At 43.4% G+C, this 72,089-nt stretch overlaps 1 long non-coding RNA gene across 1 annotated transcript; it reads left to right on the top strand.

The window, feature by feature from the left end:
• Nucleotides 1-37,628: 37,628 nt before the first annotated feature.
• On the top strand, nucleotides 37,629-71,829 carry LOC120932189. The gene is made up of 3 exons (XR_005747929.1): nucleotides 37,629-37,859; nucleotides 43,533-43,607; nucleotides 71,504-71,829. It is a non-coding gene; the product is annotated as an uncharacterized LOC120932189 (long non-coding RNA).
• Nucleotides 71,830-72,089: the final 260 nt, after the last annotated feature.

The following is a 72,089-nucleotide window of genomic DNA, read 5'->3' as shown; positions in this document are numbered from 1 at the left end:
AGAAGCTTTGTGCTATTAGGTTCTTGCTTGGCAGCCCACACAATGGTTCCGACAATGGAGGACCACTCACCTAGTAGCACATCACATCACATACCCACCTACCTCTGTCTCATCAGGTATGGCCTCTCTGAGCTGCTGGGGGAAGGAAGCTGAGAAGCCTATTCTCCTTGGGAATATCCAGGAAGTTGTGGAAAATTAAGTTAAAGGAGTGAATAATGCTGGATGATGAGCGCAAAAATTGTTGAATAGTGCATACACAAACAATGTGAATATGATCCCCTATAGGGGAATAAAACCAAACAATAGAAATAATAATAATTATAAATGAAATCCCATAGCCACTCAAGGAAGCGTCCTTGAGTGGCTATGGGATTTCATTTATAATTACTATTATTTCTATTGTTTGGTTTTATTCCCCTATAGGGGATCATATTCACATTGTTTGTGTATGCACTATTCAACAATTTTTGCGCTCATCATCCAGCATTATTCATTCAACTTCTTTGTCGTTAGTACATTTCAGATTTGAGCTGCATTAATTTTTCTTCTATTATTTTTGTTCACGATTTTCATTCCTCACTTTGTTAGTTTTGGCTAGCGCTTTAGTTCCCCCCTTTTAAGTTAAAGGAGTGTGCACTTGCATCTCAGTGAGTCAATGACCACTTTTCTACATTATTAAATGTTAAAGCTACGTTTGAAATACAATTACATACAATGTAATCTGAGCTTTTAGGAAACACTCCTCACTGGCTAATGAAACATGCTTTCAGCAGTAGAATAGGTGTTCAAAATTCAGTACAGGTACCCGATTGTTGACAGCATGGGGGAACCTGCCTGCTGCACTTACCATTTTATCCTGACAATACCTGCTACTTTTGGCTTCATATTTCCTGTTACCACCTTCAGGGGCACCAAGCACTCAGCCGCAAGGAGAGCCCTCTCAGCATTTCAGCTTCAGGACCAGGTACGTGAAACTTGAGTCCTAAGTTAGGGACACTGCTGTTTAGTAGGGGTAGACCATAAAGCCAACAATCCACCTCCACCACTGCCCTTTCTCCCAAACTGGCTTCTACTTCTTCCTTTTACTTTTTTCTCTCTATGACTCTGAAGGTTAACATGCAGGTCTACACTTCATTCTCCACTCCCATTTGCTGTAGAAGCACACTCTTGTGCCACAGTAAATCAGACCAATCTTTGTTACTGAATCAGAATTCTCTTTACATGAATAAAAAGGCATAGGAGTAACAGTTCCTTAGCATCTCCACTTTACAGTTCTCCAAGAATTACACAGTCAGTACAACAGCTTAGCAAACATGATATATACTTTACATTGGCTTTTTAGCTTGTGATAATTTCAAACTGGTAGAGACATGGCTTCAAATTTATATCCCTGTTTCTAGTTCCCGCCAAGGGGTAACCTACTTGGATGCAACACTACATCTCTTTGTATATGCTCCTTCCATTCCCACAGCCAATGACAACGCCTCCCCCAACCTCCTCTACGCTATACTGTCCCTTGAAAAAGTATTCACACCCCTTGAAATTTTTCAAATTTTGTCTTGTTACAACCAAAAAACTAAATGTATTTTATTGGGATTTTATGTGGTAGACCAACATAATGAGGCACATAATTCTGAAGTTGAAGGAAAATTATAAATGGTTTTCAACATTTTAGACAAATTAATATCTGAAAAGTGTGGCATTTATTTGTATTCAGTCCCCTTTACTCTGATACCCCAAACTAAAAGTCCACCTGTGTGTAATTTAATCTCAGTATAAATACAGCTGTTCTGTGAAGCCCTCTGGGATCTGTTAGAGAACCTTAGTGAACAAACAGCATCATGAAGGCCAAGGAACAAACCAGACAAGTCAGGGATAAAGTTGTGGAGAAGTTTAAAGCAGGGTTAGGTTATAAAAAAATATCCCAAGCTTTGAACATCTCACGGAGCACTATTCAATCCATCATCCGAAAATAGAAAGAGTATGGCACAACTGCAAACCTACCAAGACATGGCTGCCCACCTAAACTGACAGGCAAGGAGAGCATTAATCAGAGAAGCATCCAAGGGGCCCATGGTAACACTAGAGGAACTGCAGAGATCCACAGCTCAGATGGGAGAATCTGTTCACAGGACAACTATTAGTCACGCACTCCACAAATCTGGCCTTTATGGAAGAGTGGCAAGAAGAAAGCCATTGTTGAAAGAAAGCCATAAGAAATCCTGTTGCTCTGCTGGTGCTCTGCTCAGATGAGACTGAAAATTGAACTTTTTGGCATAAAAGAAAAAGCTATGTGTGGCGGAAAACTAATGCCGCGTACACACGATCATTTTTCGGCATGAAAAAAAACGTTGTTTTTCAGCATGTCCAAAAAACAAAGTTTTTCCAAATTCATTATTAAAAACAACGTTGCCCACACACCATCGTTTTTAAAACAGCGTGTTACAGCGTGATAAATGTGCTTACTCCATTATGAACGGTAGTTTTACCTGAACGAGCGCTCCTGTCTCATAACTTGCTTCTGAGCATGCGCGGGTTTAAAACGTCGTTTTAGCCCACACACGAATATTTTTTACAACCCGAAAAACAACATTTTTAAAAACGACGTTAAAAAATGCAGCATGTTCGAATTTTTTTTTGGCGTTTTTCAGAAGCCGAAAAACGACGTGAGGCCCACACACAATCATTTTAAATGACGTTTTTAAAAACGTTGTTTTTTTTCATGCCGAAAAATGATCGTGTGCACGCGGCATCACACTGCACATCTTCCTGAACCCACCAATCCCACCATGAAACATGGTGGTGGCAACATCATGTTGTGGAGATGCTTTTCTTTATCAGGGACAGGGAAGCTGGTCAGATGGGAAGATGGATGGGGCCAAATACAGGAAAACCTGCAGGTTTTTCTCTTCAGGTTTACCAAAACCATGTAGTGCAAGGGCCTGCCTGATTACATGCAAATTTAAACTCCTAAGGTTTGACCTCATATTAGATGGTTTTGGTAAACCTGAAGAGAAAAACCTGCAGGAAAACTGATGGTGTGTATGGAACTTCAGAGTTTGCAAAAGTTTCTTAGTCTCCTGCAGCAGGTTTGCAGTCTCTGATCATCTCTTGGATAATTTATGTAGTTTCTGACCATCTCTTGTATCATATCTGCAGTCTCTGACCATCTCTTCCATAATGTCTGCAGTTTCTGACTATCTCCTGTATCATGTCTATGGCTTCTGACTATCTATTGTATCATGAATGCAGTCTATGACCATCTTTTGTATTATGACCATTGTGTCTAACCATCTCCTGTACCATGTCTACAGTCTCTGACCATTTCTAGTGTTATAGCCACAGTCTCTAGCCATCCTTGTATCTTGTCTGCAGTCTCTGAAAATCTCCTGTAGTATGTTTGCTGTCTCTGACCATCCCCTGTATATCATGCCATTAGTCTTTGAATATATCCTTTTGTGTGTCCTTCTGTCTTTGACAATGAATATTTACTGATATCTATGTGCGGCACTTAGGTGATGTCAGGGGCCGCACTTGAGGCCCACGTATCAGGAAAGTTGACCACCATTGCTGTAAATTAATGTAGCCAGGGGTTGCTACTATAGTTATTATTGTTGAATGGTTCATTGTTTTCTTGTGTAAGAGTTTGGCTCCCCCTAGTGCAGTGGTGTATTTAGGTTTTTGTGCTGCCCTAGGCCTGACTAAACTCATGAACCCCTAATTTAAATATGACCAACCCCTTTCTGTCAAGGCCACACCCCTTGCTGTTTAAAACTCACCCTGAAATTTTCGAGTGGGGACACTAGTTCTGAGGGCCTGGGGGGGGGGGCAATGGAGTCCCTTAATTTGCATAGATTTCCTCTCTCTTCCTGGTTGGCTATGGGGCAGGAAGTGAACGGAACTTTGCAGTGGGACAGGGATGGTAAAAACTAAACTGACAGGGGCTATAACCCTCCCTTACTCTATCCAGAATGAAAAAAAAGTGTTGCCTATAGTTCTACTTTAAGCACAAATTTCTGATAATTTTATGGAGAGGACTAGGGATGAGCTTCGCGTTCGATACGAACGTATGTTCGGCTCGAACATCGGTCGTTAGATCGTTCATCGAAATTTGAACAAAACGGGTCGTTCGCGCCAAATTCGAGTGACGCAAAACGTCCCATAATTCACTGCGGCATTGAGCGCTGATGATTGGCCAAGCATGCTGTATGTCCCGCATACTTGGCCAATCACAGCGCGCAAAAAACGAAGAGCCATAATTGGCCAAAGCCAGGGTGGCTTTGGCCAATTATGGCTCAGGGGGTTTAGTACACGCCCCACACTATAAAAGGCTGCCTGCAAGGCGGCCTTGTGTAGTGTGTTCCAGCTTTGTGAAAGAGAAGATCAGTCAGACAGTTAGAGAGAGAGAGAGAGATAGATAGATACACAGTGTCTGTTCTACTAGATAGATAGATAGATAGATAGATAGATAGATAGATAGATAGATAGATAGATAGATAGATAGATAGATAGATAGATAGATAGATAGATAGATAGATAGATAGATAGATAGAGCAGGAAGGCTAGTCAGTATAGTTAAATTTACAGTTTGTAGAGAATATATCTACATCCCTAGGAGTTGTACATATATTTATAAACTGTATAGCATAGCTAGATCTGCTATTAGTATTTGTCAGGCAGGAGATTGTGCTTGATGCAGTGCTCTAACATGTTGTATTGCCTGCATAGTCTTTAGTTTAAACATAGTACCTAAACATAGTACTCAGTCAGTGTTAGTGGACGTGTGCTATTTAATTGCACATACACACATTAGCTGTTACTGCCAGGGCCGTCTTTAATATGGTTTGGGCCCTGGGCAAACATTTTTTTTGGGCCCCCCTCCAGCTTATTTTGGGCCTGGCTGGTTCACATGTATGTTTTGGCGGTCCTCATTTGTGCAGGCACAGCAGCCCATTGATTTGAATGGGCTGCCATGCCTTTGTTTCCTGCAGAAAAAAGGTGCATGCAGCATTTTAAAAATACAGTTGCCTTGAAATCCATTTTGCTTTTGCACCATGCTACTTACCTGCAGTTCTTGCACACACAAACGCACTGTGTTTTTAAAAGCGTGACCTAAACGTCTAAAAATGCAGCAAGTTTGACAGTGCGGGAACTGCAGATAAGTCACAGCAGACAGCAGAATGGACAGACAGTGCTGTATTTCAGTGCTTGATGGGCATAGGCGTGCCGTGTGCGCAGCCTAATACATGAGGCATGTGCTTTTCTTTGCAGGAAACGCAGGCATGGCGGCCCATTCAAATGAATGGTCTGCTATGCCTGCGCAAATGTGGGCCGCCAAAACACATACATGTGAACCAGCCAGGCCCAAAATAAGCCCATCAAGCAGTTAAATACAGACAGTAATGCCATGTGCTCTGAGGCCTTACTCAGCCTGGACTGCAGGTCTGGTCTGTGATTTAAAGAGTTCCTCTATTTTACACATGGCATGGCATGGGGTCCCATGGTGCTAAAGCAGAATGGACAGACGGTGCTGTGACCCCATGCCATGCCATGTGTAAAATAGAGGAACTTTTTAAAACACTGACCAGACCTGCAGTGAATCATCAAATATTATAAAGACTTTGGGCACACTCTACAGAAAACTTCTATTTACAATATAGATTAGCAAACAGTGACATACCTTGAGGAGCAGGACATGAAGAAGTCAGCCTCGGGAAGAGCAAACTGGGGATGTTATAAAATCACATTCTAATTCACTTTTATATACAAGCAGCACCCAGTGGCAGGAAGGGAGAAGTGCACGTCTAAAGGGAAGCCAGGGGTGCTGTACATTTTAAAACACTGGGAAGGTAAGCAGTACTGTCACTGGCTGCGTGCCGCTGATGATTTTCAGCCTGATTTGTGGGCAGCACAGGGGCTTAACGGGCGGCAGGGCCGCCATCAGGAATTATGGGGCCACTTACACAGCTTCAGGCATGGGCCCCCTGGAGCAGAGAACCGGGATGGGGGGTGCTGCCGCCTGAAATTGAGAAGCAGGGGGGGGGGCTGCCGCGAATTTAGAAGCGGGGGGGCCCTTTACAAAAAAACAAATAAAGAAAAAAGAAATAAACAAAAATATATATAAAAAAAGGGGTGTAGCCATCCTCTGGGCCCTTTTAATAAAAAGAAAAAAAGAAATAAAAAATATATATAAAAAATATATTTTAAAAAGGGGGTTGCAATCTGGGGCCCTGGGGACCTCTGGGCCCTTTAATAATTGTTTTTTAATAAAAAATAAAAACATTACAAAAAAAGGGGGTTGCCATCCGGGACCTCTGGGACCTTCAATAAAAAAAAATATATAAACATTTATAAAAAAAATAAAGGGTGTTTGCCACATGGGGCCCTGGGGACATCTGAGTCCTTTAATAAATATATATACTATATATATATATATATATATATATATATATATATATAAAAAAAGAAAAAAAAGAAATACAAATTTTAAAAAAATGTTTTTTTATAAAAAAAGGGGGGTTGCCATCCGGGGGCCCTGGGGACCTCTGGGTCCTTTAATAATAATAATAACATTTATATTATATATAATATTATATATATATATATATATATATATATATATATATATATATATATATATATATATATATATAATAAGAAATAAAGAAATATATAAAAAAATATTTTTTTTATTAAAAAAAGGGGGGTTGTCATCCGGGGCCCTGGGGAACTTTTTTTTTTAAAGAGGGTTGCTTTGGGCCCCCAACAGTGACAGGGCCCAGGGCACCTGCCCCATTTGCCCTGCGGTAAAGACGGCCCTGGTTACTGCACGTGTGCTATTTATTTGCACAGAAACACAGTCGCTGTTAATGCACGTGTGCTATTTAATTGCACATAAACGCAGTCGCTCTTACTGCGCGTGTGCTGTTTAATAGCAACTAAACGCATTTGCTGTAACTGCACGTGTGCTGTTTAATAGCACCTAAACGTAGTTGGTGTGACTGCACGTTTGCTGTTTTATAGCACCTAAACGTAGTTGGTGTGACTGCACGTTTGCTGTTTTCTAGCACCTAAAGGCAGTTGGTGTGACTGCACGTTTGCTGTTTTATAGCACCTAAACGTAGTTGGTCTGACTGCACGTTTGCTGTTTTATAGCAGGATGGTAGGGTGCTGGAAGTGAGGATTGCTGGGAGCAGGAATGGCAGGGTGCTGGAATTGAGGATTGCTGGGAGCAGGAATGGCAGGGTGCTGGAAGTGAGGATTGCTGGGAGCAGAAATGACAGGGTGCTGGAAGTGAGGATTGCTGGGAGCAGGAATGGCAGGGTGCTGGAAGTGAGGATTGCTGGGAGCAGGATGGCAGGGTGCTGGGAGTGAGGATTGCTAGGAGCAGGATGGCAGGGTGCTGGGAGTGAGGATTGCAGGAGAAGTTTGGATTGTGGAGAAAGCAGCAACTTTGAAGGTATTTTTATTTTGTTTTTGAGCAGCCATTAAAAAGGTCAGGGCAAGCACAAAGGGGGTGGGGTCAGGGGAGGAGCCAAGGGGGCGGCAAAATAAGGTTTCGCCTAGGGTGTCAAAAATCCTTGCACCAGCCCTGAACACGTGCCAATACTATAGACACCCAGCAGGTGTGATATTTAAAGGAATTTTTCAATTTTTTTTCACTTTAAGCATCATTAAAATCGCTGCTCCAGAAAAAACGACAGTTTTTAAAACTTTTTTTTCCATTGATACATGTTCCCCGGGTTCTGAAAGACGTTTTTCAACATTAAATTGAATATTGGTCTTTAAAATGAGCGTTTTTGAATTCGAACGTTCGAGTCCCATAGACTTCAATGGGGTTCTAAATGTTCGCGCGAACGATCGGACTGTTCGACGGTTCTGGTGCGAACCCGAAGGCGGGTATGTTCGGCTCATCCCTAGAGAGGACTAAGAAGATATAACCATGCCAATGGTGCAGCAGAAAACATAGCACAGTGAGGAAGGTTTGTGGTCCAGGGTGATAAGACAGACAAAATTATAAGCAGCGCCTCTCAGCCCAGTCTGCCCCATAAGACTGGTGCTACACTAGCCAGTGGGGACTCTTTTCATGCTGCCCCCTGCAAACTGCTGCCTTAGGCCTGCGCCTTGTTGGTCTAGGCCAGGATACAGCATTGCCCTAGTGCCTGCTTAACTCTGTCAGGATTTTCTTTCCTCCTTGAGAGCGAACAGAACCATGCATTATAGGACATGTTGTCTGGATGATGAAGCTATACAGTTGGCCTGGCCAGCTCTGGACTACAGGACTAGGGTGACCACATTTCCAAACTACCATTCAGGGACACCCTCCCTTCCCAAAAATCAGTTTGTGCTGTAACAAATCAAAGCACAGTGATTGGACACAAGAGGCGGGATTTTAGATTTCTCCAATCACAAGCAGGGGGTGGGATTGTGCTCCTCCAGGCATTTGCGGCCAGAACAAGTACTGTCAGTGAGTAAAGCGGTGATGTGGCGGCCTTTTTTGGGGGCATCAGATTGGCCGGGGGGTGGCTGTGTCAGTTTCATTCCGGGACACTGTATTGTCCTGGAATTAATGTGCCCGGGACAGACCTGAAAAATGTGGGACTGTTGCAGACAATCTGGGACACGTGGTCACCCTATACAGGACACACAATGCAAAGCGCGCAGAACAGCCTGCTGGAAGGAGAGATAAAAGGACAGGCGGGGGCTTGCTTTTAGTCTCTCTGGACGCCATTCTGAACCTGCCAGCAAGAGGTCTGTGTGACAGGAAGTGAAAGACTGCGGCCTGTACAGCGGAGAGCTTTATCGCCCGCCTCAGAGGGACCTTGTGTCAGAAACCGTGAACCAATACAGAAGTACAGTTAAATCACACTAGTTTAATAATAATAATAATAAAAAGATAAACAAAGTAAACGTAGTCAAAACATAGTTCAGGAACCAGATCGGATAGTCAGCCAAGCCAAACGTCAGGGAACCAGATATAAACGTAATAGAACAGCAAGCAGAATCTGGAGCCAGAAGGAATGTCAGCCAAGCAAGTCTTTAACAGGAATGCAGATGATAGCCTCTGTGATGTTGAACAAGGCGAATGCAGAGATCATCTGAGCTGGACAGCTTAAGTAGGCAGGACTGACAAGCAGCATTATCAGAAGGTCAGTCACTGTGGAGAGATAGGAGGTGGCAATTAGCCAACAGCTGAGCGGCCAGCTCAGACAAGGATGGGTTGAGCCCAGCACTGACACCTCGGAGGACAGCACCGCTATTTCAGCAAGCGGACCGGTCTGCGCTCTGCAGCACCTGGGACCACCTGCACTCCAATCCACTGGGAGTTGCAGCGCCATTTCACCGGATGGAGACACCAGAAGGGATTCCGGCTGGAGCCCTTCATCTATTGGGGTCGATTGTGATGAGGGCACCTGCTCATCCAGATAGAGATTACAGTATTGCTGAGTGAGTTTCCTACAGTCTGGCTGGTGAGACTTGTAGTTCCATGGATGTGAATCTACTACTTCACAAACATTGCATGTAATTCGCAGCGCACTGCTGTTCACATTACATGCAATGTCTGTGCAGTGCGATTTCAGCCATACAGGTAGTATGGCTGATATCACACCACATTTGGTCCGAACACGCACAGGACCCTTTTTTCTGTTTGGACCAGAATCGGATTGCATGTGTGTTCACACATATGATATCCGATTCATGTCCGAACTTTCAGTCGCAGTGCGATACGCAAGCTGAAATGGGGGTGTCGTTAAGATATAATGAAACTTCCCAGCAGTTTGCATATGGCAGTGTGAACAGCAGTGCGAGTCTGTGCGATGCGGGAACCCGCAGTAGATTCGCAGGGTTCACTCATCGCACAAGTGTGAACCGGGCCTGACTACTATACATTAAGGCTTGGTTCATACTGCTGCGCTGCAAATTTGTTCAGTTTTTTGTCCTGTGTGATGTGCGAATTTACCGCGAATTTCAGGAGTTGGACACAGCTGCAATTGATGTTCTAGACCAATGGAATCATAATGTAAAAAAAAAGGTGTTAACTTCCTGTGTACTTCCTGTTTTTTGTGGAGAGTAGTGTGGTGGAATTTTCACATAAGTGAACCATCAATGCGATTCCAGAACGATTTACATTGATGTCTATGGAGACTAAATTCACAACGCAATGCTGTAAACTCACACAAGACCCTTTTTATTATCGCTTTGCATTCGTAGAGGAATCGCAACGCATGTATGTGAACGGCAATACTTTATGGATAACATGCAAATTTAGAATGTTTTTCACGCATTACATTCATTATGAACTCGCATCAGTGTGAACCGAGCCTTAAGCCCCATACACACTATCAGTTTTCCTGCAGGTTTTTCTCTTCAGGTTTACCAAAACCATGTAGTGCATGGGCCTGCCTGATTGCATACAAATTGAAACTCTTGAGGTTTGACCTCATATTAGATGGTTTTGGTAAACCTGAAGACAAAAACCTGCAGGAAAACTGATAGGCCCAGATTCACAGAGAGCGGGCGCACATTACGCCGCCATAGGGCAAACCAATGTACGCCACACCGACGCAGCGCAGAGAGTCAAGCATGGAATTCAGGAAGCCAGTGCTCCCAACGCTGCGTCGGCGTGGCGTAGGTTTCGAAGGCGCAAGCCGGCGTAGGTGGAAGTGGGCTTTACCCATGCAAACCCATGCAAATTAGGCGTGACCCCATGCAAATGATGGCCCGAGCGCCAGACAAGTACGTTTAACGAACTGCGCATGCGTCGTGACGTGGACGCATCCCCCTGCGCATGCTCACAACCACGTTGGAACAACTGCCTAAGATACGCCGGATCACTGCCTACGCCATGAACGTAACCTACGCCCAGCCAGACACACGTCCAATGTAAAATATGCCGGCTTGGCCGGCTTATGTTCCCTGGTGTAGACCTTTGCATGTCTGCTGCTGGGTTACACCTCCCTTATGGGGCTTAACTTTATGCCGGACGTACAACTTACGCGCACCTCTCGTAGCCTGCGTCGGGCGCGCGCAGGTTCGTGAATCGCCGTATTTCCCTCATTTGCATGTTTGAATGACTAATCAATGGGAGCGGAACCATGCTCCCAGCCTAAATGTACGCCCACTCTACGCCGGCGTGAGTAAGATACGTCGGCGGGTGTAGCTTGGTTTTAGGCGCATCTCTGTTTGTGGGTCTTGCGCACAGATACGACGGCGCACGTTTGCACTTACGTCGGCGTAACTTGTTATATGTCGGCGTAAGTGCTTTGTGAATCCGGGCCATAGTGTGTATGGGGCTTTAGTGCTAATCATTGAATTACAACCTAGGGGGAGTCATTTTGTGAGATATTACCTAATTCACACTGGGCCAGATTCAGAAAGATCAGCGGATCTTTCTGCTGGCGTAACGTAACTCATTTACGTTACGCCGCCGCAAGTTTTTCAGGCAAGTGCTGTATTCACAAAGCACTTGCCTATAAAGTTGCGGCGGCGTAGCGTAAATCCACCCGGCGGAATTCAAATTCGGCGGGTAGGGGGAGTGTATCATTTAAATGATGCGCGTCCCCGCGCCGAACGAACTGCGCGCGTGTCGGCCGCGACTGAATCCCAGTGTGCATGCTCCAAATGACGTCGGCAACTCGTCATGCTTTTGTCATGAACGTAAATTACATCCAGCCGTATTCGCGAACGACTTACGCAAACGACGTAAAAAATGCAAAACTCGGCGCGGGAACGACGGCCATACTTAACATAGGATACGCCGCACATACCCCTCATATAACAGGGGTAACTATACGCGGGAAAAAGCTGAACGCAAACGACGTAAAAAAAAAGCGCCGGGTGGTTGTTCGTTTCTGAATCGGCGTAACTCCTCATTTGCATATTCCTTGCGTAATAATACGGAAGCGCCACCTAGCGGCCGGCCTGGAATTGCAGCCTAAGATCCGACGGTGTAAGACACTTACACCTGTCGGATCTTAGGGATATCTATGCGTAACCTGATTCTATGAATCGGGCGCATAGATACGACGGCCGGACTCAGAGATACGACGGCGTATCAGGAGATACGCCGGCATATCTCTTTTCTGAATCCGGCCGACTGTGTTTGCTGTATGTATATGCTGTGCACTGTTTGCTGGTTTGTGTGCTAAGGCCTCAGGCCCCGTACACACGACCGAGTTTCTCGGCAGAATTCAGCCAGAAACTCGATGGGAGCCGTATTCTGCCGAGGAACCCGGTCGTGTGTACACTTTTGGCCGAGGAAACCGACGAGGAACTCGTCGAGCCAAATAGAGAACATGTTCTCTATTTCCTCGTTAGTCAATGGGGAAACTTGGCTCGCCGAGATCCTCGGCGGCTTCACAAGGAACTTGACGAGCAAAACGATGTGTTTTGCCCGTCGAGTTTCTCGGACGTGTGTACGGGGCCTCAGAGGATAGGTATCCAATACGTGTTGGATATTTATCTCTCTGTGTACCTGTTCACTTAGATCCTTTACCGGTTATAAGGTACACAACCTTGTATATCAGTGTCAAGTGATATTTCCTGTCGAATACAAGTTGTGTTCATTATTTACCTCAGTAAACATTTCTGAATGGTTCAGTGATATTGTGTGAGTTTCTCATTACTAACGCAACATTTCAGAATAGAACCCATGGTGTCAGAGGTAAGAGTCGCAGTGGCCAGCGGGTTATAGAGTTTATTAGCAGCCCCCATGGGGGTACCGCTACAATAAAATCACAAATTACATTTTAGGCACTGCCCACACGCTGTAGCTAACAATCAGAAAGAGAAACATCAAATGTATAGCCTGCTATTATGTAACTGCTGACAAATTTTATCTTGACTGTATTTCTTTTCTTGGAGTTTAATGTTTATAGCTTATCTATCATGACAGGATTTTGAAAGAACTAGTGGTGGTTTGCAGCCAAACTCTATGCATTCTATGGAAGTAAAAAGGATTTATTGCAGATCTGAGAAGAGTTAGTTAAGAGTTATGCTAGCCTCGCCCAAGCCATAGACGTAATGGAGACTTGCTGCTCATTTACATAGCATCATAACTAAGGTGTCAGCAATGTAAACACGTATCTTAGGATGAGCTTCTCTGGACTAGTAAAAATAATTAGCTAGCGCTCCATCACAGCAGTTTCCAGGCTCATCTCATTCTTTATTATCTTAATAAAAGAACAAGACTTTCTGTACTATCAATTTTCACTTTGGTTTGCTGCGTTATTTTTATTTTTTTCCAGAACCGCATCTACATTTCCCTTTAGACTAGGATAAATTTAATGTAACTTGATTGTAAAAGCTACTTAGAGAAGATGCTTATTTTGTTTATGCCTCTCTTCTCCGTACTCCAGATTCTCTGAGCAGAAAAACAAAACAAAAAAAAAAAAAACAGGCAAATTTTAGAATGTGCCATACAGTCTGCTCAGACCATGGATAGAGCAGGTGCTACATCTGCTAAATTCCTGCTTTACTGACCTCTTCAGCAGTAAACGGGCTACATGGAGGCATGTTCCTCCTGTCAAGAACAACAATGTAAGGCTAATTTGAATACGCTAGAAGTGCTGTAAAGCGGAACTGTGCTGAAGGAACGTGGGACTCAGGAGCTCTTACCATAATGTGGTGTATGCACAGCATACTTGCATATTATGGCAGACCTGCTTTTTAGTTTGTTCTACTCCAGCACTGGCAGGCAGGGCCGGATTCCAGACAAGGCCAACAAGGCCAGGCCTCGGGGCGGCAGTGGGTGCAGGGGCAGCACTGCGGCTGAGAGGAGAGGACACTTTCTCTTTCATTTCTGGAGTTCACCCTGTCATGTCACGGATGGTGAGAGGAGAGAAAACAGAGGGAAGAGGAGGTGAGATCAATGTAATTTTCAGCAGCAGCAACCCCCCCGGTTCTCAATGTCATTTTGTCAGACCCCCCAATGCTCAATGTCACCCCCCCCCCCCTGCTTCTCAATTTTCGGCAGCAGCACTCCCCGACTCTCAATGCCATATTCGGCAGCAAACCCCCCCCCCTCCTTCTTTGTGTGTTGCCGAAAAAGTCCCCCGGCGGATAATGTCCCCCCCTGTACTGCGCAGGCGGGGGTGGCATTGAAGGACCCGGCCTTGGGGCGGCAAAGGGAGTAAATCCGGGCCTGCTGGCAGGTCTTTTCTCCCATTGCATATCTGCCATCTTCTCTACTGCTTGTTCCCCATCTGATGTCTTTCTTTTTTTTCTCCATTGGGCAGCCATTGATGATGTAGCACGCTCTTGTGCACTGGAGTTACGTAATCCTGGTAACTATTTATCAACATCTCTCAGATGCAGGATTGTGCATAAAACAGTGGATGGGGAGGGAGTTCTTTGGCAGCATAGACATATCAAGTCTCTTCTTAACCACTTCAGCCCCGGAAGATTTGGATGCTCAATGACCAGGCCATTTTTTGCGATACAGCACTGCGTCGCTTTAACTGACAATTGCGCAATCTGCGGTGTTGTACCCAAACAACATTTTCCCCAGAAATAGAGCTTTTCTTTTGGTGGTATTTGATAATTTCTGCTTTTTTTGTGTGCTATAAACAACAAATTTATTAAACTATTTTGAAAAAAAACACCATATTTTGTACTTTCTGCTATAATAAATATCCCCATTAAAAAAAAAAAAAAAATCTAATTGTTTTCCTAAGTTTAGGCCGATATGTATTCTTCTACATATCGTAATAGGCATAAATTGATTGGTTTGCGCAAAAGTTATATAGCCAGATTCACGTATGGCGGCGTAACTTTATGCCGGCGTAGTGCATCCCATTTGCACTACGCCGACGTAACATAGTGAGGCAAGTACTGTATTCACAAAGCACTTGCCTCCTAAGTTACTTCGGCGTAGCACAAATGGCCCGGCGTAACCCCACCTAATTCAAATTAGGCAGGTAGTGGGCGTGCTACATGTAAAGTAGCCGTGACCCCATGTAAACGAGGGCTGTTTGTATGGCGCATGCGCGCGCATGCTCAGAATCACGTCAGAAATACTCAATGCTTTTGACGTGAACGTCACCTACGCCCAGCCCCATTCACGTATGCTTACGCAAACGACGTAAAATACGATGGCTGTTCTGTCGTCCATACCTTGCATGGGCTGCGCCATCTTTTTGGTGGTTTATCTTTACGCCGGTAAAACGCCTTACGCAAACAGCGTATCGGGGGGGGCAAGTACGTTCGTGAATCGGCGTATCTTGCTAATTTACATATTATAGGCGTAAATCCACATACACGCCCCTAGCGGCCAGCGTAAATATGCAGCTAAGATACGACGGCGTAGGAGACTTACGCCGGTCTTATCTTAGCAACAGTGGAGCGTATCTCAGTTTGAGAATACGCTTAAAGATATGACGGCGCTGATTCGGACTTACGATACGCCGTCGTAAGTCTTACTGAATCCGGCTAATGGTATTTAACAAAATAGGGGATAGATTTATGGTATTTTTATTATTATTATTTTTTTTGATAGTAATGGCGGTGGCGATCTGAGATTTTTATCGGGACATTATAACGGACACTTTTGACACCATTTTGGGACCATTTGGCATTTATACAGCAATCAGTGCTAAAAAAATCACTGTAAATGCCACTGGCAGTGAAGGTGTTAACACTAGGGGGCGATCAAGGGGTTTCCTAGTGTGTGTTCTAACTGTATGGGGGGTGGGAGTGACTGGAGGAATTGAATGATCGTGGTTCTTAGCTTCATCACAGCACAGTGGTGCTTTAAATAAACTCAGAGCGGCGCATGCCATTTTAAAAAGATTGAATTTAATCCCACTTTAAAAGAAAAAAAATTATAAAAAATCCTATCCCGCTTATGAAAGGATAGATAGGACTTTTAGCCATTTTTGAAAACTTTGTAATGTTAATGATCTTTAATGTTTAACTGCTGAGTTAGGGGCCGATTAGAAATTAATGGTAGCACTTTCAAAACACATGCACAGTAGAACTCCAGGAATTGAAATCACTATTTAAATTATGCAATAGCTCTACTGTCGGCGCTCAGTAAAACTGTTTGCTGTAAATAAAAGTGAGAAATCCACAAGGTAGCACACACCTTGTTGAACTTAATCTATTTAAAGTAAGCAAATTTTAAACCGTGAGTTCTTCTTTAGGTGCACTTTAAAGTGAGCTTATCACAAAAATGAAAAACGCTAAGTATTACCTGCAAAGAAGACTTTAGGTCATGGGTGCTAAACAGCTACAAGTACCTAAAGGCAGAGGCATGGTGGGAGTTGTAGTTCTGCAACAGCTGGAGGGACACAGGTTGAGCACCCATGCTTAGGTAATTACTTTCCCTGCTGTTGTAGTACTACTGAGAAATCATTCACTAAAGAATGTTCTGAAACCAGCACTTCCTAGGCCCCATACACATCAGAGGATATCCGCTGGAAATGGTCCGCCGGACCGTTTCCAGCGGATACATCCTCTGGCGGATTTGGATCTGATGGCTGTACACACCATCAGATCGAAATCCGCGCGGAATACATCCGCGGTGACGTGTCGCTCCGTCGCCGCGACGATGACGCGGCGACGTGCGCGACGCTGGAAGGTAACTACTTCCACGCATGCTTCGAATCATTACGACGCATGCGAGGGATGGGAGCGGACGGATTGATCCGGTGAGTCTGTACAGACGACCGGATCAATCCGCTGGACACGATTCAAGCGGATAGATTTCTTAGCATGCTAAGAAATTTCTATCCGCTTGAAATCGATCGGTTGGACGAATCTCCGCGGAAAAATATCCGCTAGGCCGTACAGACGACCGGATTTGTCCGCTGGAACTGATCCGCGGATCAATCCCAGCGGATAGATCCGGTCATCTGTACGAGGCCCTAGAGTTTCAGTTCCTTGGTCCCCCTGCGGCACCCCGTGGTTCCTTCTGCTGACCATTGCACTACTACAGGACACAATAGTGCTGAGGGGGCCAGTGAATTGAACCACCAGGAACAGCCAGGTATCTGACACTTCTGGAAGTGTACGTTTCTGGAGACTCTTCAATGAGCAATGTGTATGTTCATGTCATCATTATTGTATAAGGTAATGTAGCACGGCCCCCCTTAAGGACTGCTTAGATTTACCTGCTCATCCGCATCTCCATGACCCGGTAAACATTCCAACCCACCTGACACTCTGGGTTCAGACATCTTTGCACCACCTTGAAGTAATAAGTCAGACAACCCAGTATGTTTATATAATATTAACGTTTACTGTAATGCTTCAAAAAAGATCTTGTTGCACAGAGGAGGTAATAGATCAACGAAACCTTGGATAACAGTCCTAGATCAGTAGAAGAATTCCTCTATAGTAATACAAATTAAGTCAGTTTGGCAATATCAGAATATTATATACACTTATGTACAATAAACTACCACTTGAACATGACCTGAAAACATAAGCAAGCATTAAGCATTAATACTGGCAATACTTCTAAAGGGAAACCCAGGCCAGCTTATTTAACCTTTAATCCTAATGAGAGATCAAGCAAACAAGAATGGTATGAGGTCCCTTTAACCCCTTCCATACAGGGCATTTTCACCCCCTTCCTGCTCAGACCAATTTTTCGTTTTCAGCGCTGTTGCACTTTAAATGACAATTGCGTGGTCATGCAACACTGTACCCAAACTAAATCTTTGTTTTTTTCCCCCTCACAAATAGAGCTTTTGTTTGGTGGTATTTGATCATCTCTGCGGTTTTTATTTTTTGCGCTATAAACAAAAGAAAAGCGACAATTTAAAAAAAAAACACAATATTTTTTACTTTTTTATTTAGTAAATATCACAATTTTTTTTTAAAAACATTTTTTTTCCTCAGTTTAGGCTGATACGTATTCTTGTACATATGTTTGGTAAACAAAATCGCAATAATCGTATATTGATTGGTTTGCGCAAAAGTTATAGCGTCTACAAAATAGGTGATAGATTTATGGCATTTTTATTTTATAAATTTTTTTACTAGTAATGGCGGCGATCTGCGATTTTTTATTGTGACCGTAACATTGCGGCGAACACATCGGACACTTTTGACAAATTTTTGGGACCATTCACATTTATACAGCGATTAGTGCTATAAATATGCACTAATTGAAGGTAATGTGTTGGGGCGCTCGCTAATTAAGAATAATAATTAGTAAATAAATAATCTAAAATCCCAGAATGAAAAATCCCATGCTATTTCCATGCACTAAGTGCATGACAAAATACAACATCAAAAATGTGCAGCACTAAGGTGCATGATAGGTAATAAGTGCTAATCAGGTGCATCCATACATTGAAAATAAATTCAAGCAAACGGCACTGGATGTGCAAAATAAGTCCAATGTAAACAAATATATATATATCTTCATGCAATTGTGCAAAAACGCATTAAAGGTGCAAAATTCCAAAATTCCGGATCAATTAAATAAGTGCTAATCAGGTGCATCCATACATTGAAACTAAATTCGGCAAACGGCACTGGATGTGCAAAATGAGTCCAATATAAACAATACAAATAAATATCTTCATGCAATTGTGCAAAAACGCATTGAAAGTGCAAAATTAAAAAAAAATTAAAAATAAAAAAAAGATCAAAAATCCAAACATGCAAAAAAATATGTAAAAAGTAAAGTCCACAACATTTTTCAAATGTGCAGTGCTCAGAACTAGCTCAGAAAGAGCTTCATTCCCCACGTGCCCAGTCTCACCAGCCTCTTACCTCTAAGGCCTCGTACAGACGAGGGGACAGTCCGCTGAAAACGGTCCGCCGGACCGTTTTCAGCGGACATGTCCCCTCGGAGATTTCTGTCTGACGGTTGTACACACCATCAGACAGAAATCCGCGCGGACAGACAGTGCAGTGACGTGTCCGCGCCGTCGCCGCGACGATGACGCGGCAACGTGCGCAACGCTGGAAGGTCAATGCTTCCACGCATGCGTCGAAGTGATTCGATGCATGCGAGGGATGGCGGCCGCTCGGACATGTACGGTGAGTCTGTACAGACGACCAAACATGTCCGACGGACAGGATTCCAGCGGACATGTTTCTTAGCATGCTAAGAAACATTTGTCCGCTGCAAAACGGTCGGCTGGACAAATGGAAACCTGTCCGGTCGGCCGTACACACGATCGAACCTGTCGGTCATCTGTACGAGGCCTAAGAGGCTTAAAATAAGCCGTATGTGAATTTCCAATGGCAGCTTCTCTTTCCCTCCAAATGCAGCAGCGTTGCAGATCAACTTCACTCCACAAAGGCAGCGCTTAGCCAGTGTACAAGTCCCTCTTCATTTGAATCAATGACTCCCCATAAGGCACATATGGAAGGAATAACGCTCACAATAGTGTAAAAACTTCAGCATAATTTTAATATAGACATAATAAACACTCACATTTCAGTTAAGGATCTCAAACATCAGACATCAAACACAGTAGTATCTCCACTCCCGGCCGAGTGAACACCCAATCGTTGTGGCTGCTGCTGTAGCCCAGCTGTTATTTAGTATTCAATAGTGTGGTTTGCGCATCTAGTTACCCCCCATTCCAATTATAAATATGCACTGATTACTGTGTAAATATGACTGGCAGGGAAGGGGTTATCGCTAGGGGGCGCTGAAGGGGTTAAAATGTTCCCTAAAGTGTGTTCTAACTGTAGGGGGGAGGGGACTCACAAGGGGAGGAGACCGATGTGTGTTCCTCTGTACTGGGAACACAGCATTGGTCTCCTCACCTCTGACAGGAGGTGGATCTGTGTGTTTACACACACAGATCCACACTCCTGCCATGATCACCGGCAATCGCGGGTGCCCGGTGGCACGAGCGCCAGGAACGCGCCCTAGATCGCGCCCTAGATCACCGGGAACAAAGGACATCATATGACGTCCACCCGTATCGAGGGAGGGTTCCTGCCGGCGTCATTTTACAATGGCCGGTAAGGAAGGGGTTAAGCAGTAACGACAGCAATGTCCCACTTGCAGGCATGATGGTCTTCACTGGCTGCCAGAGCTCATTAACTATATCCAATAAGCTCTAACAAGATAATGGTATTTCTTGGAATGGTGGAAGCTAAAGGTGTCTATGTACAGTGTTCAAATAGAAGTGCAGTAAAGTGCAGTTGAGTAAAGTATTCCCAAGGTAAAGCTGTCTGTACACAGTGTCCCAATGAAGCAACAGAGAAAGGTTTGCAAAGGTGGGCAATTGCCCTCTCACTAAAGACCAGCCCGACTCAGCGCCTTCTGAATAGCTACTCCCGGAGAGGCGTCCTTGCAGCGGATCCACTGTGATGATCACCTGATGTAAAGCATGAAGCAAGGGTTTGCAAGTTGATTCTGGACAAATGTCTGATGAACAGAAAGCAGTGCTGAGCCCTCAAAAGAGGTTTATAAAATTACATTCAAATTTTTACTATAATATGATACAGCAAACCCTCTAACACACAGGAGTCAAACACAAGGCCCGCGGGCCAAATCTGGCCCTCCAGGTAATTTCATGTGGCCCTCACACCCCCCTCGTCTCTGCCCCCACCTGGTCTCAGCAGTCAGCAGCAGAGAGGACAGGACTTCCCCACTAGATCCTGCACTTCTCTGTCTGTCCACAAGTGGTTTTCTCTATATGCCTCCCAGGATTAACGTTCAATGTATATGCTTGCAATGTGGTGTTTTAAACACCCAAGGTAGGACTATATACCAGGTAGGTACCCATAAGTCTCCATATATATAGGGGTATATGACCTAGCAGTAGTGCTCAGAGAGAAAGCGCTCACTGGGACAACCGCTGGTAGAAAGCAGTAGCCAACCACTGTGTATGTCCCCCAGGAGATGCACGTAGGATGCCTCCAGCCATGATCCCTATGTATATGGAGATTTATGGGTACCTACCTGGTATATAGTCCCACCTTTGGTGTTTGAAACACCACATTATAACCATATACATTTAAAGATACTCCTGGGAGTCATATATCGAAAAACACTTGTTTAAAATGCTGCTTTCGCCATATGTTGGTAATATGATACTCAACCTAGGAGTCTTGAAGAAACTATGCAATTCAACTAAACACGTTGACCCTTGGATGATTAAGCTACCTGTACACGTCAAGCTTATATGATATAAGTGCATTAGAAGGTGTTAGATTTTACTGTATCATATTATAGTACATTTATAGTACATTTGATCTTATATCAGAATGTAATTTTAAAACCTCCATTAAAGTCCAGTATAGCAGGATATATCCCTGAAACACATATTGTACTATAGCCTGCTCATCAGCTGAAGAACTGGAAAAAAAATCACAAAAATCACACACTTATGTTTCAATAATTTACAGTCTGTACATTGCCAGATTATAAACAGTATATCAATTTGTGAAAAAAAAAAAAAAAACATATAGGTCTAATTATGTTGAATTGATCTAGAAAAGTTGATTATGCAAAGTTCCATATTGCAGATGACATAACATAGGAACATTTCGGTAAGATTTGTACAGAGAACAAATGTTAACATTAGATCAGATGGGGAGAATCATAAACCAAGTCCATGAATTGTTCTCTATAAAGATCATCTGCAGGCGCGACACAATTTACATTTATACAATCAGGGGTAAGACTGATTCATGATCACCCGCTAGCAGCCAGTTAGAGGATCACTTATATCTTTTATTTCCCCACGTGTTTATGTATTGCGAATATACTGAGCGTTTCCTTGCTGCTAGTTAGGTTTAGGCAATAATCCATATACACCATTTTCTAAGTCACTGCTCTTCCTGTCTTTAATCCACACAACAAAAAGACATAACTCACCAGAAGCAAAGCTTGTTTGCTAGGGATTTAAACTAAAGAAAGGGTGGAAGGGGCTGTTATGGACTAAATTAAACTAGCAATAAGGAATGTATGTTTGAGGTTTTGAAGCACAAGCTAATGCATTCATGCAGATAACATTATGTAAAATATATATATGTATATATTCATCGATATTGTGTGGGACACACAACTCATAGGTACATACTGTACCTACATCTCAAACTTATATAAAACAGACACAGGAATGTATTCACAGAAACTCCTCAAGACATTACTGGTACTAACATTTCGTATACATTGGGGCAAATAAATACTTGATCCCCTGTACATTTTGTAATTTTTCCCACTTACAAAGAAATGAAGGGTCTATAATTTTTATCATAGGTTTATTTTAAATGACAGAGACAGAATAACAACCAAAATTATACTTTTATGTGTTTTTTTTCTGGATTTTTGGTTGATATTCTGCCTCAATCATTTAACATACATCTGTGATAAAAACTTATATAATCAGCAGGAGATCAAATAATTATTTTCCCCACTGTATGTAATGGAACCACCATTTTATTATTCTGTTAAAAATATATTTATTTATTCATACATAATCTTTAAAAGATTATACATTGTTCCAGTGTCTACAACTCCCCAAACTGACTTCAAATACACCACTTAAAGTGGTTGTAAAGGCAGAAGTTTTTTTTTTTGTCTTAATGAATTCTATGCATTAAAGCGGAGTTCCACCCAAAAATGGAACTTCTGCTTTTTGGAATCCTCAGCCCCCCAGGGGAGAGGAGGGAGCAGATATGTAGACGTGTAAACCAGGTATTTGCTCCCACTTCCAGGCATAGGTCATCGCGGCAACTTACGCCACGTCTGGTGTCTTCTCCGCCCCCTCGCTGTCTTCTGGGTGACACACAGGTCCCAGAAAACAGCAGGGACCAGTGGGATTGCGCAGCATGACTTGCACATGTGCAGTATGGAGCCAGGAAGTGAAGCCGCAAGTGAAAATGTCTAAATTGGGCCCAAAGTGTCAATATTTTGTGTGGCCACCATTATTTTACAGCACTGCCTTAACCCTCTTGGACATGGAGTTCACCAGTGCTTCACAGGTTGCCACTGCAGTCCTTTTCCACTCCTCCATGATGACACCACAGAGCTAGTCTAGGCTTTGCGCTCTTCCACCTTCCGTTTGAGGATGCCCCACAGATTCTCAATAGGGTTTAAGTCTGGAGACATGCTTGGTCAGTCCATCACCTTTACCCACAACTTCTTCAGCAAGGCAGTGGTCGTCTTGGAGTTGTGTTTGGGGGTCATTATGATGTTGGAATACTGCCCTGCAGGCCCAGTCTCAGAAGGGAGGGGATCGTGCTCTGTTTCAGTATGTCACAGTACATGTTGGCATTCATGGTTCCCTCAATGAACTGTAGCTCCCCAGTTACGGAAGCACTTATGCAGCCATAGACCATGACACTCAAACCACCATGCTTGACTGTAGGCAAGACACACATGTCTTTGTACTCCGTCCTGACCTGGTTGCTGCCACACACGCTTGACACCATCTGAACCAAGTATATCTTGGTCTCATCAGACCACACTACATGGTTCCAGTAATCCATGTCCTTAGTCTGCTTGTCTTCAGCAAACTGTTTGCAGGATTTCTTGTGCATCATCTCTAGAAGAGGCTTCCTTCTGGGATGACAGCCATACAGATAAGTTTGATGCAGTGTGCGGCATATGGTCTGAGCACTGATAGCCTGACCCCCCACCTCTTCAACCTCTGCAGCAATGCTGGCAGTACTAATAAGTCAATTTGCCAAAGACAACCTTTGGATATGACGCTGAGCATGTGCAACTTATTTGGTTGACCATGGTGAGGCCCGTTCTGAGTTGAACCTGTCCTGTATGGTCTTAGCCACCGTGCTGCAGCTCAGTTTCAGGGTCTTTGCAATCTTCTTATAGCCTAGGCCATCTTTATGTAGAGCAACAATTCTTTTTTCAAATCCTTAGAGAGTTCTATGCCATTGAACTTCCAGTGACTAATATGAGAGAGTGAGAGCGATAACATAAAATATAACACACCTGCTCCCCATTCACACCTAAGACCTTGTAACACTAATGAGTCACATGACTCCAGGGAGGGAAAATTACTAATTGGGCCAAATTTGGAGATTTTTGCTTAGGGGGTGTACTCACGTTTGCCAGCAGTTTAGACATTAATGGCTGCGTTTTGAGTTATTTTTAGGGGACAGCAAATATACATTGTTATACAAGCTGTACACTCACTACTTTACATTGTAGCAAAGTGTAATTTATTCAGTGTTGTCACATGAAAAGATATAATAAGATATTTACAAAAATGTGAGGGGTGTACCCAATTTTGTGAGATTCTGTATATGATATATATATATATATATATATATATATATATATATATATATATATATATATATATATATATATATATATATATATATATATATATATATATATATAAAATTGTTGTCAGTTCTTTTGCATCAGGAAAGTGTGAACATGCCTTTTAACCAATACATTGTTTTATTAAGGGCTGCTACATTTTACATTGCCCGTGTTTTTTTTAGATGACAACGTGGTTAATGTTTTTGTTTTTTTTGCAATTTTAATGAATTAACAGTTTATTTCAATTACAGAGAACAGAATAATTAATGATGTTATATAGAGTAACTTGACCTTTGATTCCTAAAGGAACAACCCATCAGGTTATCAATAGTTAAGTTCATTAAATCTCCTACAGATCAGGATGGAAACAATAATTAAACAACTAATTACTCTTAGATTGTACATCTACTATTATGTTTACAGTCTGACGTTCAATGTAATGAAAACATTTGCAAATATAATTGCACTATAACATTTTTTTTTAAATTAACTTTTATGATAAGCAATAATTATGCCTAACTTAAACATTCTAATTATGACTATTCATTGCTCATTAACATAAAGAACAATTCTGTCATAAATAAGGGTATTCTGAAGCCTATACATCATGGGCCTGATCCACGTACCTCGGCGCATATCTAAGCCTGGCGTAGCGTATCTCAGATACACTACGCCGCCGTAACTTACAGCATATTTTCCGTATCCAAAAAGAATTTGCGCCGTAAGTTACGGCGGCGTAGTGTAACTGTGTCGGCGTAAGGGCGCGCAATTCAAATTGATAAGATGTGGGCGTGTTTTATGGTAATTTATCTTGACCCCACGTAAATTAATTTTTTTTTAACGGCGCATGCGCCGTCCGTGGGGGTATCCCAGTGTGCATGCTCGAAATCACGTCGCAAATAGTCAATGCTTTCGACGTGAACGTAATTTACGCAAAGCCCTATTCCCGAACGTTTTACGCAAACGACGTACACGACGGAAAATTCGACGCTGGCCCGACGTCCATACTTAACATTGCGTGCGCCTCATAGAGCAGGGGTAACGTTACGCCGAAAAAAGCCTTACGTAAACGACGTAAAAAAATGCGCCGGGCGGACGTACGTTTGTGGATCGCCGTATCTAGCTCATTTGCATACTCTACGCAGAAATCAACGGAAGCGCCACCTAGCGACCAGCGTAAATATGCACCTAAGATCCGACGGCATACTAAGACGTACATCAGTGGATACAAAACAAAGATACGACGGGGCATCGTAGAAATTACATGGCGTATCAATAGATACGCCGGCGGAATTTCTTTGTGGATCTGGGCCTACGTCTATTAGGCCCCGTACACACGACTGGATCAATCCACTGAAAACGGTCCGCCGCTGCGACCGCTGCCGGATTTCTGTCTGATGGTTGTACACACCATCAGACAGAAATTTGCGCGTAAACAATACGCGGGGCGTGGCCGCGCCGTCGCCGCGACGATGACGCGGCGACATGGGCGGCCTTGGAAGTTCAAAGCTTCCACGCATGCGTCGAATCAGTACGACGCATGCGAGGGATGGCGGTCGGTCGGACGTGTCCGGTGAGTCTGTACAGACGACTGAACACGTCCAACGGACAGGTTTCCAGCGGACAGATTGGTTAGCATGCTAAGCAATTTTTGTCCGCTGGAAACTGTCCGATCCGCCGGACAATTGTCCGCTCGGCCTACACACGACCGGATCTGTCCGCTGGAACTGGTACGTCGGACCAGTTTCAGCGGATCGATCCGGTCGTGTGTACGGGGCCTTACTAGGGGTAGATTTCCTCTCACTTCCTGTTGTCTCCTTCCGTGTGTAAGTAGGAGTCGTTTGTAAGTCAGGTGTTTGTAACTAGGGGACCACCTGTAGTGTCCAATAGAAAATGTTGATTCTGAAAAGAAAGTAAAGGATTTCTGACAAATCTGTTGGGGTGTACTCATTTATGCTGAGCAGTGTGTTGGCTATAGTGTGTTGGTTCTAAAATAAGGTACATAGGGAGAACTGAAATTTTAAAATTGGATTAGTATGCTGATGAGGGGTGAGTGAGGAAATAGAAAAATCTAAATATAAGATTAAACTTCAGCTTTAACCTGACCGTGACCAGCAATGGCTGCAATTGGACGTTATAGATAACACAGAATTATTACATATGTGCAGGGCCGGACTTACCATTGGCCTTGACTGGGCTCAAGCCCAGGGGCCCCACCCAATAGGGGGCCCCCTTTAAAAAAAAAAAAAAAAAAAAATTTTTTTTTTTTTTTTTTTTAGGGGTCCGGAGGTCCCCAGGGCCCCGGACGGCAACCCCCCTTTTTTTTATTTATTTTTTGTAAAAAAATGTTTTTTTTTATATATTTTTTATTTATATAATATATATATATATATATATATATATATATATATATATATATATATATATATATTTTTTTTTTATTATTATTATTAAAGGGCCCAGGGGTCTCCAGGGCCCCGGATGGCAACCCCCCTTTTTTTTATTTATTTTTTGTAAAAAAATGTTTTTTTTATATATTTTTTATTTTTATATATATAATATATATATATGTATATATATATATATATATATATTATTATTATTATTATTAAAGGGCCCAGGGGTCTCCAGGGCCCCCGGATGGCAACCCACCTTTTTTATTTTTTTATAAAAAAAATTACATTTTTTTTTATATATATATATATATATATTTTTTTATTAAAGGGCTCAGAGGTCCCCAGGGCCCCATGTGGCAACCCCCCCTTTTTTATTTTTTTTATAAATGTTTATTTTTTTATTTTTGTTTATTTTTTTATTTTTTATTAAAAGGCCCAGAGGTTCCCAGGGGCCCAGAGGTCCCCAGGGCCCCCGGGTTTGGCAACCTCCCTTTTTTTATGTATTTTTTATAAATGTTTTTTTTTTTATTATTAAAGGGCCCAGAGGTTTATTTTTTCTTTTTATTAAAAGGCCCAGAGGTCCCCAGGGCCCCGGATGGCTACATATATTTATATATATTTGTTTTCTTCTTTATTTCTTCTTTTTTTTGTAAAGGCCCCCCCCGCTTCTCAATTTGCGGCAGCCCCCACGCTTCTCAATTTCAGGCGGCAGCACCCCCACCCCCCCTAGGTTCTCTGCTTCAGGGGGCCCATGCCTTAAGCTGTGCAAGGGGCCCCAAAATTCCTGATGGCGGCCCTGCGCATACCTCCCAACACGCACGGATTCTGTGGGACTTTCCCGCACAGACAGCTTCTTCCCGCAGTCCCGCAAAAGGGTTAATTTTCCCGCACTGCAAGAGGAGGCAGCACGGAAGCAGGAGGAACCGGAGTGGTGTGTGGAGGACTGTGGCTGCTGAAGGGAAGAAAGCCGAGAGCCGGGCTAATGACAGTCTGTGGCCCCGGCTGTTGGCACAGGTGAGAGGCCCCCCCCCCCCCAACAACTGCAAAATCCCCCCCCGCTCAACAACTTCAATTCGCCCCCCCCCCCCCCGCTCAACAACTTCGATCCCCCCCAATTCTCGGCTCCAGGGGGCCCCTTCAACACTCAAGCCCAGGGGCCCCCACCACCCTAAGTCCTGCCCTGCATATGTGTGACAGGGTTAAACCACACAGAAGAAAGTAGTTCTGCTTTCGCTGTTGAAACGGTATTATCGGCAAGTTAATGAACAGGTTTGTATCAGTTCAGGGTTTATAAAGAGATACAGTGCTGTTTAATGTAATCCCTTGTTTTCAAAAGAGGCCAATTAAACATTGCTTTGTAGAGCTTTGCTGGTCCCCAGTGCCGTGCTTGGGCTTAGGTTATTGTTTTCTAGCATTAGTCCTCAAGGAACCGTAGCAAACCAGGTTTTGAAGACATATGTGCACCAGTGGATCTTTATATCCCAATTCACTTGTGACATTCTGTCAATATGAAGAAAACATTGACGGTGCCTATAATACCTGGAGGACAGTGCCAACCTTTTCTAGATGGCACAGTACACTGTCACGGAAGAGTAGACCTGAAAATCCTAGTGTAGGCATTCATCTGATGTGAATTCTGTTCCATAGTATCACAGGCATGTTGAAGTCATCAGGTTGTCATCAGGTTGTATCTTTGTAATTATATGAAAAACATCTACAGATTCCCAATATTTACCATATATAAATTACATAATTTTATTTCAATTGATATCATGTGTTAGATAATGTTATTAAAGCTGGCCAGATATTGAATTGAGGCTCAATGTAAGTACACGATCTGACCATTTCTTGGCCAGCTTGGGACATAAATATGCATACAAGTATTGGGCAAGCATCCACATCTATACAGTGAAGCCAAAAAATTCCAGCCTGACCAGTTGACCTCTTCCTGAAAATAATCAGCTAGAGGTGTCTAATAAGATCTGAAGGTGCCCATAGACATAGCAATTGTTGCCAGGTTGGATCTAATTCAGATTAAGAGATGACAAAAGATCTGAGGCCCCGTACACACGATCGGTTTTCTCGGCAGAATCCAGCAAGAAACTCGATGGGAGACGTATTCTGCCGAGAAAACAGGTCGTGTGTACACTTTTCGCCGAGAAACCCGTCGGGAAACTCGTCGAGCCAAAAAGAGAGCATGTTCTCTATTTTCTCGTTGGGCAAAGGGAAAATTTGGCTCGACTATTTTTTTGACAGCCGAACAAGGAACTCGACGGGGAAAACGATGTGTTTCGCCCGTCGAGTTTCTCGGTCGTGTGTACGCGGCCTCATGCTAGTTGTATTTAAATATAAATGTAGATTATTTTAAAGTAATATGAGACTACATTTTTGTGTGTATATATATATATATATATATATATATCAGACAAGTTCATCTTTGAACTGCATACCTTCCACAATCTTTTTATCTTCTAGTGTTCACTACCACATATCTTGACTGCAACAGGGATCAATGCCTGTCACATCACATCTACTGAAAACTAAGCATTTATTAGCTGGCATATAGAACATCCTAAGGCTATCTTAGAATTCAATACTTACTATAATAATATGTAAGAAGAACAATGTGTAGAGCAGTGACAGGCAATGACCCATATAAACCAATTAAAAATAGCATATAATACACACCTTACAGGCCTTACTTAAAGCTGACCCCCTCCCCTTTAAAAAAAAAATGGCAGCACTGTAAAAAGAAAAAAAAACAATTTGATAAACAATTGCACATATGTCTTTGGGCCTTTTTGTTTACATTTAGCCATTTTTACACTGCTTCTGGTCCACCTGCTCCCCACTCCTAAGTCGCCATTTTCAAAGACAACATCATTCAACACCAGCTCCTACTTCCTTGTTCCTTGTGCCAGCCCACTGATGATGTTGCATCTCCGTATGCAATATTAACATATTGTGCATGTGCGAGATAAAAGTCATGTGCCCTGTCTCATGCATGCGGCCTACAACATTATATTAATTTGTTTAAAAAAATTAAATCTTCCACAGAGATCCTGCGAGATCTGTTTTTACACCAACAGATGAGTGTAATGTCATGCAACAAATGCGCCATGCGATTTATCTTGTGCATGCACAGTAAAATCTCACAGTATATTAACAAGATGTGTGCGGTCAAGGCTTAATCACCACTGCTTTTGAAGAACCAGCAAAAATCTTTTTTTTTCACGATTGCTAGACGATTTCAAATCTTCATGCATAGCTGAATGCTGATGTGATTTTTTTGTAAAAGGGAGCTTTAAAGTGGTACTAAACAGAGAAGTGTTAATTGCCATAATTCATTCACATACATTTCATACACTATATTGTCAAAAGTTTTGGAACACCTGTCTTTACACACACATGAACTTTAATAGTATCTCATGCCACGTACACACGACTGGTTTTCCTGTCGGAAAAAGTCCAATGAGAGCTTTCGGCTGGGAATCCCGACCATGTGTAAGTTCCATATGACTTTTTCCCACAGAAAAAAATAAGGGAGCAGGATCTCTTTTTTTCCATTCAGGGAAAAATCCTAGCAGGAAAACTGTTCGCCTGTATGCAATTTCAACATGCAAAAAAAACGTGCATGCTCAGAATCAAGTCGACGCGTGCTCGGAAGCATTGAACTTAATTTAGTTTGACCGTGTGTATGCAAGCTTGAGCGGAATCCCGTCGGGAAAACCATCGTTTTTTTCCGACGTGAAAACCGCTCGTGTGTACGTGGCATTAGACCATAGGGTACAATATTGAGTTGGCCCACCCTTTGCAGCTATAACAGCTTTAACTCTTCTGGGAAGGCTGTCCCCAAGATTTAGGAGTGTGTCTATGGGAATGTTAGCATGTCCTGAAGCACATTAACATTTGTGAGATCAGACCTTGCAGTCTCCGCTCTAATTCATCCCAAAGGTATTCTATCGGGTTAAGGTCAGGAGTTTTGACCTCAACCTGATAGAACACCTTTGGATGAATTACAATGAAGACTGCAAGCCAGACATTTTCATCCAACATCAGTGCCTGACCTCACAAATCGTGCCCCTGTAAACACCCCACATATCTTGTGGCAGGCAGGGATCTGGAGGTAACAAGTTGCAGGGGGCGAGAGTTGTGTCGGAAGTCTTGCTGAAGGGGGCGGGGTGTGCATATCACATAATACCTCGCAGCTCCCGGGTCTCACTTGACGATAACAACTAGCAGGGGGGTCAATACCCAATGCATTTGACATCACAGCTTACCTCACGGCTCCTGGCCAGATAGTAAGCAGCAGGGAGCGGAGCGCACATGCGACATCATTGGTTGCAGGGCACCCACGGTCCCAACAACCAATGACTGCTGAGCAGAGGAGTGGGGATGTGGCGCTTTACACTGGCGGCCTGACGGTCAGAACAGGAACGTTGTTAAGTCTGTGTGCGGACCGCAGGCCGCCATTTAGTGATGGCTGCTGTATATCATGCAACTGTATTTTGTTTGTTATTTTTTTAAATGGTCTAAATCAGCCCTCAAAATTTCCACTCGCCTACTAGCATTTGGCGAGTGGATTTAAGCTGGAGGCGAGTGATGACAGGGCTGCATGACCAATCTCCCTCCAATCTGTGCTACACTTAGAGCCCCGATGAGATTGGCGGCCGAAGAGGAAAGGTGCATGCTCGGGAAAAGTAGTCTGGTGAGCCGCGCACAGGCAGAGAAGTACTCAGGTGCTCTCCTTACAATTCTCATTAAGCCATGGGACCTGATAGTATGACCTCTCTGAGCCTGCCCCCCTCCCCCCGGCCCGACCAATGTAGCTGGAGAGCAGAAAGTAATGAGTGAGGTGGAGGATTGCAAAAGTTGCCCTGACATGAGAGCGGCAGCCTTCTAGTTTGTGCCGTTTTCTTCTCTGTGTGCTCTATGTAAGTTTAGCTTGAGCACTGTGAACAGACTGGTCTCAATGTGTGCTGTGCGCTGTCAGTGTGCGCTGTGCTATGGTGTCAATGGCTGTGCAGTTGTGTGGATCTCAGCGCTGGATTGTACTCCCTCCCGCTGTGCTGCAGCTCCTCTCCTCTCTGCCAGCCTGAATAAAAGGGGGAAGTGGGGACATGCAAGCGTGGAGCCGCACACACAGGCTCCTGATGATGAGATGAATGGGAGAGAGAGGATGGATGGGAGTTGCAGAGGAGACAGCAAAAGAATGGGGAAGAGACCCAGTTCTAGTGCCCTTTCCCTCTGGTCTGCCCCCAGTGCCCTGTCCCTCTGGTCTTCCCTCAGTGCCCTGTCCCTCTGGTCTTCCCTCAGTGCCCTGTCCCTCTGGTCTGCCCCCAGTGCCCTGTCCCTCTGGTCTGCCCCCAGTGCCCTGTCCCTCTGGTCTGCCCCCAGTGCCCTGTCCCTCTGGTCTGCCCCCAGTGCCCCGTCCCTCTGGTCTGCCCCAGTGTCCTGTCCCTCTGGTCTGCCCCAGTGTCCTGTCCCTCTGGTCTGCCCCCAGTGTCCTGTCCCTCTGGTCTGCCCCCAGTGCCCTGTCCCTCTGGTCTGCCCCCAGTGCCCTGTCCCATTTTGTTAAAGTTGTTGTTGGCAATATTTAATTTTGTAACTTGATTCTGCATAAAACATTGTCATTCCATGAGATAATCTACAAGGGCGTGTATACGGGTGCAATTAGGCGCAGGGCAGTGTATGAATTAGGTGGGGCAACTGGTGGCGAGTAACTCTTGAGGCCTGGCTAGTGGCTCAGGACTTGAAATTTTGAGCCCTGGTCTAAATATCTTATTCCTGCAGCGCTGTTATGTGGTCACATGATCTTTCCCTGTTCTTTGGTATCTGCACAGAAATATCTTTGGGATCTGGTACAATCTGGTTTCCGCCGAGGCCACGGGACAGAAACTGCACTTCTCAAAATCTGAAGCAGCAGATGACGGAGAATCATGTCTCCTGGTGCTGCTGGTGCTGGACCTCAGCGTAGCTTTCGACACAGTAGACCAAAAAACTCTGCTCACTCATCTCACAGAAGTAGGGATGAGCCGAACAGCCCCCCCCCCCCGTTCGGTTCGCGCCAGAACCTTCAAACAGACCGAACGTTCGCGTGAACATTTAGAACCCCATTGACGTCTATGGGACTCGAACGTTCGAATTCAAAAGTGCTCATTTTAAAGCCTAATATGCAAGTTATTGTCTTAAAACGTCTTTGAGAACCCGGGTCTTGCCCCAGGGAACATGTATCAATGGAAAAAAAGTTTTAAAAACAGTCGTTTTTTTCAGGACTCTTGAAAAAACTACCGTTTTTAAAAGGTTTTTCCATTGATACATGTTCCCTCGGGCAAGACCCGGGTTCTCAAAGACGTTTTCACAGGCATACTATAGACACCCAGCAGGTACAATATTTAAAGGATTTTGTTTTTTTTATTATTATTATTTAAGCATCATTAAAATCACTGCTCCTGAGGAGCAGTGATTTTAATGATGCTTAAATAAAAAAATGAAAAAATGAAAAATTCCTTTAAATATTGTACCTGCTGGGTGTCTATAGTATGCCTGTGAAGTGGCACATGTTTAGAACTGTCCCTGCACAAAATGGGATTACTATAAGAAAAAAGTAATTTAAAACTGCTTGCGGCTTTAATGTAATGTCTGGTCCCTGCAATATGGATGAAAATCATTGCGAAAAATAGCATAGACACAGACAGTACACACACCACGTAGCTTTAGGTGCAAACTACAGAGCACACGGCCAGTACACACCAAGTAGCTTTAGGTGCAAACTACAGAGGACACAGGCAATAAACCACGTAATAATACTGCAGCTAGCACAATCACCTGCCTGCCAGTAAATTAGGAAGAACTGATCTAGCTAAACTATACAGTGTATAAATATATGTACAACACCTGGGATGTATATATATCCTCTACACACTGTAACATTAACTGACTAGTCTGCCTGCCTGCTCTATCTACCTGCAAAAAATGACACTCTCTCTGTCCTCTCTTAACCACCGCAACACACTACACAAGGCCGACCTGCAGGCAGCCTTTTATAGTGTGGGGCGTGTACGAAACCCCCTGAGCCATAATTGGCCAATGCCACCCTGGCACACAGCAGCCAGACTGGTAATGGGAAAAAAAACCTGGGAATCCATCACCCCGTTCCTGAGGTCCCTTCATTGGCTAGCCGTGAAGGATCGGGTTGCATTCAAGACCCTCTGGCTCACTCAAAAATGCACACAAGGAAACGCTCAAATACACGAATAAGAAAAAGGAGGAAATTAAGAGCTTAAAAAGGAACTGAAACAGAGCATGCTCCGTAGAGGATACCAGCTGGTCTACACAATCTCAACATGCAGTGAGGACACAGAGAAGTTGGGAGGGACAGCTGCAGGCAGGACCAACCAGATATATTTCACTCTATGCAAAACAGATGCCTTAGTGGCTTTGTAAGTATGAACATTCTGTTATATAACATTTAATGAGAGTTTTTTTATAGTCTGGGTTTAATGGCACTTTAAGTGAATATGCTTCTGTTGTCCTGTTTTCACCACTGCATTTGCTACATTTTTGGATGAAGGGGGAAACAATATTATAGAATGTTATAAAAATATTCTTCCTCGTCATTAGGGTTGGGCAGCCTATTTGAGTTTTGTGGCCAGCCCATGGCTCCTCCAAAGGACCACATAGTGCATTTTCAACTTTGTTTTTGTGAAAAAGAAGTTAAATAGCAGCGCCAACTATGGTAGCTGAGAAGCTTACACATACTGCAGCAGTAATAATATTGAAAAATAAGCCAAAAAAGCTTATTCATTGGTCCACTTTTTTTACTACGAGCTGGGACTCGCTTTTTAAGCTGACCTTCACCCCGATAAAAAACTTTTTCTATACTGGTTCCACCTTATTAAAAAATTGGAAAATATTTTATCGTTTTCAGAAACGTTCAGTGCCTTTATTTTCTGCAGTACATCACTTCCTGCTTCCTGGCCCTGGAAAGAATTATGTAGGGACCCCCACTGCTTCCATGTCACACATTAGACGAGATTCCCTGCATATGCACACATGAGGAGATTTTCTGCCAGGCCTTTGGAAACTGGTAGAGACCTACATCACATCCCACACATGCGCACACATGCTGCAGGCCTCTACATGGTCCCAAATGCCACAGGCATGCTTCCGCATTTGTAGAAATCCCCTGCATGTGATTAGACGTGCTTAGGTTTTTCTATAGGGCCCTTTTAGATGGCGTTCCAATCAGCGGGTATCTGTGAACTGGTCCTCTGCTAACTTAGAGCAGAATGGAACAGATATCACTATTGTGGCATCCACGTCTATTCATCTTGCAATTGAGAGAACAGAGCTTAAAGTTATTGTAAAGGCAGAAGCATTAAGATAAAAAGCCTTATGTGTGCAGCAGCCACCCTCAGCCCCTCTAATACTTACCTGAGCCCCATCTTGGTCCAGCAATTTCCACGAATGCCTCATTCGGTCGGGACTCCTGTTTGGCTGAGACACAGCAGTAGCAGGATTGGCTCCCACTGCTGTCAATTTAAGCTCAGTTAGCCAATGAGGAGAGAGAGGTGGCAGGGCTGAACCGCAACTCCATGTCTGAATGGATACACAGAGCTGCGGCTTGGAGGCCCCCATAGCAAGCTGCTTGCTGTGGGAGCGCTCAACAGAAGGGAGGGGCCAGGAGCTTAAGCCAGGGACCCGAAAAGAGGAGGATCAGGGCTGCCCTGTGCAAAACCACTGCTCAGAGGAGGTAAAAAAATGTTTTTTTATTTTGAACATCTGATTACCTTGGAAGTAAACAGACGCTCATCTGTTTACATCCACATGCCTAAAAACTGACAGGCAGATCTAATCAGAATTGCTGCCTGAAAGGGGCCTTAAATACTATGGGCCAGATTCAGGTACAGCTGGCGTATCTGTGCGGCGGCGTAACGTATCCGATTTACGTTACACCGCCGCAAGTTTTTCAGGCAAGTGCTTTATTCACAAAGCACTTGCCTGTAAAGTTGCGGCGGCGTAGCGTAAATCACCTGGCGGAATTCAAATTCGGCGGGTAGGGGGCGTGTATCATTTAAATGAAGCGCGTCCCCGCGCGGAATGAACTGCGCATGCACCGTCCCTAAAATATCCCAGTGTGCATTGCTCCAAATGACGTCGCAAGGACGTCATTGGTTTCGACGTGAACGTAAATGACGTCCAGCCCCATTCACGGACGACTTACGCAAACGACGTAACTTTTTAAAATTTCGACGCGGGAACGACGGCCATACTTAACATTGGCTGCGCCTTATATAGCAGGGGCAACTATACGCCGGGAAAAGCCTAACGTAAACATCGTAACTTTACTGCGTCGGCCAGGCGTACGTTCGGGAATTCGCGTATCTAGCTAATTTGCATACTCGACGCGGAAATCGACGGAAGCGCCACCTAGCGGGGAAAAAAATTGCAGTTTAGATCCGACGGCGTAAGAGACTTACGCCTGTCGGATCTAAAGGATATCTATGCGTAACTGATTCTAAGAATCAGTCGCACAGATGCGACGGGCCAGATTAGGACTTACGACGGCGTACATGGCGATGTGTCGTCGTAAGTCCTTTCTGAATCTGGCCCCATGTATTTGTTATGATCTAGACCAGTGTTTCTCAACTCCAGTCCTCAAGGCGCCCCAACAGGTCATGTTTTCAGGCTTTCCATTATTTTGCACAGGTGATTTGATCTGTTTCACTGCCTTAGCAGTTACCACATCCATTTCATCTCAGGGAAATCCTGAAAACATGACCTGTTGGAGTGCCTTGAGGACTGGAGTTGAGAAACACTGATCTAGACCAGCATTTCTCATCTTTTTTTCAGTCAAGGCACCCTTTAAAATTTAATACAATCCTAAGGTACCCGTTTCTGAAATGTAAAAAAACAAAACGTATGCCCCGTACACACAATCGTTTTTCCCATCGGAAAAAGTCAGATGAGAGCCTTTGGTCGGGATTACCAACCATGTATATGCTCCATCTGACTTTTTCCAATGGAAAAACTGCCGGAAAAAGATAGAGAGCAGGTTCTCTATTTTCCCGACGGAAAAAATTCCTAGCGGAAAAAACGTTTGTCTGTATGGAATTCCTACTGAAACAATTCGACGCATGCTCAAAAGCATTGAATTTCTTTTTCTCGCCTCGTCGTAGTGTTGTACGTCACCGAGTTCAGAGAACTTTTGTGTGACCGTTTGTATGCAAGACAAGCTTGAGCGTAATTCCGTCAGAAAAACCATCCAACTTTTTACTGATGGGAAATCCGGTCATGTGTGCGGGAATATGTTTTACATAAGGCAGCAACATCTACATATGTTGGACACCCAACGTCAGAGGTGATTTTTTTTTTTTCAAATACACCTTTGCACACCGGTACTGACTAGTATTCCAATATTTCTCTTCCTCACTTAACTAATGTGACCTCAGTGCTGACAGAGAGGTGGGGCAAACAAGGACATCCTCAGGTGCCCAATGTCCTCCTTATTAACCGATGATGTCATTGGTTGTTAGGACGCCAGCACCTAGAAGGTTGTAATGGTGCACAGCAACAACTTGTGGCTTTGTGTAACCAAAAGGCAGGCTTCATCCACCTGATGGCTTGTATACAATTTTTGTCCAATTTTTAGACACTTTACCAAGGCCCCCCTGAAGAAATCTGAAGGCACCCCAGGCTTCCCGGGCACCTTGTTTGAAAAAGACTGATTTAGACTATTGCTAATCTGCATGTTTTCCAATCAACAGTTGTATCTTTATTTCCACCTATAAAATTTTGATGAATGTGGTACCGACAGATTAAAATTTCATTCAGAGGAATAAATGTTAATCTCTGCTGCCAAATTATAAGTGTGGAATGTATAGCCCATGTTATTATCAGCATGAAACATTAGCTATAGCTCTCGGTCAGCCCAAGGGTTAATCAAGCAATAATCTTCCACAAAGAGCGAGTCATTAGAACAATCATTTGTGAACAGAAAACCTCCTACATGCCTTCACACCGTGCCCCCCCTTCCCTTTTTATCAGCTGTAATTCTATGAAAGGATTCTGGGCTGCAGTCCGAATCCTTTGCGTGGCCTCCTGTAACACAGCGGGGACGCGGGCACCATTACCTGCCCTGTAAAAGCTTCTTCGCAGTTCTACATTACAGCTTTCTGTGAAGTACTATTACAGCAGAGAGACACCCACTGAGAGACAGAAAAGAGACCATTTTACTGGAGAAGGTAAGTCTAAAGTAAAAGGGGGCACAGTGGCAACCCCATAATTCCTGCTGGTTTAGAGGACAGAAAAAAAAGTATGGATCTGGCCAAAGAGAGGGAGAGGGGAAGAGAAGCAATATGAATGGTTGTAGGGACCTCTGCAGTCTGAGAAAGTCATGCACCAGAAAACCTTGAGAGATGGATGTGTTATTCTATTGCATGTCCACATAACATAGTGGAGTAATGTACTCTTTGAGGGATCAATACGGTTATAAATGCTGTATTAATGGAAGGACAAAAAGGGAGAGGGATGAGGAGTGCATTATGGGCATATGTGGCTATCTCACAATTAATGATAGTGTATTAATGGTTATTAATGTCCGTTGACATAAAAGGAATTCACTTATGCAGAGAACTGTAGCTCACCCTGACTTGCCACCTATTTAAAAAAAAAAAAAGACAAAACAATCATGTTTTCACAGCTAAGCTCTTCTTATGCGTTAACCATTTTCTTACTAGTATGGTTCGCATATCTTAATAACATGCACACAAATATTTACTGCAGAAAATACAATCTTTTTTTTCAGTTATATTTTCATTCAAATGTACTGCCTGACCCTCGTCTTTTTTGTGTGCGTGTAATATAGATCCTGTATTCATTTTTCTCATTCCATGGATCAGGAATTAAAACAAATATAGGTGACAAATAAAGTCAGATGGTGAACTCCTAGATCTAAATGCTAATAGAGTGACATTTAGTTTGTTAAAGCACACTATTTATTTTCACTAAATATTGTTTTATATATATATATATATATATATATATATATATATATACACTGTATATATAAAAATGTAGCACTACCCCCGAAGGAGCTGCTGCTACCCCACTGTTCTCTGTGTTGGCTCAGAATCTAGGGTTAATCAAATTTAAAAAACACGGTTGCCAGTCACTGAGTCTTTTCCAAAGGCTTTTTATTCAACCACAACGTTGACGGAACAAGTGGAATGGAGGGAGAGGGAAAGTTTAGGTACCTTTCTGTAGATCAATGAAAACCTTGAGATCCCTGAGACAGGTGCACTCACTGTCGTTGGATCTTGCTCACCCGGACAGGCCTCTGTCACAGACCTGGCAGCCGGAATGATGCAACAGTCAAAAAGTAAAGGTCTCTGCCACAGACCTTATAGTAACAATAGCTGCTGAATGATCCTCTGCCACAGGATCCAATAATACTAATTTTCCTCAGTAAACTTAGTTGCACAGTATGAAAAAGTCCCTTTAAGCCGACCTGGCAATACTGGCAATACTGTGAAGCAGATAGGTCAGGATGCGTCCTCCAACTGAGGTACCAGGCTCCTCTCAAGATACCAGGTTCCAGCTGTGTCCTCTCCAAGACGAGTCCCCTGGGTCCTTCAGTTGACCAGCTTCTTCCCGCAGGACAGAAAGCATAGGATCACCCTCGAGCCAGTAGGCCCCAGATAGCTTCTGGGCCTACCTCCAGTTGTGAACGCTCGGGCCAGCCGGCCTGAGGCAGAAAAGGAACTGTCACATTCCCCGGGTAAAGGTGACCATAAGGCCAGAGAGCGAGGAAAATGGGTCCACTCCTTAAGTACCCTCTCCCAGCATGCCCAGCGGTAAAGAAACTCCCACTAGGTTGGTTCTGAGAAAGAGCACCCAATACACTGACTGGCTGCAACTTCCAACACGGAACCAGAGGGGACAACGACACCTGCTGGTACCCGTGGGAAATACACCCAACTCAGTCAAAGCTGAGCAAAGGCCAATTTAGCCATAAAACACAAATCTGAAATAACTACATTTCAGATAACCCACTAAATTTGAATAATAACGCCTGGTCAACAGGAGCAGGGCACTACACACTCCCCCCCCCCCCCCCACTACAAAAAAGACACTGTCCTCAGTGTTTGGAAAAAACCTGCTCTCAATCCTGAGAGCTGGTACCTGAACCATAAACGTTGCCGTTAGATTTGTAGCGGGTCTTGGGGATGTGGAGGAGGTTTTGGTTAGTTGACTGGAGGGGGCGACTAGGTTGGTAGTGCTTTATTTTGTCGCCGAGGTATTGCGGAGCGTTTCCTTATGTGCATTTGTGAGTGAGGCAGAGGGTCTTAAATGTAACCCTAACCTTCACGGCTAGCCAGTGGAGGGTCCTCAGGGACAGGGTGATTGATTCCCAGAGTTTTTTCCCAGTTACCAGTCTTCCACTGTACCCTGTTGGGCACCAATTGCCTCCAGGGATATACAGTACAGACCAAAAGTTTGGACACACCTTCTCAATCAAAGAGTTTTCTTTATTTTCATGACTATGAAAATTGTAGATTCACACCGAAGGCATCAAAACTATGAATTAACACATGTAGAATTATACATAACAAAAAAGTATGAAACAACTGAAAATATATTTCATATTCTAGGTTCTTCAAAGTAGCCACCTTTTGCAGCAGACACATCTCTAGAACTGTTAAGAGGAGACTGTGTGAATCAGGCCTTCATGGTAGAATATCTGCTAGGAAACCACTGCTAAAGAAAGGCAACAAGCAGAAGAGACTTGTTTGGGCTAAAGAACACAAGGAATGGACATTAGACCAGTGGAAATCTGTGCTTTGGTCTGATGAGTTCAAACTTGAGATCTCCAACACGGGTCTTTGTGCGACGCAGAAAAGGTGAATGGATGGACTCTACATGCCTGGTTCCCACCGTGAAGCATAGGGGAGGAGGTGTGATGGTGTGGGGGTGCTTTGCTGGTGACACTGTTGGGGATTTAATCAAAATTGAAGGCATACTGAACCAGCATGGCTACCACAGCTTCTTGCAGCGGCATGCTATTCCATCCGGTTTGCGTTTAGTTGGACCATCATTTATTTTTCAACAGGACAATGACCCCAAACACACCTCCAGGCTGTGTAAGGGCTATTTGACCAAGAAGGAGAGTGATGGGGTGCTGCGCCAGGTGACTACCTCTTGAAGCTCATCAAGAGAATGCCAAGAGTGTGCCAAACAGTAATCAAAGCAAAAGGTGGCTACTTTGAAGAACCTAGAATATAAAATCTATTTTCAGTTGTTTCACACTTTTTTGTTATGTATAATTCCACATGTGTTAATTCATAGTTTTGATGCCTTCAGTGTGAATCTACAATTTTCATAGTCATGAAAATAAAGGAAACTCTTTGAATGAGAAGGTGTGTCCAAACTTTTGGTCTGTACTGTACGTGTCATCAATCCCTGGAGTCAATGGGCATCCTCCACTTCAATGAGTGCGCCGTGCTTTGTACGCACTGCGCATGATCGGGAGGTGAATGCGGAGTAGCCATCAGCACTGTTTCCCTGGAAGAAGCTACTAGTGGTCTTCAAAAAAAAACTGACTGGAACTCCGCTTTAATCAGGAACCAATGGTTATTCAATATATGTCTAATGCCATAGCGTTTCAAATGAATGTTTCTTTATGATAACTATTTCTCTCCATATGTGTTCTTACATGATGGATTAAATGTACTCTCTTACTTGCCTTTATATATGGCCTTCTAGTATTATTACAAACATCAGAATCTGGTGCAGCTGTACATGGTAGCCATTCAGCGTCTAACTTCATTTTGATCAATTGAGCTTTAACAATAACACCTGGCAGCTGATTGGTTTTGTATGCAGAGCTGCAACAGATTTTGCACCATGCAGTTTTAGTAAATAACCCCCACTGTGTTAATGAACAAATAACGTTTGTATTTTTATAGTCTTCTGCTGATTTGTGCAATTTCTTGGAATTGTAAAACATTAGCCAATAGGCATTTCCTTAACAAGGAATTTTGGACGGCTACTTACCTTTACAATCTAAAGCCCCGTACACACGGTCGGACTTTTGCCCAACCAACTTCAAAATCCGGAACTTTTCGCATTTGTCCCACCGTGTGTACGTTCCATCGGACCAACTTTTTTGGCTTTCATCGGACAAAAAGTTGGGTCTGCGAACGGACCAACTTTACGTCAACAAAAGTTCGATGGTGAAAAGTCCGACCGTGTGTACAGCAAACAATCGGACTTTTGGACAAAGTACAAATGCGCATGCTCAGAAGTAAAGAGCAGCCGGAAGCCTTCTGTCTAGTAAAACTAGCGTTCGTATTTGAAAAAGCACATTCGTGACGCGGCAAGTTTAGAAATCTAAAAAAGCACTCACACGAAACGTCAACTAACTATAGAGTAGCTGAAGGAATGCAATGGGTGACGTCGGAGGAATTGAACTTCCTCTTTTAAACGCTCAGCAGTACGTTGAAACGTCACTACGTTCGTGTTGGTTGCCGAAAAAGTCCAAGTGTGTGTATGCTATGGGTGTGATCGGACAAATCAATTAGGACAAAAATCCAAGGGAAATTTTGTTGGATGTCCGACTGTGTGTACGAGCCTTAAGATGCCATTGGTTTTTTAGCAAAAACTCAATGGGGCAGATCCACAAAAGGATTACGCCGGCGTATCTATTGATACGCCGTCGTATCTTTGTTTTGTATTCACAAAACAAGATACGACGGCATCTGGGATCGATCCGACAGGCTACGTTAAGACGTACGCCTGTCGGATCTTAGTACTAAGGTACGCCGTCGGATCTTAGATGCAATTTTTCGGCGGCCGCTAGGTGGCGTTTCCGTCGAAATCTGCGTCGAGTATGCAAATTAGCTATTTACGGCGATCCGTGAACGTACATCCGGCCTGCGCATTTTTTTACGTCGTTTGCGTTCGGCTTTTTCCGGCGTATAGTTAAAGCTGCTATATGGTGGCGTACTCAATGTTAAGAATGGCCGTCGTTCCCGCGTACAATTTTGAATTTTTACGTTGTTTGCGTAAGTCGTTCGCGAATAGGAATTTGCGTAGAATGACGTCACCGTCGTAAGCATTGGCTTCTTCCGGGCCAAATTTTGAGCATGCGCACTGGGATACCCCCAGGGACGGCGCATGCGCAGTTTAAAAAAAAGTTGTTTATTTCGGGTCACGACGTATTTACATAAAACACGCCCCCATTACATCCATTTGAATTCCGCGCCCTTGCGCCGCCAGAGATACACTACGCTACACTACACTAGTTACGGCGCAAATTCTTTGTGGATTCAAAATAAAATAAATAAGTTACGGCGGCGTAGTGTATCTTAGATTCGCTGCGCCCGGCGTACAGATGCGCCGCTGTACGAGGATCTGCCCCAATAAGTTTATCTAGTGTTGATGGTACACACCCATGTTGCTTAATTGTAATTAACTGTAAATTATTTAAATTATGGTTTGAAATTTTTATAAATGCAGAAGTAGGTCCTAACTAACTGGCCAAAATATCCATATGTCATCTATGTACCCATTCCAGGCTAAAATGTGTCACAGGAACATAGATGCCTCCTCTGTTGCATTAGGCAATCCATCCAATATTACTATGTACAGGCTGGCTATGAATGCAGCATCATTTGTGCCTATGAGACATCCCTGAACTTTATTGAAGTGGGAGGACCCAAGCATGAATGTGTCATGAAGTTGGCAAAAAACAGCAACTGCAGTCCTAGGTTGTATCAGCTTTATTTTCAGTATTCTAAGTCACTGACCTTAAACAGTGACTCGGAAGTACTAAAGCCATAGGGTCAGTATACTGCCAGGAAACTAGATTTGCAAAAAAATATCAGTGATTAAAGTCTACATAGTTCTCAGTTCAGATTTCCCATCATAAAATCAAAAGCTAGACTATATATTGGATGTCATTCCACAAGAGGAAGCCACATGTAATAGAGGTAAAGGTAAATGTTACATCAATATGTGAGGTTTACATCATTCAGACATGTTTATTGTTCTGCATCTGTTGGCTTGCCTTTGACTAATGTTGTTTACTACTTGCTGCAGTAAGCTTTGTAAAGAGCATTACCCAACTTATGGAACATAATATTTAAAGCGTATCCGTTATAAAAAAATATATAGTTGTCACCGAATGCAGGTTAAAAAAGTTAAAGGGTTTGTAAAGGAATTTTTTTTTATCTTAATAGCTTCCTTTACCTCAATGCAGTGCTGTTTTCATGTCCTCATTGTTTGTTTTTGCTCTCAAGTTGCTGTAATTCTTCTCTGATCTCCACACTTCCTGGTTGTCTGTTTCCTAATGACCACAGTGCTGGGAGCTTTCTATCTGTGGTCACTAACTTCAAGGAGGTGTGATTACTGTGTGTCTAGTTTCTAGTTTCGTTTTTCAAACCATCACTGCTCTATGGCTCTGTATGCTCTGTACAGCAGAGAGGCAGCAAACAACATGCAAAAACGAAACTAGAAACTACAGGTACATTATATGTAAGATTTTTATCTATTTTTAATCGTTTTTAAAAGGAATCAGTTAACTATTATGTCTCTATACCCTGTAAACAGTAATTTCAGCAAAAAAAAAACATGTTTTATTTACAACTCCTTTAATCCCCAAAGAAGCATACAACACTGATTCTAAAAGAACAAAGGGCCTGATCCTCAAAAGGGATACGCCGGCGTATCTACTGATACACCGTCGTATCCCTGTTTCTATCTATGGAACTGATCCACAGAATCAGTTTCTCATAGATAGGCAGAAGATCCGACATGTGTAAGGGACTTACACTGTCGGATCTTAGGATGCAGTACCGCAGCCGCCGCTGGGGGCATTTCTCATCGAAATGCCGCTTCGGGTATGCAAATTAGCACTTACGGAGATCCACGAAGCTTTTACGCTTCGTTTTTTCTCCGTAAGTATTAGTTTGCTGTCGCAAAATTAGGGCTACTTTTACAAGGCCTAAACTGTTTACACCTTGTAAAAGTAGACCCTTCTACCCCGCGTCGCCTTCTTTTTTTTTTTTTTTTCAGCCGCAACTCGTTTTTTTTTTACGCCCGTCACGATTCTCAAAACCCGGCGCAACGTAAAACCGTGCAAAGCACGTCGGGAAAATGACGTCGGGAGCATGCGCAGTACGGACGGATTTAAGTTACACCGCTCAAAATTTCTAGGTAAGTGCTTTGTGGATCGAGCACTTAGGTAGAGATTTTGCGGCGGTGTAACTTAAACGGGAAAAAATACGTTGCGCCGGGTTTTTGTGGATTAGGCCCAAAATGCACAAGATGGTTTAAAGTTTAAATTTTGTTGGAAAAAAAAAACATTCCCCTCTGGGTGATCTATTTACATTGCAAGGATTATAACAACCTTTGTTGCAGATTCCTACCTTTTGTTATTCTGAAGAAATCCATGTGTGTTTGTCTGTGCCTCTGGTCTTAGTGGGTCTAATGGGAATGGTTTCATAATTATCAGTCAGCTGTGGCAGCTGCAGAGCACTAATGAGGAAATCTGCTGGGCCTGCATCCCTTTAGACGTGTTCCTACAGAGAGTTCCTCACCAAAAATTACAATTTTGTTGCAGGGGATGCCTGAAATCTGACTTGTATCTTGGGCAGACTTCTGGTAAAATTGGTGAGTCAATCACACAAGCAGAAAATGATGTGTCTGGTGGGTGGTCAGTACACATTCTGTGTTTTTGGTGTCATATGAAATGCTGGATAGCTTTCTATGTAGTCCCATGGACATTCCTTCTGTATACCTTGTCTCTGCTGAATGTTAAACTCTTTGCTCCTCCCATGAACTTCCTATTTAAGCCATATCATTTTCATTTCCTTTTGTCCAAATTATTGTGCTCTCTCCAGTCAATATCATGCCCCTTGTGTTCCTGCTACTGTCCTTATCTTTGCTAGCACTCATTGACGATCTTTGGCTTGTTCATTAACTATACTTCTGCCTAATCCCAGTCAGTTACTACTCTTTCCTGACCTTTTGGCTTGTACGCTTTTGCTTGTTCCCTATATGCTTCATCTGCTACCTTATTCCTGCTTGCTCTCTTCCTGGAGATCGATCAGGAGGGCCGTGATCTGGCATTAGCTTGCAGAAAAATGCATCTCCCCTTTTCAGGAGCTCTGATGAAGATCGGCTAGTGCTTACATCCCATGCCTTGGGTAAGCCGGTGTTGTCCGCTAGGGCAGTGGTCCCCAACCTTTTTGACACTGGGGACTGGCTGCATGAAAGAAAATTATGCCAAGGCCCGCGGGGGGGTAAGCAATATTTTGCGGACGAATTGTTGAGGCAATGACTGGTGTTTGCACTTCGATCATCCCAGCACCATGGTTGTTATGGTGTCAGGATGATTAAAGCGCATAATTTCCATTATTACATTGTAATAAAAATAAAAAAATAGTTCAACTCACCATAAAGCAGAATCAGTGGGAGCCCCGAGTGTGTCACTTGCTACCGTCGCCTGCCACCAGATGCAGCATGTCTTTGGCCACCATTGCCTGCTTCCAAATTCAGCTTGCCACCGTCGCCTGCCAACAGATGCAGATTGTCACTTGCCACCGTTGCCTGCCAACAGATGCGGCTTGTCACTTTCCAACAGATGCAGCTTGTCACTTGCCAGGTGCGGCTTGTCACTTGCCAGGTGCAGCTTGTCACTTGCCAGGTACAGCTTGTCACTTGCCAGGTACAGCTTGTCACTTGCCAGGTACAGCTTGTCACTTGCCAGGTGCGGCTTGTCACTTGCCAGGTGCGGCTTGTCACTTGCCAGGTGCAGCTTGTCACTTGCCAGGTGCAGCTTGTCACTTGCCAGGTGCAGCTTGTCACTTGCCAGGTGCGGCTTGTCACTTGCCAGATGCGGTTTGTCACTTGCCAGGTGCGGTTTGTCACATGCCGTGTGCAGTTTGTCACTTGCCAGGTGTGGTTTTTCACATGCCAGGTGCAGTTTGTCACATGCCAGGTGCAGTTTGTCACTTTTCCAGGTGCAACTTGTCACTTACCAGTGAGGATGGAATCGCTGAAACTCAGTGTAGTGTTCGCGGCCGGCTGTAAGGACTGGACGGTGGTGATGCGGGGCGGGCGGTGAAAGTTTACGTCATCTCTCTGCTCGCACGCAGCACCTCAGACAATGTTGTGTTTGTGGCCGGCTGTGAGGGCGGAACAGCTGTGATGCGTGGCGGGCGGCGAGAGATAATGTCATCTCTCTGCTTGCCCACCACTGCCGAACCCCTGAAAGTGCAGCCTTGTCGGCAGCCCGGCTGCAAACAGGCTACGGCCCGGCGGTGGGCCGCGGCCCGGGGGTTGTGGACGCCTGCGCTAGGGCATCTGCTTGTGTATTTATCCAGCTGATTACTGCATGAGCCCCTCTACTGTTACAGCCAATTGCCCCCGATCCTAACTACAGGTCATGACACTTGCAATATAGAGGGTGACCCACTGCAAGGGTAATGTTTTTTTCCAACCCCAAGTTCAGCATTAAGAGTTCAGCATCACCAGCCAGCCACCAAAAAAGTAAGACCCCCATCTGTTTAACCTTTTTAGCCTTATGTTTTCTAATTACAACACAATCTGGCATTCACACTCTGCATTTTGCATTTGTTACATTTTTGGTTACTGTGTGTGTGTTTGCATCACAATAACTGTCTCTATCTCTTTTAACCACTTCCGTACCGTAGAACATCATATGACATCCTGGACTTCAGTGGACGATATCTGAATGATGCTTGCAGCTACATGCATCATTTGGATATGTTTTTTTTCAGGCGGCACACCATAAAAATGATCATAGCAGCGGATCCGCCGATTGATCGATCTTACAGGCGGCGGGAGGGGACATCTTCTCTATGACTGTCGGAGGCCCGGGCGCGGCGTTATGACGTCACGCCCAGGTACCCAGACGTAAACAAAGCCGCAATGCATGCTGACAGCATGAGATCAGTAAAAAAAATTCCCAATCTCATGCTTTCCAGCCTGGAGGAGAGATGTGAGGTCTTATTGACCCCGCATCTCTCCATAAAGAGGACCTGTCACACACTATTCCTATTACAAGGGATGTTTACATTCCTTTTAATAGGAATAAAAGTGATAAAAAAATGTAAAAAAAGTGTAAAAATTCAAAAAATTAAGTTAAATAAAAATATATATATATACATGTTTTTTAAAATGCCCCTGTCCCCAGTAGCTCGCGCTCAGAAGCGAACGCAAGTCCTGCCCACATATGTAAACACCGTTCAAACCACACATGTGAGGTATCGCCGCGTGCGTTTGAAATAATTCTAGCACTAGACCTCCTCTATAACTCTAAACTGGTAACCTGTAAAAAAAATTGAAGCGTCGCCTTTGAAGATTTTTATGTACCAGTTTGGCGCTATTCCATGAGTGTGCGCAATTTTAAAGCATGACCAGTTAGGTATTTGGGCTAACTTTAATGTTTTGTTATTTTTTAATTCATGAAACCGTTTTTTCCCCAAAAAAAGGCATTTGAAAAATGATTGCGCAAATACTGTGCAAGATAAAAAAGTTGCAATGACCGCCACTTTATTCCCTAGGGTGTCTGCTAAAAAAATATATATAATGTTTGGGGGTTCTGAGTAATTTTCTAGCAAAAAAATTATGATTTTTACATGAAGGAGAGAAGTGCCAGAATAGGCGTGGTATGGAAGTAGTTTGCATAATTTCAATAAGGATAACATAGATTATCACACCAAAAAAGCTTTGGACTGTCTGTCTGAGCATACAGTGTTTTGTACCATATAAATGTATGCAGTGCTTGTGGCCCTCCTTGACTCTAATAGGGCTTAGTTATTAAAATAAGCAGTTTACTGCCACTACTGTGCAATTATGAATGCATGGAATACACATTATTGCACTATTAGAATGGGAAAGTTCACCCTGTAGCAATCACTCTGTCTAGAAAGAAGTGTTTATAGTAGTTTGGGTAAAATATCCTTCATTAGAAGCCAGACTAATAGTTAGATTTCACCTGGAAAAGGGTGTGTGTGTGCGGGGGGGGGGGGGGCAGTATATTGAATAAACATATATGAAACAAAGATACAAACAAAGGCAGTTCTGTAACCATGAATACATCATTGAACATATATTTTTATGCAAGCATACTTCAATTAAACTGGTATCAGCTTTTCGCAGTCCCCTGTAGAACGGAGCCTGGACTGAAGGAGGCAGAAGCAGCATAAGCAGACAGTTACAGTAACTATACTGTGAGAACTCATGTGAGAACGAGTGATATGCTAATAGGAGGAGAGAGTTGGGTGACAGAGCATTCAGCTCATCAGTCTGCAACTTTTCCTTTCACTGTCCAGTCACAGGTTGGGAGAGGGACAAAACCTGTAAGTGTTACTTAAAGCGGAGTTCCACCCAGAAATGTAACTTCTGCTGATCCGGTTTCTGCCCTCCTCCGGTGTCACATTTGACACCTTTCACACCTTTCAGGGGGGAGCAGATACCTGTCAAATACAGGTATTCGCTCCCACTTCCGGCAAAAGAGCGCCACAGATTTTGCGGTGAACTACACCATGTCCGGCCCTTCCTCCTTCCCCCTGCTGCCTTCTGGGAGACACACAGAAGACAGCAGGGAGCATTCAGAATGCACAGCGCAGTAGGAAACAGGCTGCGAAGCCCCAAGGCTTCACTTCCTGTTTCCCTTACTGAAGATGCTGGCACCTGCACCCGGAGCCGAGGGACAGGTCGGCTTCGGGTGAGGACATCGCAAGCGCCCTGGACAGGTAAGTAAGTCATCAGCTGCATTATTTGTACAGTAGCTGCTGCCTTCGAATTATTTATTTTTTGCAGGCGGAACTCCGCTTTAAGTGCAGCAGAGAATAATCATGTAGTTTGCCCCTACAGACAAAGCAGAACTGTGTAACTCTCAGGACAGAATAGACATACTGTGAATACAAATGCGTTGTCAGGTAAAACAGTTCATAATGGCCTTGAGTTCTTCTTTAAAGACAGACCCACTCTGGAATAAAAACAGTGGGTTAAAATAATGGCAATTCTCGCCATATAATAGGGGTATTATAGCATGAGGAATAAAGGGATTTAGAAGCCTGATGGCCCCATGTCAGAGGATAACATCACTGTCTCAGGCACACAGACAGCTCACTCGCTAAAGCCAAGACGTAGATAGATACAGAGGTAGCCCAGCGGAACCTCATCGCCACGTTCCCGTAGATGAATGTTTTTGTCTAGCTTTCCTTGCTGCAGAGATATAAATCAGAGCAGCGATCCAGCTACGCCGCTTCTGAAGAAAACAACCGTCTCATAGAGTATGTACTTGTGTAAAGGGGAAGGAGGTTATATGCAAATAATCTTTATAACACTCCTCTTGTACATGGCAGTGTTACAAGTGTAATAAATCCACAACCGAGATGCTGGCAGACTGCTATTTCTCATATGTACACATTGGCTTATTTAATAAGGAAGTGCAAAGAGCGATGATGATGTGTAAAGGGTCGCTGCGTCCATGTAGTGCAATTATAAAAAATACAAGCGATGGTTGTTTGCTATGGTTGCATTTTAATGCAACGTACATTTGCATAACCTTGTGGTATGAACGAGGCACATAGAAAACCATTGTGCCCTTGCAATGACCCACGTTGATCCATTACGGGAAAATGCAGGTCACTGCACATGACGTGAATGAACCCTATAAAGTTACTGCACCTATTGCATTATACAGTAAATAACCCATTGCAACCTGATTTCCCTTTTGGGTCCAGAGCAGACAAGAAAAGATGATTTCTGATTTTGTTCCTCTGAGTTAACAGACTGACTCTGCACAATGCTTTTTCCTAATTAAATAACCTAAAATAGAGATTTGTGTGATTAGGGGTATGCAAATAAAAGTAAGGCCTCTTCTATTTCTATACACATGTATGTATCTATACACAGTCTTTAGCTTTCGTTCATTGCTCTGGAATTTGGGAGCTCGGTCTGTGAATATTAAACAGCTGTAATTATTAGCAACGCTAATATATGTGAGTCTGAGTCAGCTGGGTGCTGCAGTGTCAGGAGCAGAGAGGGGAACAGATGCAATGTGCTAAAATTCTCCACATTCGTTAATTGTGAAATGGAGAGAAAAAAATATTGAAGATAGGAAAAAATTCTGGAAGGTTGTAGATCTGTGACGGGATCCTTCTTCCTAAACTGACTTCAGGCACGTTTTCCTTATAGCTGCCTCTTTTTTGGATAGTAATACATGACTGCCTCCACTGGCCATTGCAGCATTAAATACAATTTTACAAACTGACCTGACTTTCACCGGGAACAATAGCCATGTCCAGATATGCAAAGTTCATACTTTTTCCAGTTACTAAAGCGGGGTATAGTAATAGTAGAGACAATGGGCAGCGGGGGTCCAGGGCTGTGAGAGATCACAGACCTATTTCATTGAGATTTATGGGTATAAAATGTAAGTTAAAGAACATAAGGACGGGGTGTAAAACTAAATCCCTTTCTTATTATTTGTTTACAATTACTTGATCAGTGAAATGTTTTGCAAATCAGTTGGTTCAATAGGTGAATTAACAAATGTGATTGTTTCACCAAACAATACAAAACCCTGGGACTTTTCAGGTACCGGTACACAATATTTAAATATAGAAATGTCAAATTTTTGGTCCCCAAACCAAAAAGACAGGGGGCATGGGCAATAGGACTATCACTGTACAGTTAACCAATTAGAATCACATGTGAAAACACATATATAAAGAAAATTAAATAAAGTTTTTATTAATACAAAATCAATAAACCATACAAAATCATGAACAATTTAAAAGCATAGTGACAACCATACTGATCACCAATATAATAGTCCCCAGAGGGGGGAGATCGCAGTGGGATTGAGGGTCACGTGAAACATCTCAACTACAGTAGTTTTGCGATCTTGCCACTTCGTCAGGAGAGTATCTGCAATTTGAATAACAATTATTTAATGGCTATACAATTAACAAAATAAAGATACAGTCATGCATAACAATGATAGACATATATATACTTGGGGATGGGCAAGGCTGCTTACCTAAAAACCTGCCGGGACTAAGCACTGGGTGTAACCAAAATGGTCCCCCGCCAAAACAATATGAAACCCTGGGACTTTTTAAGGTACCGGTACACAATACTTAAAGCGGAATTCCAGGCTTTTTTTGTTCAAAAACAAAGTTTAGCTGCTGACCTTTAATAGACACTTACCTGTCCTACGGTCCAGCGATGTGGCCGCCAGGAGCGTTGCTCCTCTCCCCCTCCTCTCCACCGGCGCCTTCATAGCCACTGTGGGCACCCGGCCGTGACAGCTTTCAGCTTCACGGCCGGGCACTCACTGTGCATGTGCGAGTCGCGATGTACTCTCCCAGTGAACAGGCAATCTTCTGGGACCTGTCACATGTCCCAGAAGATTGCCGAGAGGGAAGGGCACCTAGGGTGAGAGGAGGAGTCGCCTAGACGGCCCGTAGGTGGAAGGACGAAGTGGGACAGGAAGTCCCTTTCAAAACGAAGCACCCACTCCCCCCCCAAAAAAATAAGGGTGTTGATCGAGCAAAAATCTACCAAAAGGTTGGTTCAACCAAAGTCGAACAGTACTGTGCCCATTGGTCCCTGCTGAACCAACCAAATTTTGATCTATGTATTGCAGCTTAAGTTCACCTTTAATTTTTTTCTGAAAAGGTGAACTTACACTTTATGGCAGCCAACACAGTGTAGTATATATATTGTGGAGCCTTTGGTTATACTGTACAATGCACAGGGGTGCCATTCACAATGAATCAACACGTTGCCAAGCTTTTTGATAATGCACGTTAATGAATGTGTTTTAGCGCACCTTGTTACAAAACTCAAGTGGGAACTGACCCTCATTAAGGACCAGAGAACCTTGTACCATATTTTCCATGTTTCCTATGTGGCTTCTGGTATACTTCAAATGGGATTTGATATGGGATCTTCCAGCAATGGTCTCTTTCGGTTCATTTATTTTAAAAACACTTTTGCTTTTAAAAAGACACATAAAACATGAAAACATAATTGCACTAGAGCATTATTAAAGGTTTCAGATTATATATTTGTAGCGCTACCCCCAATGTATCCTCTTTTCGAAATTTGGGTTCTCTTTTCTGCACCTCGACTCCAAGAACACCTTCAGCCTCTCTGACACACCTGGTTGAATGAAAGTTATTGCAAGCACTTATAAAAATACGAGTATAGATACCCTTAGCTGTGAATTAGCACCAGGAAATAGTCACACGGCTATCTAGTGGTAAATTAACTCAATGTATTGGTGTGGGTTATAATAAATGATGGACGAGCAATAAACACATAGAAGGCAGGTTCAGACAGTCCGCGAGACAGGTGTTTCTTAACTCCAGTCCTCAAGTCGCCCCAACAGATCATGTTTTTAGGATTCCCCATAGATGAAACAGCTGTGGTGTTTACTAAGGCATTGAAACTTATCAAATCACCTGTGCAAAATATTGTAAAGCCTTAAAAGATGACCTGTTGGGGCGCCTTGAGGTCTGGAGTTGAGAAACACTGCACTAAACAGTATAATCACTATGCCAAGAGAACTTAGAATAGAGTTCTGTACCACTAGACTGGAATCAACACATACATCAGCAAAGTGAGAGATAAATGGTGCATATAAGCATCAACTGTAAAATGTACAGTATAATAATACGATAACTACCAGCACTCTAGCAGAATTGCTAGAATATGTTGCAACATCTGCTGAGAGGTTACCGCTTAATATAAGCAATAGGTAAAGGTCTCTGTGTAGCAGATGTACAAATGCAGTCTTTAGCCCTAACTCTTCACCTGGCTAGTGTTAGGGCCTAGTTGTACCATTGGTGCACATGAAAATAGTCCCAGTCAAGCATGCAGGCAGTAATAAGGTTACTAAATGATTGTATGATCAGTATCTAAATAATTAATCTCTAGCAACAAATCATAAATCCTCAGCAGTAGCTCAAGAGCCCCAGCGATATTGAAGCTCCGTACACAGGTGACTCTGGCTGTTAGCACACCTGGACTTATGCAGAAGTTGTGGTGCACACTGGACAGCAATGTGCTCTCTACGGGCTCCCACATGACAAGAGAAAACTACGTCTTGTACAGTCTAATAAAATGCAGCTCTTTCTCCTCCTCCTGGCAATATCTCTCTGGAAAATGTAGCTCAAAAGCTTGATTACAGTAGAGTCTCTCTACTATGGACTAAAATTCCCACAATGCAGTGCTGCCTGACTCAGTCTATTGAACTCTTCTTGCTCAGCAGCTCCCTCCTCCTGCTAATATAGCTGTTAACTAGTTGAGCACCACAGGGTAGCAGCTACAGAGAAAAGCTACAGCCAGTGGTTCATTTTACTCTCCATTCTTAGCCAAAAATCTAGCTAAATATTGGAAAACTGTGCAGATTGTTTTCCTGCTTCAACATTATGGACTTTTTTATGTGGATCAGTGACCTAAATCCCAGCTAAATACATTTAAATTGGAGGTGAATACTTTAAGGCGCTGCATACTAGCAGTATTAAAAAATCAATGTAATGATGTAATGACTTTAGTTGATACAAAACAGGATGATTTTTTTTTTTGCTGGGGGTACAGGTTTAATGGTAAATTAAAAATAAATAATATGTCAACTTTGAAAGCATTATATCTTTGTCAGGAATAATTATAAAACGTGCATTCTATTTGTTTTCAATAGTCATTGGAAGGTTACTGTTACCCAATTTTTTCTTTACTGGCGCTCAAAAGTATTTTCCAGTACCAATAATGTAAACACATAGGAAAAAAATCAACAGACAAATACATTTCATATCTAAAAACTCATTACAGCATACTTTCCGACAGTCCAGAGTATAAAACGAGCAAACTATAAATGACTCGATCTCAGTAAATCCTACACTATGCTCAGCGTAGAGCCTAAGCACAGAAGCTGAATATATTCAAGTGATGTTCAAACCACTTTAATACATTTTAAATGCCATGCAGCCATTTGGAAGCCAGACATTTTGTACCCGACCCGCACTTCAATGCGAACATAACAGCAGTTGAACTTCCCATCGTATATTTCCATAATACATATAAAACCAATTACTTTCCTTTTATATTGGTGACCTTGTAAATAAATATGCTGATATTGTCTCACTGTTAGTGTAATATGGGCCACTTAACATCAGATTATAAATTGCTGTCAGTTCTTTTTTTTTTTTTTTGCATCAATTAGTTGGGTTAAATGTTGGAAGATGGTATAAAGGATCCAGGTACTTCATACAAAAGGAGATTTTTAGAATAACAATATCTGGTTTGCCATCTTCTTTATCTATGACAAGAAGGAGGGTAATTGGCCTCTGTTTAAAAAAAAAAATCACCTTTGTTTGAGTGCAAGACTGTGATAACCTCATGGACCATGATGAATAGCTCAATGTACCCTGTATAATGTTCTGTGGTGTACAGCAGTTTTATCAAACAAGTTTCCAAGTGGCAGTACAGATATGCCAAACTGGACTCTGCACATGCCTCAAATTTATAGATTTAACCACTTCTCTACTTTGGGTGTTTTTCAGATTTGGTGTTTACAAGACTAAAACATATTTTTTTGCTAGAAAATTACTTAAAACCCACAAACATTATATATTTATTTTTTTCTAACACCCTAGAGAATAAAATGGCGATCATTTCAATACTTTTTGTCACACCATATTTGCGCAGCGGTCCTACAAGCGCACTTTTTTTGGAAAAAAATCACTTTTTTGAATTAAAAAATAAGACAGCAATAAATTTGGCCCAATTTTTTTATATATTGTGAAAGATAATGTTACGCCGAGTAAAATGGTACCCAACATGTCACGCTTACAAATTGCGCCCGCTCGTGGCATGGCGTCAAACCTTTACCCTTAAAAATCTCGATAGGCGACGTTTAAAAAATTCTATAGGTTGCATTTTTTGAGTTACAGAGTAGGTCTAGGGCTATAATTATTGCTCTCGCTCTAACGATCGCGGCGATACCTCACTTGTGTCGTTTGAACACCGTTTTCATATGTGGACGCTACTCGCGTATTTTTATTTATTTTATTATTTTTTACACTGGAAAAAAAAAATGATCACTTTTATTCCTATTACAAGGAATGTAAACATCCCTTGTAATAGAAAAAAGCATGACAGGTCCTCTTAAATTTTAGATCTGGGGTCAAAAAGACCTCAGATCTCATATTTAGACTAAAATGCAAAAAAAAAATAAAAAAATTTGAAACTGTAATTTTTTCAAATGACAAAAAAAAAAAATGTTTCTTTAAGAGGCTGGGCGGGACTGACGTTTTGACGTCACTTCCGCCCAGCAGAGCTATGGGGACGGGCGAAAGAGATTTTTTCTTCAGTCTCGTCCCCAGTCACCAGCCGAACGGTCCCGATCGCCTCCGCCGCTACCGACGGCTACGGTAAGCGGCGGAAGGCGCGGGAGAACGGCGGGAGGGGGGGCCCCCTTCCCGCCGCCGATAACGGCGATCTCGCGGCGAATCCGCCGCGGAGACCGCCGTTATAGTTAACAGAACCGCTGACACTAAAGATTGATACCTCGGTTGTGGCAGCAGCTGCTGCTGTTACTGAGATATCAATCTTTAAAGTTAGGCCGTATAAAGACGTACAGCGGTTTAGAAGTGGTTAAAAACAGAAGATTTCATATTCCTGATATGTGCCTGCTGTACCATGTACTTGTAAGAACATGTATCTGTTCTCTTTGTATTACTTCCTTTGTGTGAAAATACCTTGTGATCCTGACAGTCCCTCTGCCATCCTATGATAAACTGACCACACAGGGCATGAGAGCACAGCATTGTCAGTTCTCTAGCTGTGCTGAGAACTCAGTCTGCTCTCCTCCAATGATCAGACTTGTCCTGGCACAGATCCCCCTGCACACTAATTCACTGGAAAGATCAGGACATTGAAGAAATGGCTGGTAAAAATTAGACTTTGCAATCTTGCATGAAAAATAAATTATAATTTTAAGCAGTAATAACCATATGCATCATTAGTTATGGCTTGGCAATTTTTTCAAAACATAAAGAAATCTCCATGATTACAAACATTTGAATGCTTGTAATTATACAGTGTATTGAAATGTGTGCATGAATTATACTTGTACTAATAATAATAAAAAAAAACAATAATCTTCATTAGCTAACCTTTGTTTTGTGGATCACGTAAAATACTATTCAAAATCACTTATGCCCTGTACACACGATCGGTTTGTCTGATGGAAACGGACCGTTTTCATCAGACGAACCGATCGTGTGTGGGCCCCATCAGTTTTTTTCCCATCTGTGAAAAAAAATAGAACCTGTTTTAAATTTTTCGTATGGTTAAAAAAACGTTAGAAAAAAAACGTCTGTGGGGAAATCCATCGGTCATAAAACCACACATGCTCAGAATCAAGTCAACGCATGCTCAGAAGCATTGAACTTAATTTTTCTCTGCACGTCGTTGTCTTTTACGTAACCGCATTGGACACGATCGGATTTTTAACTGATGGTGTGTAGGCAAGACTGATGAACGTCAGCTTCATCGGATATCTGATGAAAAATGTATCGGTTTGTTTTTATCAGACGAACCGATCGTGTGTACAGGGCATTAGGGTGCTTTAACACTGCTTTGCTGAAAAAAAAACAAAAAACACATATGCTTTTTTGATGCGTTTCCGGGGTGCCTAACTCCCACCATGCACCTGTGAAACATAGACCGATGACACAAAAAACTCACCAAAAATGCAACTGCATTTTTGACGTGTTTTTATTTTATTGCAATAGCTTGTTATGTTTTTGATGTGGTTTTGAAAAGCGCACCAAAGATGTAGCATGTAGGACTTTTCGAAAAGCACCGCACCCACAGCACAGTAGTGTGAAGAGTCCCATAGGATTTAAAAAAAAATATTATTACTGCGCTTTAAGCAATTTAAAAAACTCAGCAAAAAAATACATCACTGTGAAAGCAGCCTTATGATATTATAATGTAGTAGTAAATTGTGACTTACTAATCTAGTTGGACCGCATAAAAACTTTTATTTTCATCCTTTTTTTTTATGTTTATACTTGTGTTACCTATCATGATCTCTGCTTTTGTTACATTTATTCATTGCATCATTACAACTGGATGAGCATTCATTGATTTGCCCGGATGAATAGAATTAGCAACGTCTCTTGATTCCCAGGTAGAACAATTAAATTATGTCACTGCTACTAGACCATGTTTGTATCGCAGTTTTAATCAGTACAACCAGCTTGAAAACATCTGCTTCAAAGTGGCACCTTTTTAAAAACCGCTTACAGTGAATAATGCTAAAACAGACATTTAATAACGAACATGGGAACGCTGATGCCAGTACTAATCAACCAGCTTTTTTCATTTAAAAAAACAAAATAGGGACTATATCCTATCATCTTAAAAAAAAAACAAGGACTCTGTTCTTGGCAAAAACTGTCATTTTTTTTCTCCTGTTTTTTAGAAATCTCCCACAAAAACAGCAATTTTAGACTCTGGTAACCATTATTATAAGGCCCTCGGGCACCAAAAGCGAGAAATCCATGTGTCACATGCCTGGTGGTGGAGTCTGATGTGCGGAGGTAGGTTTCCCTTACACCTCTGGCTCAGGAGCCCTAGTAAGGCAACAGAGTGCCAGAGCACAGAGTGGCACAAGTGCCTGAGAAGTCTTCCTCTGGTGGGTGCAGGCTGTGTGTCCCAGAGGCAGCAGGGATGGTGGACTATATAATCACTGGCATGTAAATTGGATAGAGTGTCAGGCACAGGTTAGCAAGCACATATACAGGAAGAAAGTCTATAAGCAGAGGCAGGCAGTCCAAGTCAGCAACTAGCAGGCAGATCAGGTGCAGGTGGCAAGCAGAAGAGTAGTCAGGAGTCAGGCCATGGTTGGTAACAGTAGGCAGATAATCAGGAGGGAGCAGTCAGAAGCCTAATCCAGTGGCAGGGGTCAGAGCAGGGGTTATTCAGGCAAGGTCTGGAGTAGGATCAGGTCAGCAGCAAGATCAAACACAAGAATGGGTAGTAGATTACATAGGGAGCATAGTAGACCAAACGGCATAGACCCATTGCAACAGTCCAGTTTAAACTGCCTACCTGGCAGATCAGATACGAACAAGAGCGTTGTGGTTCTACACCTGTGCAGATGTATGTACTTTTCCTAACACTGTGGGCTAGATTCAGCAAGAATTTACATTGGCGTATCTACTGATACGCCGCGTAAATTCAAAGCTGCGCCGGCGTATCTTCTTTCTGTATTCAGAAAGCAAGATACGCCGAAATTAGGCTAAGATCCGACTGGCGTAAGTCTCTTACGCCGTTGTATCTTAGTTGCATATTTACGCTGGCCACTAGGTGGCGCTTCCGTCGATTTCAGCGTAGAATATGCAAATGAGCTGGATACGCCGATTCAGAAACATACGTGCGCCCGTCAGATTTTTTTACGTCGTTTGCGGAAGGCTTTTTTCGGCGTAACGTTACTCCTGCTATATGAGGCATAGCCAATGTTAAGTATGGACGTCGGGACAGCGTCGAATTTTGCGTCGTTTACGTCGTTTGCGTAAGTCGTTCGCGAATAGGGCTTTGCGTAAATTACGTTCACGTCGAAAGCATTGACTATTTGCAACGTGATTAGGAGCATGCGCACTGGGATACGTTCACGGACGGCGCATGCGCCGTTCGTTAGAGACGTCATTTACGTGGGGTCATGTTTTATTTACATAAAACACGCCCACCTCTTCTCAATTTGAATTTGGCGCGCTTACGCCGACAGATTTACGCTACGCCGCCGTAACTTAGGGCACAGGTTCTTTGTGAATCCAGCCCCAGCCTCACTAAGTTAAGGCGGCGTAGCGTATCTGAGATACGCTACGCCCGCACAAACTTATGGCGGGCTTTTTGAATCTAGCCCTGTTTTTTTTTTCACTGATTAGGTTTTACTTTTGTTCAGAGAATGACATAGAACAGTACAAGCAAGGCCATTTATTAACTGGCTCCGTGTCATTTCTATAGCTGAGACATTGTACTACAATGCCAGCTCTGCCAAAACTAGAACGGAGGCTAGGTAATGAAAAGTATTCAGAACACTGGCCTATGCTAGTTACATGCATAGTTGCCAACATCTAAAATGTTAGAATGATAGCTAGAATTGAAATCTTGAATGAGAAGAATGCAGGGTGACCAGCAACCAAAAATGACAGGTGCTGCTCAAGGCTCCACCAGGTCCTCTTGCATGCCAAGCCGCTGAGGACAAGGACAGAGCTCATCCCAGCTCCAAAGTCAAAGACAGTCCTAAAGCCTCATACACACGTACGGATTTCCCGGCGGACTTTTTACCACCGGGAAATCCGAGAACCAGCTCGGTCAGTCTTTCCCCCTACACACGGCCAGGTTTCCCGACAGGAAAACTGCCATGAGAGCTTTGGTCGGGAATCGCGGCAGTTTGTATGCTCCCCGCAGGCTTTCCCTATAGGAAAACTGCTGTGGAAAAAGGAAACATGTTCTAATTTTTCCCGCCGCGATTCCCACCGATTTTCCTATTGGGAAAACTGCCATGGAGCATACACACGGCCAAAAGCTGTCCTGGCAGTTTTCCCAATAGGAAAACTGGGCGCGTGTACAAGGCATAAAGGTTGCACAGAGCTTAATCCCCACAATTATGCTCTGGGGGTGGACCAAAATGTGCTCAGAATCAAGTCGACGCATGCTTGGAAGCATTGAACTTCATTTTTTTCAGCATGTCGTTGTGTTTTACATCACCGCATTCTGACACGATCAGTTTTTTAACTGATGGTGTGTAGGCACGACTGACCATCAGTCAGCTTCATCGGTTAACCGATGAAAACGGTCCATCAGACCGTTTTCATCGGATGGACCGATCGTGTGTACAGGGCATAACAGTTTGGTGTTGACCGTTTGAAGGAATTTTGGGGCTCCAAGCAAAATGGACATGGAGGCCCCCCAACCTCCCCCCCCCCCCGGGAGGGGGGAGTAAAATGAACATGGGGGGAGTAAAAAGAACATGGGGGAGTAAAAAAAAAACATGGGGGGGGAGTAAAAAGAACATAGGGAGGGGGAGGATGAGAGTAAGGAGACACAGGCTGTGTCCTTCTTACTCCCCCGAGTCCCCCCCCCTATGTTTTTTTTACTCCCCCTCCCCCCCCTATGTGTTTTTACTCCCCCCGGGCCCCCCCCCTCCCTGCCTATGTTCTTTTTACCCTCCCGGGTCCCTACCAGGTCCGTACCGTGCGGCATGAGATTCAGTTTCCTGTTCCCAGCCAGACTGAAAGGAAGTGAGTCCTGTCCTGTTAGTCTGGACTAACTGGACAGGAGGAAGGAAGAGGAGCTGCTCGGCCATGCTACACAGAGAAGGGGAGGTGATTGTGATGATTCGAGGCAGGCAGCAGCAGTGCTGCTGCCTCAGGCTCTCTATAGAGCGATCGGGCGGCTGTAGGAAGTGCGGCAAGCAAGGGCCCTGCTCGGGGCCCCAGGCCAACTAGAGGCCCCAAGCAATTGCTTGGTTTGCCTGCCTTGTAGCGACGGGCCTGGTGTTGATCAATCTGCCTGATAATATCCAGCACCCAAGTGCCATACGGCTATATGTCAAGTATCTTAGATCCTGCAGGACAATGCAGGGATTTTGGACATTGCAATGACAGAGATCTATAGCACTTTTGTTATATGGCTCCAGCCACTGACTGTTTCCCGCATCGTTGTATAGTATAGTTGTTTTATTCTCTTTTAGACAGACTCTGTAATGTTCTGTTAAATTATAGAGAGAAGCCTAGATTCACTATCATCTCAGACAAATAAGATGCTTTGTAATGGCTTTTGTTGGAAGCACACCTGCATACAGTAAAATGTTTTAACTGTTACATTAACAACACTTCCATATACATTGTAGTGCTAGCCAATTTTTTTCTGGATAAAATTTAGCATTTCATTATTGTTCCCCTCATTTCCCTAAAACTGGCTAGACACTGTTCAGCTCCGCGGGCTTAAAATAGTAAAATCAGTCTGTATATGCAGTAAAGCATGCTGGTTATACTCACTGTGGAACCTATGGGGTTAATCCTCCCAATTGTGTAAAAAGGCTGTTTTATCTGGTCTTCTCTGATCCTCCCCTTCTTCCACTGTCCCCAATCCATCTCCTGATAAGACAGAGCCTTTGATATCACTTTGCACATGCTCAGATTGGTGTGCATTGCTGGAGAGTTTTTTTTTCTGTGGAGGGTGCATGTTGGCACAGGGCCAATCAGCACTGTCCAGACAGAGAACCAATGGTCCTTCAGCCTCATAGGACAGTCAGAGTAGAATGAAAACTCCTCCTAGAAGCTTTAACCAAACACTGATAGAAGTCACAAGACTGCTATATACTGCTGATGAGAAAAGGTATTTAGCAGTTTATATTTACTAAAACTTTTGCATTTCCATGGTTTGTGTACTGTGTGAGACCAGATATAGGGAATGCAGGTTATGGGTTTAGTAACACTTTAATTGGAAAATCTGAATCTGTATCTGCAGATACTGCATCCCCTGTTGGCTGACACATTTTCAATTGACTTTTATTTTTACATAGAGCAGTGGTTCTCAACTCCTGCCCTCACTTACATGTTTGCAAGATAACTGGAATACATCACAGGTGATATTATTTGCTGCTCAGTTATTTCAGCATTCTAGTCTGCATCTCCCCAAGGTAATACTTAAAATCTGGCCTGTTAGTGGGTCCTGAGGGCAGGAGTTGAGAACCACGGACATAGAGGGATATTGGTTGGGAGGGTGCTCAAATTATTAGCCGGTTCATCAGAATCCAGTTAACCATTTTGCCGACCAGCCGCCGTCATATGTTGGCAGGTCGGCACGATCCCGTGAACCATCTTAGCTATACGTCGGTCCCTTTAAACGAGATAGCAGGCGTGCCCATTCGGCCAGAGGCACGCGCACGCCCGCTGAGCTGTGTGGGTGCCAATGTGCATATCCGGCAGTCGCTATGACCACTGGCCATCCGCAATTGCGGGCACGAGATGCAGAACAAGGACATGTGTGTGTGTGTAAACACACACATCCCTGTTCTGTGAGGAGAAGAAAGGCAGATCGTGAGTTCCTACAAGCTAGAAACCATGATCTGTCAATTCCTCCAGTCACTTCCATCCCCCATACAGTTAGAACATACACTAGGGAACACAGTTAATCCCTTGATCAACCTCTAGTGTTAACTCCTTCCCTGCCAGTGACATTTACACAGTAATCAGTGCATTTTTATAGCACTGATCGCTGGATAAATGCCAATGGTCCCAAAATGTTGTCAAAGGTGTCCGCCATAATGTCGCAGCCCCGATAAAAATTGCAGAGCACCGCCATTACTAGTAAAAAAAAAATAATAATAATAAAAATGCCATAAATCTATCCTCTATTTTGTAGACGCTATCATTTTTGCGCAAGCCAATCAATATACGCTCCCGGAGCTAGCAGAATGGGATCATATGACCACTGTGAAAGCCGGATAGACTCAATGTCCACCAGCAACCCACAATTGCCTAGTACAGAGACAGAGCGGTAATCTGCCAGTGTAAACAAGCGGATTCCTATTCTGATGGGACATCTTCTGTTCCCATTGATCAGGAACAGTGATCTCTGTCATGTGCCAGTGAGCCCATCCCCCTACAGTTAGAACCCACCTAGGGAACACACTTAACCTCTTGGTCACCCCCTAGTGTTAACCCCTTCCCTGTCTGTCATTTTTATAGCACTGATCAATGTAATAATGTCACTGGTGCCAAAAAAGTGTCATTTGGGGTCATATTTGTCTGCTGCAATGTCGCAGTCCTGCTAAAAATCGCAGGTCACCGCCATTACTAGTAAAAACAATAAAAATAAAATAAAAGTCCGTAAATCCATCCCATAGTTTGTAGACACAATAACTTTTGCGCAAACCAATCAATATACACCTATTGCGATTATATATTTTTTTTTACCAAATATATGTAGAAGAATATATATTGGCTTAAACTGATAAATAAATGTGTTTATTTATTTATTTATTTATTTATATTTGGATATATTTTGGATATGTATTATATCAAATACCACCAAAAGAAAGCTCTATTTGTGGGGGAAAAAGGACGTCAATTTTGTTTGGGTACAGCATCGCATGACTGCACAATTGTCAGTTAAAATAACTCTGTATCGCAAAAAATGGCCTGGTCATTAAGGGGGCAAATCCTTCCGGGGGTGAAGTGGTTAAACAACAATAATTTTTCTTTCTCTATTATAAATGTTAATGCCTAAAACAAAGCAACAGACTGATAACAAAGCTCTTAAATAGAAGAACACATTTATGGGACAAATTGTACAATTTCAGAGGCCTTATGGAGACCCCTAGTGACCAAATATTTTTATTACACCTGATGTACACAGCCATTGAATCCTCTTGGCGTCAGAATGAGCCTCAAAATACACCCACAAATCTTCCTTGCTAATTTCTGGAACTCCCTAAAGAGATGTAGTTATTAATAATTTATTATTAATAATAATTTTAATAATAATAATAAATGACCCATTCAGAGTTTAACCCCAAAGGGTCTCAGATTTCAATTTTGAATATCCAAAGTGCCTCTCTGAATATCTAAATTGTGGTGAAGAGGCATTATGTCAACTTCTTACTGGCCGTTTTAAACCCTAAAAGCCTGCACCGCTGTTGTGGTACAGCACTATCCACTTGAATGGATTGTGTTCGGTGTCTATACCCTCATACTGCTGCCTTTGCAGTTGGAGAGGGCAGAGGTAAAAAAAAAAAAAAAAAAAACACGGTTCAACTGTTTTTACTGCTCCCCAACTGCAATTGTAAATTAGGCCTCACAGCATTTCAGAAAAACATATCCCCCATGAATGAGTGATGACTCTTTCTATGCTTTGTACTAAAACCAAACTATCTGCATTATTATGCTCTTTGGCCCAATATATTTTCTGCATTCGACAAATTCACAAGCTTTTAAATAATAAAGTACTATTTCTTGTATCACAATTTACACTATATATTGCCATTTTCCCCTTTTTTGTCCAGTAGTGGCGGAACTAAAACATTTAGTTAGTAGCAGTAATATGGTCACAGCATTGGCATAATTTATTGCCACATTTAAACGTCAACCATGTACAGGTACATCTCCAAAAAATTTGAATACCAACAAGTTAATTTATTTCAGTAAATCAATTCAAATAGTGAAACTCAAATTATGAGTGATATATTTCAAGCATTTCTTTCTTTTAATTTTGATAATGATGGCTTACAACTTGTAAAAACACAGAATTCAGTATCTCAGAAAGTTAGAATATTACATAAGACCAACTAAAAAAAAAAAATATTTTTAATACAGAAATGTTGGCTTCCTGAAAAGTATGTCCATGTACAGCATAGTATGCACTCAATACTTGGTTGGGGCTCCTTTTGCATGAATTACTGCATTAATGCTGAATAGTGATGTTGCAAACCTAAAATTTTGCGTTCGCGAACGGCGATTGCGAACTTGCGCATATGTTCGCAAATGCGCGAACCGCCATAGACTTCAATGGGCAGGCGAATTTTAAAACCCCCAGGGACTTTTTCTGGCCACAATAATGATGGAAAAGTTGTTTCAAGGGGACTAACACCTGGACTGTGGCATGCCGGAGGGGGATCCATGGAAAAACTCCCATGGAAAATTACGTAGTTGTCGCAGAGTCCGTTTTCAATCCATAAAGGGCATAAATCACCTAACATTCATAAATTGTTTGGAATAAAGTGCTTTAAAACATCAAACATCATAATGTTATATCGATCAGGCAGTGTAAGGCTTAGGGTTAGGGTTACAGATAGGGTTAGGGTTAGGGTTAGGGTAACAGATAGGGTTAGGGTTACAGATAGGGTTAGGGTAACAGATAGGGTTAGGTTAGGGTTAGAGACAGGGTTAGGGTTACAGATAGGGTTAGGATTACAGTCTGTAACCCTAACCCTATCTGTAACCCTAACCCTATCTGTAACCCTATCTGTAACCCTAACCCTATCTGTAACCCTAACCCTATCTGTAACCCCAACCCTATCTGTAACCCTAACCCTGTCTGTAACCCTAACCCTATCTGTAACCCTAACCCTGTCTGTAATAGGGTTAGGGTTCACAGTGACAGACCAAACTCTGACAGATCAAACTCCCCGTTTAACGCACCGCAAACAGTCCATTTACACAACCGCAAACTCCCCATTTACACAAGGTTGGATACCAAGCTAGCCATGTTATGTACTGTGCCACCAAGATAGATGAGTGGTGGGTGGCACTGGGCACAATGTACGCTGTACCCCTGACACACGCTGGCAGCCAGGCAACTGACTACAATTATATTGCAGTAATATTTTTTTTTTTTTTTATGTTATGTACTGTGCCACCAAGATATATGAGTGGTGGGTGGCACTGGGCACAGTGTACGCTGTGATCCTGACACACACGCTGCCTTCCTAGCAGGCAACTGCAATTAGATTACAGAGAGAGAAAAAAAGCAGACTGATATACTAGCCCTAAAAAGGACTTTTTGGGGTGCTGTCCTTACAGCAGAGATCAGATGAGTCTTTCAGGACTGGAGTGGACACTGAAAACACTGGCCTAGCTATAGATTTCCCTATAAATTCAGCAGCAGCAAAACTCTCCCTCCTCTCACTAAGAATGCAGGTTCAGAATGAATCTAAAATGGATGCTGCCCGAGAGGTGGGAGGGTCAGGGAGGGAGGGTATGCTGCTGATTGGCTGGAATGTGTCTGCTGACTGTGAGGTAGAGGGTCAAAGTTTGCTCAATGTTAATTTATAGGAGGCAGATCGAACAGCGCATATGTTCATGCGCATCGGCGAACACGCAAAAATCATGAATAAAAACAGCGTGGGGTCCCCCCCCAGGTTCATAGCAGGCCCTTGTCCACTCCCTTTTCTGACCTGCCGGGCTGCATGCTCGGATACCAGACCTTTTATCCGAGCATGCAGCCCGGCAGGTCAGAAAAGGGAGTGGACGAGGGAGCGCCCCCCCTGAACCATACCAGGCCACATGCCCATATGGGTTCTTTGGGGCAGGGGGGTTCTGCGCCCCCCACCCCAAAGTACCTTGCCCCCATGTTGATGGGGACAAGGGCCTCTTCCCGACAACCCTTGCCGGTGGTTTTGGGGTCTGCGGGCGGGGGCTTATCGGAATCTGGAAGCCCCCTTTAACAAGGGGGCCCCCAGATCCCACCCCCCTATGTGAATGAGTATTGTACCCCTACCCATTCACCCAAAAAAGTAGTGTAGTGTTAAAAACAATTCTTCTTCCTCCATCTTCTCTAGCATCTTCTTCCTCTGTTCTTCTCCTTCTCCCCCTGCTTCTTCTTCTTCCTCCATCTTCTCTAGCATCTTCTTCCTCTGTTCTTCTCCTTCTCCCCCTGCTTCTTCTTCTTCTTCTTCTTCCTCCATCTTCTCTAGCATCTTCTTCCTCTGTTCTTCTCCTTCTCCCCCTGCTTCTTCTTTCTTCTGTGTTTTTCTTCCTCAGCCACCGCTCCCGCCGATGACCCTCCTCCGATACCGCATCCTGCTGATCTGTTGGTGCCGATGTCCTTCATTTCTTAAATAACGATGGGGCATGGAAATCGGATTATGTCACATGGAGGCCACGCACTCTTATGAAGTCACGGACCCATCATGCCCCGAGGAGTGACGTTGCAAGGGGTGTGGCCTCCGTGTGACGTAATACGGTTGCCACGCACCCATCGTTATTTAAGAAATGCAGGACATCGGCGCCGACAGATCAGCGGGATGCGGCATCAGAGGAGGGTCGGTGGCGGGAGCGGCGACAGAGGAAGAAGGACACCGAAGAAAAAAGAAGAGATGATAGATCACTTCACAACAATCAGAGTCAGAAGAATATATATCTCATACATACTAGTGTGGTAGTAATAGAAAAAGTATCTAAGCCCAAAGAACAAAATTTTAATAAATTGCAGGCTACCAGTTCTTCCTCCCCCCGTTTTCATTTGGTGGTCAAGTCATTAACATGTTCCTATGGGTGATTACAGGGTAAGGTACGTAAGGTGGAGGTGAAGGTTTCAAGAACTGATGGTGTGTAGGCACATCAGACCATCAGTCCATCAGACTATCAGACTTCAGCCTTCAGTCCGTTTTCATCAGTTTGGACTGATCATGTGTACAAGGCCTCAGAGGCTCCTCTCTTTATTTTTATACTCAGTTGTGACATGGTTTCTCTGAACCATTTTTCTATGAACGTTATGTTTAGTTCACATGCCGCCGTCTAGTGACCTTTGTGGTGTAGCATTTGTATTTTCTATGTTTCTTTCCATGATGTATGACACTTCCTTTGTATGTAATGCTCCACCCCTTGAGATTGAATTTCCTCTGTCATGGCTGAAGCTAACAGGCCACATGAACGGGGCACATGTATTCTGCATAGTAAGCTACAGACAATATCATCTTTTGACCGCATAAGTACCACAATCTGTTCATCTGTTGTTTCCTGTCATCTGCTGTAACACAATGTCCGGAATAAAAGCACCTCTGCGAATAGAATTGGTACTTGTCGAGTTCAAGCTATCTGATGAGGATTGTCCTCAGTGATTATATCTGCTTATACAGGATAAAAGATTGCCGTTTGCAGATAAAGTAGGAAATTAGCTCCCTCTGGTGGCCAATTGTCGTTATAGCCACCTCCTGTTTGGTTTTATCCTGGTGCAGCAATGAATATTGGGAATTGAAGTACAGGGAGAAAAAGACTCCATTGCCCTGGTCAATTGAAAGACTACAATGTCCAGAGAGCAACTGTGCGATCCCAAAGTACTTAGCACCCCGCAAGGCCTGCTAGGTGAAGGAATATAAGTAAGAGGACGTCTTTGCCTAAACACGCCTGTGCGAATCGCCCATCCGGAGAGAGGGGGATTCCTGACAGAGAGTCCGGGCTGCATCCAAGAGCAACTGGTGACCTGTTTGATCGACAGTGTGTGACGGCCGTGTGTGGACCGGGAACTGTCAGTGGCGGAGAGGCGGAGGATCAGAGTTTCTCAGACGGAGCAATCCAGGAAGGCCAGGCCTGGTTGGGTGAGACGGGCATCTGCCCAACAATATTGACTTGACTGTGTTGCAGGAAGGTGGATCGTGTAGACTTCCCAGTGCTACTTGAAGGCCAATACGCCATGTATGGGATATTTAGTGCCCGGCCGTGACTGTGTAGCAGGTGACCTGGCGTGTGAGTGACTAATTCGCTTTGATCAATCAGACGCTCTTTGCCAGCTTTATCTGTTTCCCTTTGGATTACAAATTACTTATTGTGCACCACCGCATGCCAATGACTATATTCGTGAATTGTTGAGAACGATCGTATTGAGGTTTGGTCTGATCAACCAAACCACTATAGTGAGACACATGTTCTAAGGACTGCTTGTTAGGTGGAGTGAGTTATCTAAATATACACACTTATATTTAAAGTATTTAGCTATACTAAGTTCACAGTCTTGCTGTTGGTGAGAGCTGGGTGAGGCCTGGTGAAGAGGTGCTTCAGTGCTATATTTACCTTACTGAAGGAATCCCTTTGCTGTGTGCTTACACAGGTCTGTATTAACAATAATAATCAAACCTGTTACTATTTATTACTACTTGACTCTTACAGGGCCCTGTAAGCAGTCCACTGTACTATATTAATTTGTTTAATAACCTTTATTTTTCTTACCAAGTAAAGTTTCCTTGGTTAAGTGTAAACCTGTGTGCAGTCTATTATCCTGGGTGACCAGTACAATACCAGGTAAAAATCTATTTGTAAGTTTTACTGTGGTAGGATATCATTGTGTTCCCCAACAGTCAGTGGGGTCCACAATCTCTACCAATACCAGTTGTGCTAAGGGGGGGTTCGAGACAGTTTCAGGGGTTGATAGCCAGAGTACAGGCCCAAACAAACCAGCAGCTCCTTCGGGGGTAGTGCTACACATGCCAGGCATAGAGGTCTCACAAGGGATAGATCGCTTCACAACAATCGGAGTCAGAATAATATATATCTCATTCACACTAGTGTGGTAGTAATAGAAGGAGTATCTAAGCCCAAAGAACAAAAATGTAATAAATTGCAAGCTACCAGTTCTTCCTTCCCCCCGTTTTAATTTGGTGGTCCAACCATTAACATGTTCCTATGGGTGATTACCAGCAGCCTACAACAAAGAGTATATTAAAGCGGACCTAAAGGCTTTTAAAAAAAGACTGCAAGCAAGCAGGCAGGCAGGCTAATATCGCAGAAGAGACATATAATGGGGGGGATTTTCTAAAATCGATGCATACAAACTTTGGTGCAGCTGTGCATAGTAACCTATCAGCTTCTAGGTTTTATTGTCAAAGCTTAAATGAACAAGCGTAAGTTAGAACCTGATTGGTTACTATGCATAGACTGTGTACATCAGCTTTCCTAAATTTCCCCAATGATAAAATACATCTACCAGGCTGCTTGCAGTTTTCTGCAGCATGCGCAGCTCAGCTTACATCATCTGCACTGTCCCAGGATGACTGACTACTGCACATGTGCAGGAGTTGCATCATCCTGTGCTGGCCAATGGACATACCCAAAGACCAGCATTCAGGGAGAAGACACCTACGAGGGACCTGAACCATTAGAGCCGAGGTCAGTTTAGTCCTGCTTTAAGACTACAAAACACCAAACCCTCTCATCTAATTATCATGGCGGGAGTTGTTTTACAGTGCACAGATGTAGACGGGGTCCAATTTATTGTCCATTTAAGCGCATTGTGCTTTTAAAATCCTTCCCAGAATTAAGGCGAGTTAATTTCCTTCCTGGAAGGTTATCGTAAATATCGTTGGGCGGAACTTAGGTCAAGTTGTGCTGGCTATGGGAAGGAGAGCCATGGGAGAAAGCATAATTTAGGGACCGAGATTAATTATTTCCACTTCCCCTTGAGAATGCTCCCTTGAAGCAGCTGGGCACAAGAGGTACAATGCCACACTTAAAGTGGATGTTCCACCTGGTTGATGAGTACATCATGTACTTTTGTGAATTCTTTGGACCCTTTTTTCTGTCCGTAACCCCGGACTGTGATGCACCCAGGATGCCCTCCCCTGTCTTCCTTCCCTCCTTTCTTCTGCCCGGTCCTGGGCGGGGAATGCATGGGAAGTTGGGGCGGGTGTTCTCAGCGCATCAACATCACTCGATGCTTACCCGTGGCGCCGTGGTTGGCGCACATGATCCATCCTTAGCCGACCCAGAAGGTATGTGCGGCGTCACTTCGGGGCGGGTTTCCACACCTCCCGATTGTGGCTCCGCCTACCGCACTGTCGGGCTACACGTGACGTTGGTGGCAATCTCACGCACGTGCGGCGCGCTACATAGGCGTCCCCCCAGGTATCCAGGTTGCTGCCACCTGTATGCAGACGTCCCTCTGTTGGTCAGTCGCTGCCCCCTTACACATGCACAAGGTAATAACTATTACTCATTAGTTAGCCCTTATCCCACTACCCCCTCACATTATGGTTTATCCCTGATGGATTCACTTATTCACTACAGATTTTACACAGGAATATGAGGGAACTACCTTACTTCATGACATTCACGGCGACTTGCTACCTGGGGGTGATGCCTTTGCGTGCTGCCAGCTGTTTGACCTCTGCCACCTCAGCTCCCGGAAAGGACAGCTCTGTGGTTCTATACTTTTTCACATACATCGCCACGCTGGCACATTTTGTAAGTAACCCCAACTGACTTTTCACCTTTTTTGGTGGAAGTCCAGTTTAATATCTTGATTACTTTTTACTCTGTTTTTCTAGATATCCCATCTCATCTGCCCCTGAGGAGTGTTTTCTATACACGAAATTCCGCGTCGGGCTTACAAAGATGTAGCTACTTGTGCTAATGGGATTTTATTCTGATCTATTAACCATTCATTTATATTTTACAATTTGTTAAACATTTTTGTTGTGTACTGTCTAGTTCTTATGTGTCCATATTTATTGATTGAACTGAACAAACCCATTGTTATGTGCTAACACTTGTATTATGATGTAATTCTGGTATGATATGTGTCACTGTACACGCTACATGTTTTTTACTGTGTAGACATTTTATCTACTTAATACATGTATACTACTTTCAATTGGTTCATTTAATTTTTTACCCCCATCAGCACACTGTTTCATTTAAAGTCCCAATCTTGTTTATTTCATGGAGTTTCTCAGACGGAGCAATCCAGGAAGGCCAGGCCTGGATGGGTGAAGCGGGCATCTGCCCAACAATATTGACTTGACTGTGTTGCAGGAAGGTGGATCGTGTAGACTTCCCATTGCTACTTGAAGGCCAATACGCCATGTATGGGATATTTAGTACCCGGCCGTGACTGAGTAGCAGGTGACCTGG

Source organism: Rana temporaria, chromosome 3, assembly GCF_905171775.1.
Source record: "Rana temporaria chromosome 3, aRanTem1.1, whole genome shotgun sequence".
Classification (NCBI taxonomy): domain Eukaryota; kingdom Metazoa; phylum Chordata; class Amphibia; order Anura; family Ranidae; genus Rana; species Rana temporaria.
This window is presented reverse-complemented; position numbering and strand designations above follow the sequence as displayed.